A 72089-nucleotide genomic window follows, 5' to 3' on the forward strand; every position below is an offset into this window, starting at 1 on the left:
GTTATAGATTAGTGTTTTGCTCTTTCCTTTTCTCTTTTGAACATTTCTATCTAGTAAGTGAATGTTTATTAAAACACTTGGCAAAAGGTAATATCTTATTTAAATAATGGTCGTTAGGTACTATTTCATAAGCATTACACAAGCTTTCTTCCTGCCCTCTTCTTGTCATGGTTAAAGAAAAAGAAGATTCAGAATCATAGTTTGAAAAATAATAAAGAGCTTGGTAACATTTCTTCAATAGTTTCTATTATGCCAAACTATCTTCTCTTTAGCTAGTAAATTGCAACTGAAAGTTTTAAAATAATTATCCTAAAACAATAATAATTACATTGTCGTATAACAAAACCATCATTGGTTAAGAATGAAATAGTGACTCCAGCTCATAAATGCTTGAAAAGATCAAATACAAAAGGCTAACCTAGAAGTTAAACCACCATTTCTTTGGCACCTTGTTAAGCATCCTATAGAATAAAATAAAAACAGAACCACCAAACACTGCCTTTAAATTATCCCTCAAAATGAAAAGACAGCACAGTCCACACCAAACTCAGAATGCCATAGCTCACCCATAGCTCACCCACAGCGCAGTAGAAGAAAGAACTCTAGAACAGGGTCAAGGAGATCTGGTGTGTTAGTCCAGGCTGCTATAACAAAATACCATATAGTGAGTGGCTGAAGCAACAGATGTTTATTTCTCACACTTCTCAGGCTGAAAGTCTGAGATCAGGGTGTCTGTATGGTTAGGTTCTGGTGAGATCCCTCTTCCTCATTTGTAGATAGTTGTCTTTCTTACAAGGCAGAGGAATAATCTCTCCCGTGTCCTTCCTTACAAAGGCACTAATCCTATCCATGGGTGGTTCATCCTCACGACCTAATTCCTCCCAAAGTCCCCACCTCCAAATACCGTCATACTGGGGACTAGGCTTCAACATATGACTTTGGGAAGAACACAAGCATCAGTCCATAGCAACTGGGTTTCAGAACCATCTTGGATGACAAATTGCTTAGTCACACCCTTTTCTGGGCCCCTGTTTCCTCACCTACAAATGACTTCTTACATTTCTCAGGAAATGCTAAAGTTCTGAAAGCTGTGGGAAAATGACTGGTAGGATGAAAGAAAAGTGTGGACACTGAAAAAAAGATAGAGGCTTCTCAATACAAGCTGGGCAGTGTCTGGGCAAATGGGATTTAAGATGAATGCAAACTTAGTACCCACAGGAAGGAGGACCAGCACGTGTGGGGTGGACCAAGAAGAGCACCAGGAAGTGATCAAAATAAGTGTGGGAAGGAGGTTCAAAGAGACAAGAGTTGGGAGGAGACTGCAGGGGACAATCAAAGAATCCCCTAATTCACCCTCTGTGAAGGTTGCACATACATTTTTCTACCACACAATTAAGATTGTATTATTTTCCTGTGCAAAGTCTTTTAATAACCACCTGTTGCCCTCAGTATTTAAAAAGGGAGTAAAACCCTGCTGCTATACTTCTTACACACAATTTCTTATCCTTGATTTCAAAATTCAATAATCTCTGAAATCCAGTTTCTTCATATGGATTTGGCAGCAAAATTTGATCTAAACTAACACAAAGCTCTTCATGTTCTTTCTTGCTTGGGTGTGACTATTCAGCATAAGAAACACTAATGGGATTATTAAAGGTGCTGCCCCAGGCCGCCCTGGGGGAATATGTTATATATACAGTAAAACTCTGAAATTAGCTAAAATCTGAAAAATCCTAACTCCAGAAGCACATCTGGCCCTGAGGTTCCTAGTTCACAGATTGTGGATTTGTATTTTCTTAGTCAAATAAACTTGGTCTCCAGTGGCCAAGCCTTTGCTAATTTCACCCTCTACTACCTCATGCCCATCTCTCTCCACTACGCTGTATCCCAGGCATACCGTGTGCTCACCACCGCTCTGTGCTACGCTATTGCTATGGTTTTGCATAAACTTTCCCCACTGCATGGAGTATCTCTAATTCACCTCTTCATCTAGAAAAATACTCTGTACCTTTCAAAGCCCTTTCCAAAGGCTTCTTCCTCTATAACGCCATCCCCGTTCCTGTCTCCACCCTCCTGTGTGTTCTGGACAGACTAGACAACTACCTCTCTGTGCACTTAACCTTGTGCACATTGTAGCATGGGCCACAATGATTGTAACCATCTGTTTACAGCTTCCTCCTCGGGTCTGTAGACTCCTGAAGGGCAGGCCTGCTTTACTGATCTCTGCCCTCAGCACCTGGCAGAGCTATCGGCACTAGGGAATGCCTGGTGAACCATGCTAGGCACTCAGTAAAGAGCAACCCACCAATTATCACTTCATGAAAAGATGAACTAACCATCTGCATCAAGGTCATTCTGACCCAGGACAAATAAGGAGACTGAGAAGCAAAGGCAGAGCTCTCTAACCTCCTTCCTAGAGCACAAGAATCATCATTCTCCCCTACACATGCTCTGGCCCTATGCCATCTCCCTCTCCACCCCACCTGCAGGAGCAACTTCAGGTCACAGAGCATTCTACCGCACTCTGCCCAAAGCTGCACAGGTGAGACAGCCTTCTCCTCTCTAGGCCTCCCAAATAAGGACACCAGCCAAGTTGTCCTACCAATGGCAGCTGAGTATGCAAATGAGATAGTTCACAGGAGCCTGGGTAGAAAATATTCCGCTACCTTTGAGAGCACTATTCTGAGATCAAACATAGATGGGTAAAACAACAGTACTCAGAACAATGACCTTGGCATAGAGCAAGCATGTCAAATTCAAAGGCTAACAAGGGCCAAATAAGCAAGGTTTAAGTTTATGTGGGCCACAAAAAAACAAAAGCTTCAATTTTCATAGAAACATAGGTTTATTTCCATAGAGACATGCTGAATACAAAGGGCTGAAATAAATGAGTAAGCATTAACATAAAATAATAAAACATTTTAATAAAAATTAATATTTTTCATTAACTTACCAAACACTGAGTAACTGCACAAATTAATAAGCATAATGCAAATAAACCTATTTTTCTTGTTCTCTGAAAGCAAAATATTTTCTGTTGCGCACACCAAACAAGTCAGTCCAAGACTAATGACGTGGTAATCGGCTGCTAAAATATTCGCTGCTAGTATTAGTGGAGAGAATTGGTGCGCCTGCGCATAAGGTGGGTAAGGGACATGAATGCAACACGATTTTAGTAATCAGTCATTATCAAATGTTGTATTTCACTATTAATAATTATATATAATAGGATATTGTAAAAATTAAGTTACGAAAGTTTCTTACATACCGTTAGATTGGCTGGGCTGCAAAAATATTCATTGTGGGCTGTATGCAGCCCACAGGCCATGATTTTGACATGCTTGGCATAGAGCATCTGGGTTTGCAGAGGACTTTTACTTACATTTTCTGATTTAAGTAAATTCTCATAATAGCTCTGGGTAGTAGATAATGTTATTGTGCCCAATTAATAGAAGAGGAAACTGAGGTTCAGAGAGAATGAACATTAGCAGTAAATGCTCAAAACTTAATAAAAAAAGATTCTGGGGGTTAAGAAAAAAGATTTTGGAGGAAAATACCCAAATTTGAAGAAGAGAGTATTGGCCAAAGCATAGGCAAAAAAAAAAAAAAAAAGGCATAAATTTGCCAGAAAAGACTGACATACTCGTGATAAGAAATGGGGTTATGGTTCTATGTGTAGAAGGGTTCAGGGCTTAGATTCCCAGGGGGGGAAAAAATGAGAAAGTGACATAATTGCACTAAAAAGATGTAAAGCTGGCTGGGGGCTCCCTGGCACAACACAGCTAAGGGTGGTGAGACTTGGGACTTATTTCAGATTAAAAGCAATATATGATTATCACAGAAAACTTAGAAAAACTAGAAAAATAATTGAAAGAAAACATTTTACTTTACATTTTTTAAACCACTCTAAAGTCTTATCATACGAAGTCAGCCTTTCAATAATTTTGAACACGTTTTATTTTAAGGGATTCTAATCAATGAGTGAGAGTGCGCATTTTATTATACCTTGTCAACATTAGATATTATTTCATTTTTGAATATCAGATCATTTGATGGAGAAATTTTGAAAAGGGAAAATCATTCTCACTATTGTTTTCATTTTGTTACTTAGGAAAGTTAAAAACATTTTCCCCAGTTATTTACCAGTATATTTCACATTGTCTTTTGTTATTCATGTCTTTTCTCCATGTATTTGCTGGAGTCCTGGTATTTGTATTATTGAATTTACATGAGTGTTACATTTATTAAAAAGAGTTAGCCTTTTTTGTACTTCTTACAACATTATCTTTACTTCTGTTGATTGCTTCTTAATCTTGGTGATTTTTTGGGGGGCACACAAAAATTTTAAATGTTTATATAGTCAGATCTATCAGTCACATCCTTTGTGACTTATTCCACCAATAAGTTTAGAAAACCCTCCCCCTCGTGAGGTTTGATAGGTGTTCACATCTATTTTCTTCCAGATTCTCTAACAGTCAGGACTTTTAAATATATAACTCTTTAATCCACCTGGAATTTATTTCGATGTTCCTATGGAGGAAAGAAATGTTCAAGAGTCTTCGAACACTAACACCTCCCATTTTAGCTGGTATTAGCATAAACCTTGAAGGCCAAGGGTTACAGGCTTCAAAGGCTGCAGATTTGTCAATAGAGTTTCGGATTTACCCCCCTTAATAGCACAGGGTACAAAATCCATACACTCGCCAGTCATTGCTCCGAGTGAGTTTATCAGCTAGCTGCACACCCAACAAATGGTCTCTTTTTCATTATGAAGAAAAGCTAGTAATAAATAAGAACCAGGACTCCCACCAATCATTAGCAAATCCTCCAAAGGAAATTAAGCACATCTTGGAGCCTTGTCCCTAATGGGCCTGAGCAATCTCCGACTGAATCTTCTGCCAAAGAAACTCACCTTCCTTCCAACCACGGCTTCCCGAGAAAAGCACGCAGTGACTCATTCCCTAAGAGCACGTGCCGAAGAAACCAGAACACACACGTTTGATTTCTCTCCTCTCCGCCCTGGGGGAACATTCCCGCCTCTCCCTGCGTCCCAGCCACAGGCCGCCACGTGGTCAGAAGCTGCCCTGGAAAAGATTTGTGGCCGATTGTCCTGATGGACAACAGCGTGATGGAATTGTTCCTACTTTGTCCTGGAATGCAGGCCAACAAGGCATTGCCCTCTTGATGGCTCGCATTATAATGGAGAAATATTCGGGACTATTTCAATAGCCACCCAGAGGAGAAACAGTAGCTATAAGAATGCCACAGACTGCTTCCAAGGAGGGTAAAAACGACATAAAAAAGAGGGGGAGGGGAGAGAGAGGTGGGGAGGAGGAGGGGGAGAGGTGTGGAAATGCTTCAGGAGGGAGAAAAGACCACTCAGAGAATGTATGTTAATGCAAAGCCAGTTTGATAGCTTTGCTAGGCTTGTTCTCTAGAGAAGGGCAGTAAGGATTCCCATATGTGAACTCCACAATTACAACATTATTAATTTATGCGGCTCTGCAGACCACACAGGGGACTTCATGGTAATTAAGTTACAGTTAAAGTCAGGTTCCTTTCCCTCAGAATATAAACAGTTGTGTTTAACACACACTCAAATAAAAGCAGGTAGATTTTTTTAACCAAAGAAGAGTGTGTGCTAAACATGTTAGGCAGAACCTGACAGTAACATACTGTTTTATTTTTTAAATATCACCTAGCAAGAGATTGAACAGAGAAGGAGAATGATGGAAACTTAGCCAGTAAACTGTTACAGAAGTGACTGGGAGGTTAGAGGCAAGAGGCTATATGGGTCCCTCCTATGAGACCTGCATTAGCATGTGCAAAGGATGCAATTCCTTATCATGGTCACTCTGAATGGTTAGAAATAGATTAAAGCAAGTCATAACCCTTAAAAAAGTAACATATACTGGACCCAGAAATTTTACTTCCAGAAATTCATTCTATGTAAATAACCACGATCATGGCTAAACTTTTTTGTGTCAACTTGGCTGGGCCATAGGGCAGCCAGATATTTGGTTCAACATTATTTCTGGGTGTGTCTGTGAGGGTGCTTCTCGATGAGATTAACATTTGAATTTGTAGACTAGGTAAAGCGGATTGCCCTCCCCAATGTGGGTGGCCCTCACCCAACCCATTGAAAGCCTGAATAGAATGAAAAGCTGAGTAAGAAAGAATTCTTCTCTCTGCATGGCTGTCTTTGAGCTGGGACATTGGTCTTCTCCTGCCTTCAGGCTGAGACTCAGACTGAAACACCTTTGGCTCTCCTGGTTCTCGGGCCTTTAAATGCACACTGGAATGGTATCATTCACTCTCCTAGGTCTTCAGCTTGTCACCTGTGAATTTTGAACTTCTCAGGCTCCATAATCATGTGAGCAAATTCCTTATAGTAAACATATAAATACTAGAGGCCCAGTGCGTAGATTCATGCACCGGTGGGGTCTCTGGGCGTGGCCTGCAGGGATTGGGCCGAAATCAGCAGTCCAACACCATCTGCGACTCCTACCTGCTGCTCCCATTCATCTGGGCCCTGCTGAGCCTGCTGCTGGCTCGCACCCAGTCAGTTGTGATTGGGAGAGGCTCGCGCTGCTCGCCAGCTATGAGCCCTGCCTCTGGCGCCCATGGGTCAGCTGAGCAGCACTCCCACTGTGGGAGCGCACTAACCACCAGGGGGAAGCTCCTGCATTGAGCATCTGCCCCCTAGTGGTCAGTGTGCATCATAGAGACTGGTCAACTGGTGGTTTGGTTTTTCAGTCACTTGGGCTTTTATATATATAGGTATCTCATATTGGTTCTGTTTCTCTGGAGAACAAAGGCTAATACAATCATGGGTGTGTTGAAAGATTTTGCTACAAAGATGTTCATCACAGCGTTGTCTATGATAGCAAAAAATGGCAATCTGCCATTTCATCTAACATTTTACTGTGAACAAATCTCCATATCTATAGATAGATTTGTGGACCCTCATCTTGAATGATTACAGAGTCTTCCATTGGTTAATACATCATGGTTAGTTTAATCAATATATATAAGGACTTAAGAATGATGTTCCATAAGTCCTTTTGATCACTAAATTGAAAAGAGCATACTAAACAGATATCATAAATATTGTATGATTCATATTTATTTTTTGCTTGCTGAATCTCTCAGGAGTATCCTCTCCAGCAGTTTCAATAAAATTCTTAGAAACGTATTTGTTTTATTAGCAATAAAATGTCTACTCACAATGACCTAATTTTATGCCAGATTCTGTAATTTTTGTCCCTGTGAAACCCACATGTCAAATATACACTCAAATTATATTTATCAAGGTTGTGAAATATATATACAGAAGTAAAGTCATGGAGAGTATACTAGTACACCTAGGAGAAATGTTGAGACATCATGTCAATTAATTACCTATTGCTGCATAACAAATTATCCCAAAATGTAGTGCCATAAAGTGACAAACATTTACTATAATTTCTGTGGGTCAGGAATTCAGCCACAGGTCAGCAGGGCTCTCTGGCTCTGATCTCTTACAAGGCTACAATCAAGGTATGGGCCAAGTCTACAGTCATCTTTAAACTCAACTGGAAGTCGATCCACTTTTAAGCTCATTCAAGTGGCTGTTGACAGGCATCATTTCTCATTCATTGTGAGCTTAGACCTCCCTTAGTCCTTGTTTGACCTCTAGAGGACAGCTCACAGCATGGCAGCTGGTTTCACCAGTGTGAGAAAGTGAGAATGCATGAGAGGGAGTATACATACAACAGAAGCCACAATCTTTTATAGGTAGAGTTGCCATATTTAACAAATAAAAATACATGACACCAAAAGGAGGGCTAACAGGGACATTTATAGCTGTAAGTGTGTACATTAAAATAGAAGGCAGGTCTCAGAAATAGAAAAAGAAAAACAAGCCCAAAGCTAGCAAAAGGAAGGAAATAAAGGTTAGAGAAGAAATCAGTGGAATAGAGAATAGAAGAACAATAGAGGACCTCAACAAAGCCAATAATTCATTCCTTGAAGAGATTAACAAAACTGATAAAACTTTAGCTAGATCAACTAAGGGAAAAAGAGAGAAGACTCAACTCAGAAATTAAAATAGGGGAACTTTCAACCAACTTCATAGAAATAAAAAAGGATTATAAGTGAATGCCATGAACAAATGATAGCAACAATTATGATAACCGAGATGAAATAGACAGTCCTAGAAACACACAACCTACTAGACTGAATAATTAATAGAAAATCTGAACAGACTTGACTTACTAGTAAGGAGATTGAATTAGAAACCAAACACCTCCCAACAATGAAAAGCCCAAGACCAGATGGCTTCACTGACGAATTCTACCAAACATTTAAAGAATTAACATCAATCCTCCTCAAACTCCTCCAAAAAAAATGAAGAGGAGGTAATGCTTTCAAACTCACTCTATGAGCCCCACATTACCATGATACCAAAACTAGACAAAGATGCTACAAGAAAAAAAACACTATATGCCATATTTCTTATAAATATTAATGCCAAAAAATAAAATAAAATAAATAGGATGGTGATTGCCAGAGAATAGGGGGAGGAGAAAATGGAAGTTTTTTGTTTTAATGAGGATATAGTTTCAGTTTTGCAAGATGAACAATTCTGGAGATTGGCTGCACAACAATGTGAATGCACTTAACTACTGAATTGTACACTTAAAAATAGTTAAGATAAAAAAAAGCAATCCCATTTATCATCGCACCAAAAAAATTAAGCTACCTAGGAATAAACTTAACTAAAGAGGTAAAAGAACTCTACTCAGAAAACTACAGGACGTTGAAAAAAGAGATAGAGGAAGACATAAAGAGATGGAAGAACATACCATGTTCTTGGATTGGTAGAATCAACATCATTAAAATGTCCATACTGCCCAAAGCAATCTATAAATTCAACGCACTTCCCATTAAAATACCAATGGCATATTTCACAGACCTAGAACGAACTCTCCAAAAATTCATCTGGAATAAAAAACGACCCTGAATAGCTGCAGCGATCCTGAGAAAGAACAAAGTAGGTGGGATCTCAATACCAGATATCAAGCTGTATTACAAAGCCACTGTTCTCAAAACTGCCTGGTACTGGCACAAGAACAGACATATAGATCAATGGAATAGAATAGAGAGCCCAGAAATCAGCCCCAACCAATACGCTCAATTAATATTTGACAAAGGAGGCAAAAACATACAATGGAGTCAAGATAGTCTCTTCAATAAATGGTGTTGGGAAAATTGGACAGATACATGCAAGAAAATGAAACTAGACCACCAACTTACACCATACACAAAAATAAACTCAAAATGGATAAAGGACTTAAATATACGACAGGAAACCATAAAAATACTAGAAGAATCCAAAGGCAACAAAATCTCAGACATATGCCGAAGCAATTTCTTCACCGATACAGATCCTAGGGCATTAGAAACTAAAGAGAAAATAAACAAATGGGACTACATCAAAATAAAGAGTTTCTGCACAGCAAAAGAAAACATCAACAAAACAACAAGAAAGCCCACTACATGGGAGAGCATAATTGCCAATGCTATCACTGATAAGGGTTTAACTTCCAACATTTATAAGGAACTCATACACTCAACAAAAGGAAGATAAACAATCCAATCAAAAAATGGGCAAAGGACCTAAATAGACACCTTTTAAAAGAGGACATTCAGAAAGCCAAAAGATATATGAAAACATGCTCAAAGTCGCTAATCATCCAAGAGATGCAAATCAAAACAACAATGAGGTACCATCTCACACCTGTCAGACTGGCTATCATCAACAAATCAACAAACGACAAGTGCTGGAGAGGATGTGGAGAAAAAGGAACACTTGTGCACTGCTGGTGGGAATGCAGACTGGTGCAGCCACTATGGAAGACAGTAAGGAGTTTCCTCAAAAAACTAAAAATGGAACTCCCATTTGACCCTGTGATCCCACTTCTAGGAATATATCCCAAGAAACCAGAAACACCAATCAGAAAGGATATATGCACCCCTATGTTCATAGCAGCACAATTCACCATAGCTAAGATCTGGAAACAGCCTAAGTGCCCATCAGTAGATGAATGGATTAGAAAACTGTGGTACATCTACACGATGGAATACTATGCTGCTGTAAAAAAGAAGGAACTCTTACCATTTGCAATGGCATGGATGGAACTGGAGAGCATTATGCTAAGTGAAATAAGCCAGTCAATGAAAGAAAAATATCACATGATCTCACTCATTTCTGGATAATAAAGACCATTATAAACTTATGAACAAAAATAGATACAGAGGCAGAGCTGCCTCGAACAGACTGTCAAACTACAGCAGGAAGGCTGGGGAGGGTGGGAGGGCAGGAGTGGGGTGGGTAAGAGATCAACCGAAGGAGTTGTATGCATGCATATAAGCATAACCAATGGACATAAGACACTGGGGGGTAGGGGAGGCCAGGGGATTGTCAAGGGTGGGGGAAAAAAAAAGGAGACATATGTAATACTCTTTGTAATACTTTAAGCAATAAAAAAAAAATAGTTAAGATAATAAATTTTATGTTATGTGGGGGTCTTTTACCATAATTAAAACTAGAAATTTTAAAAGTAGGTTATCCAGTTAAAATTTCAGATAAACACTGAATAATGTTTAGCATAGGTATGTCCCTAATGTTGCACAGGACATACTTAATCTTTAAAAAGTTCATTGTTCATGTGAAATTCAAGTTTAACTCTAAGTGGCAAAATTCCATTTTCATGTATAATGAGGAATTAATTATTAGTAACTGAATTATTTAAGCGTTACAAATATTTGTTTTTTAAACTAGAAATGGCAACACATTTACTGAAAACTTGAATTTATTATTTTACCATGCCATCTGGATACAAAATTTATAAATTCTTTCAGGGAAAGATCCTATGTAAATAATTAAAATATCTGTAATTTGGAAAGACCAATTGTCTTCTTCCATGTGGTATCAGCCTTATCTTAAATATGGTTTTCAGTTGCTGCTGTCATTGACTGTCAAAATAATAAATTACTATATGTTTAGGAATTTTAATACAGTTTGTTGAGGATTCTGGTAATTCCAGATTGTATAACAATACATGCATCCATCAGGAATATTCTAGGATGGCTTTGAGAATTCAGTGAAGGTGGTCAAAAGGTATAAACCTCCAATTATAAAATAAATAAGTACTGGGGATGTAATGTACAATGTAATGACTATAGTTAACACTGTTGTATGGTATATTTGAAAGTGTCTATGAGAGTAATTCCAAAAATTTCTCATCACAAGGAAAAAAACATTTTTCAATCTATATTAATTAGGTGATAGATGTTAACTAAATTTATTGTGGTAATAATTTCCCAGAATATGTAAGTCAAGTCATTATGCTGTGTACCTTAAACTTATACAGTGATGATGTAGGTCAATTATATATATATATATATATACTAATAAAAGAGAAACATGGTAATTGGTGTATGACCGCTACCCTTTTCATTGGCTAATCAGCGAGATATGCAAATTAACTGTCAGCCAAGATGGTGGCGGGCAGCCAGGCAGCTTGAAACTAACATGAGTCTTGGTTGCCTCAGTGACGGAGGAAACCAACGTTCCCCACCTGCCACTGCAGGCCTCTGAGCAGGCAGTTTAAGAAACTCTGTAACAAATACCACCGGACTTCAGCCAGCAGATTCGCAACATTGTAAGCAAAGGCCAGAAACCTACTTTCAGCCGCGGAGGCCTAAGAGCTGGAGCCAAGCCTCAAGCTAAAGCTGGCCCAGAATAAAAAAAAAAAAAAAGAAAAAAGGAGCAGTTGGGAGCTTCCATCACCCACAGCCTGAAAACAGCCCTCAGCCCCTCACCCAGACTGGCCAGGCACCCCAGTGGGGACCCCCACCCTGAAGGGTGTGTGACCAGCTGCAAACAGCCATCATCCCCTCATCCAAGCTGGCCAGGCACCCCAGTGGGGACCCCCACCCTGATCCAGGACACCCTTCAGGGCAAACCAGCCAGCACCCAACCGTGCACCAACCGTGCACTATTCTATATAGTAAAAGGGTAATATGCCTCCCAGCACCGGGATCAGCGGAGCCATGAGGCCTCCCGGCACCAGGATAAGCATGACAGGGGGCAGCGCCCAAACCCCCTGATCACCCTGTGGCTCTGTGTGTGACAGGGGGTGGGGCCACAACCTCCCTATCCGCCCTGCTCTGTTTGTGACAGGGGAAGGCACCCCAACCCCCTGATCCACCCTGCTCTGTGCCTGATAGGGGGGAGCTCCCCAACCCCCACCCCCCCACGGGCCCTGCTCTGTGTGTGATGGGGTAGAGCTATAACCTCCCCATCAGCCCTGCCCTGAGTGTGACAGTGGCGGTGCCCCAACCCCCTGATTGGCCCTGCTCTGTGCGTGACAGGGTACAGAGCCCCAACCCCCCTGATGGGCCCTGCTCTGTGAGTGACAGGGGCCAGTGCCCCAACCCCCTAATTGGCCCTGCTCTGTGCGTGACCGAGGGTGGCTCCGAAACCTCCCCATCGACCCTGCCTTGAGTGTGACAGGGGGCGGTGCCCCAACCCCCAAATCAGCCCTACCCTGATCGTGACTGAGGGTGGCATCACAACCTCCCAATCTCCCTGCTCTGTGCATGACAGGGGGCAGTGCCCCAACTCCCCAATCAGCCCTGCTCTGAGCCCGACCAGGGGCTGCACCTAGGGATTGGGCCTGCCCTCTGCCACCCGGGAGCAGGCCTAAGCCAGCAGGTCGTTATCTCCCGAGGGGTCCCAGACTGCAAGAGGGCACAGGCCGGGCTGAGGAACCCCCCCTCACCCCCGAGTGCACAAATTTTTGTGCACCAGGCCTCTAGTATATATATATATATATATATGTATGTGTGTATATATATATATATATATATATATATATATATATATATATATAAAACCAGTGACCGAAATCCCAGAACAACCAGTTGCTATGATGCCCACTGTGGCCAGCAAACTGGCCCGATTGGGGGCTGGAACTGGCTGGGAACCCCCCCCCCCATGGCCCTTCCCTCCAGCCGGCCCAACCCCCAATTGCCCACCCCACTCTGATCAGCCTGCAGCCTCTTACCCTGGTCAGCCCAGCCCCTGATCACTCTCCTACCCCAAAAGGGGGTGGGCCCTGCCAGCCAACCTCCTGTCATCTCCTCCTCCCAACAGGCCTGGCCCTAATCCGCCTATTGGGGCTGGGCCAGACGGACCCCACCCATGCATGGATTCATGCACTGGACCTCTAGTCTTATATAATAAAAGCCTAATATGCTAAGTGTCCGGTCATCCAGTTGGCCATTCAACCAATCAAAGTATAATATGCTAATGATATGCTAAGGCCGCTCAACTGCTTGCTATGATGTTCCCAGCCAACCAACCTCCCACATCTCTCCCCAACCCCAATCATGCACCTGTGGGGTCCCTCAGCCTGGCCTGCACCCTCTCACAATCTGAGACCCCTCAGGGAATTCGGAGAGCCGGTTTCAGCCCAACGGCGGAACAGCCGGTTGCTATAATATGCACTGACCACCAGGGGAATATGCTCAATGCAGGAGCTTCCTCCAGTGGTCAATGTGCTCCCACAGGGGGAGCGCCGCTCAGCCAGAAGATGCAGGCCTGCCCCCACCCAAGTGTACGAATTTTGTGCACTAGGCCTCTAGTGTTCAATAAAACTGAAAGAATAAAATGGAAACTCTAGGACTCTGGTTTTCAGGAACTATGTATTGGCACATAGTAAATGCTCAAATATTTGTTGCTGTGTTGAATAAATGTACTACCTGCTTTATGCATATTATTACATTCAATCAAGTGCCCTGTATAAATAAGCAAGCTGAGGTTTAGAAGGGTTGGGTTACTTGCCCACATATCCATGTCCACTAAGTCTCAGAGTTAGGCTTGGAGCCCAGGAGTCTCTGATGCCAGAGACCCAGCCAGCTCTTCACCATACCCCACATGGCCTTGTAGTTATGAGATCAAATGCTAAAGCCAATGAATATTTAATTCAACTCGCCCCTCTGTTGGAATTTATTCCTACAGCAAAATCTCTGTGTTGTCATACATTTATTTTTTTATTAAAAAATCAGATTGAATGTGACAGGGGGGTTTCTTAGTCTCTCTCATTAGACTATGATGAAAAATGCTTGAGAACAATACAGTTAGTGACCCAAGTACCTTATGTATCTTTGAATGACTTTGCAGTTCCAGAGGTAGGCATATATTACATATTTGTCATATGTTGGCATTATGCTAGTGGTTGAGAAAAACACCCAGAAAGAAATATGACCTTTGACTGGTGTGACCATATATCTGCGTTTTCAGGGACAGTCTGGTTAACACCTCTTGCCCCAGTTCTCATAGCAACCACCACCCCCCACTTTATTATCTCAAAACAATTCTGGTTTGGATGATAAAACATATGGTCACTTTACCTGTGAAAACAACACAAATTAATACCTTACAGTTCTGGAGGTCAGTTTGTTGGAGGACGTAGTTCTAACTGAGCTAAAACCAAGGTAGTGACAAGGATACATTTCCTTTCTCAAAACTCTGAGGGATCATCAATTTTTACTCCCTTCCCAGCTTCTAATTCAGGTTGTCTGCATTCCTTGGCTCATGGCCCCTTCAAAGCCAGCACTGGCGGAGGACGTCCTTCCCATATTGCATCCCTTTGACCACCTCTCTGCCTCCCTCTTCCACTTTTAAGGTCCTGCTTTTATTGGGTCCCCCCAGATAATCCAAGATAATTTCCCTATTTTAATGTCAGCTGATTAACAAATTTAATTCAATCTGATACCTTAATCCCTCCCCACTTTGTCCTATAACATAAGATATTTAGGTTCTAGGAATTATAACTTAAACATTTGGGAAAGGGGTATTACTCTGCCTACTACACCTATGCTTTCCAAAGTGTGTTTGGGAGGAATACCAGTTCATCAAGATGATATACAAGAAAAGGGTTCCATGGGGAAATACATTTGGGAAATGCTACATACCATAACTCAGTCTTGGAACATCACAAGAAAGTTTTACAATGAAGAAAGCTGGCCAACTAACTGGAAGATGAAACCCATTTTTTTGTCTCAAAGCAAGCGTTGCATTTATGCGCCCCACAGCACATTATGTCCTGGGACTGGTACAGGACTTCTGGATTCTGGCCTCTGCGTGCTGTTAGCTCCTAATCCAGCCCCATCACCCCCTCAATTAAACAAAAGGAGGACATGGTTCAGATGTTACCTGCTTCTCTGTCCTCTGTTTCCTAGAAAGACCAAAATGTTTCCTTATAAACCTGAGAATCTATGAATCATTTCAGCAAATAATTATCTAGCATGAGTTTGCAGGTAGGAACTGAGTGTGGTTCTGGAGATAAAGTGACAGAAAAATGAGGCCCTCTTCCTGAGGAGATAATTCTCCAGTGAGGGACATAGGCATAAAAACAAAAAATCTATTATATGCATGGCAGGTGCCCTATCAGAAGTAAACACAGAGTGCAGAGGCATCATGGCAAATGGGTGGTAAACCATTGGAGATGGTGGGAGGAGGTGGACTTTGCATTTAAAGGACAGCAGGAGCTCACCTGTGGTGGGAAGAAGGCATGAGAGCTTCTAAGTAAGAGATTTCTCATTATAATTAAGAAACTATATTTGCAATGTGCTTTCAGTGGCTCACTCAAGCCAAATGACTGGACTCAGATCCATAAGAAATTATCCTTTCCCATAATGAATATTCACTGGACAATTTCTGCCTGACCAAAGCACAGAGGGCACTGCTTCCTAACATCATCAAAGCCCTTTGGGAAACATAGGTAGAAAGAATTGTCCCATTCCAGGAACAGCCTAGACACTCTTTGGCAGTAAGGAAATAACAGATGTGATTTATTCAGGCTAAACAAAAATTGCACCAAATTATAGACTTTCTTTGCATGTCTTAAGGGCTTTTTCATGTTTATCTTCAACAAAGGTGTATTATGTGTTTTCTCTGAACCTTTTGTCAACAGCTAGACAAAGAAAGCATGAATGTTTCTAAATTACCTTTGCCTCTTGCACAACTAGGAGAAAAAGTCAAGCAGGTTGGCTCTCTGTGCATTAGCAAGAGTACAGAAGTACCTCTATCGCTTTAATTTAAACACATTTTTTTTTTACCCATTCCATTTGCAGTTGTGGAACTTCAATGAAAGGCCACTCATGTTTAGTTGGTATTACCATTGTTTCTAAGAACAGTGGAAAGGAACCAAAGGGCAAGAGAATGTGTTCTTGTTTAGGAAACTCGGCACAATAAATAAGTCAACGAACATAACAGTGGCAACACCCAAATACTTAGACCTCAAAATAAAGACCTCATATATTTCCATGGAGATGTGGATAAAAATAAAACATGAGGGAGCTACAATTGTTCAACTGCTCTCTGTGCCATATACTGTGTTAGACGCTTTCCTTCCTTTATGTAATGCCCAAGCTCCTGTAAATGTGTCCCTAGCAAGATCACCATACAAGTCTGTAAAAGTTAATAGGCTCAACTCAGTATTAATACCTAGCATAAACCATGCAACTCCCGCCCCCATGTCCTTTCTACAAGATCTCCAGGTTGCTTGGGGTCAGTTCTATAGAGGCTTTGCCCTCAGCCTCACTCGGACTCTCTGGTTCAAGGCAGGGCGCCGGCGCAAGGATTTGCCAAAACCATGTGTGACAGCACGAAAGGAAACACACAGCATGGGACAGTGCACACTTGAATGAGGAAGAGCAATTCTGAACGTCCCCTTTGGCGTTTTTCCTAATGACGGAGAGGAAAGAGGCAGGCTTGGGGTCATTCCAAGCATTCCTGGGAGTCACTTAACTGCTCGGATTGCCCATTTCTTCATCATTAAAATGGAAATAGTGACACAGAGGGGAACCCGGGAAAAAGAAACTGCCTGTCCCAAAGGATGGCACGCAGTAGGTGTTCAATAAATGCCACTTCTGCCCCCTTTGCCTTTCCCTTAACCACATGATGAGATCAACCTGCAGTGAACAACAGACCCAAGCACGGCATTGTGTGCCTTCCCTACTGGGTGAGCATTTTCTCACATTTTCTTTGCCTAGAGAGACATTTGGTTATCAAAATATGTACTTCATATTAGCTCAGAAAACCAAAAAACGGGGGACACCTTCATTCTGTTGCCGCAATAAAGGTTTCCTTCTCTGGCGATAATCAGCTCTGCATAATTAAAGCCGCGCAGACTGCTGAACTAATTCGCAGACCGGAGGTTTCTTCCTGTAGCAACACTTACAAGCAAAGTTTCTACTGTGAATGAATTTAATCGTGAGTCTAATTACAATTTTAATGAATATCTCCAGCCCTGCATGTAAACTTGCTCTCTAAGGCTTTGCTATCTGTTAGGGTATTTTAAGGTCTTTTCATTTTTAATATAAAGGAATGCGTCGGCACAGCCAATGTGTAGTAAAGAATATTCTTTCTGGTTTAGTGCGGTTTGGTTTTGATGATCAAGTGAGAAAATGAAAAATGTCTGCTATTTTAAAGAGCCTTTTCAGTGTGGGCGTTTCCCCTTCCGTCTTTGTGTTGCGTTCTTTCTTCTTGAGGGTGGAGGGAGAACTTTGCCACACTTGTGTTCCATTTGCAATTTGGCATGTACGCTCTCGCTTTATGAATACCAGAAAATCAGAGTTCCTGTTTACCTGAGAGCCTAATGCATTCTGGAAATTCAGACATTTATAAAGAGGTAGAAAGGGGCGGGGGGAAGGGGGTAAAAAAATCCCTTTTAAAATATATATATTTAAAAAGAAAGGCATAAAATTGAAAATAGCCAACTAAGTCACTCAAGTAATCAAAGATATCTTTCTAAGAAAAAAGAAGGAACAAGCAAAACTCTACTCAATGAACATCAGTATTTTTTATAACTGAGAACAACCGGAAACTGTCTAACAGTAGATAGTTGGTGAAATAAATTGGCATGTGTTTGAAGACAATTTGGTGACAGTCTTTCTCTTTTTCAAATTTTATTTTTATTACACAAATAATGTTCATTTAAGAAAAATCTCTCAAGAAAATACAGGTATTTAGAAAGATTTTTTTAAAAATATATCTAGACCCTCTGATCTCACAACCTAGAATGAAATATTGTTAAAATTAATGTATCCTCTTTCATATTTTATGTGTGTACATATTTCATATATAGCCACACATAGCATACACATACATAATATACACATACAAATATACATATACGTATATACACATATATACTATACCAAAAAATGGTTTCATATTGCCTATACTGCTCGGTTACCTGCTTTTATCACCTCACAGCACCTTGTAAACAACTTTCCATGTCAACAATTATGCTTTTGCAATATCAAAACAGACTGCCCGACACCCTCCAGGCCAACTGACCACATTCCCATTTCTCTTGCCAAATGGTTTGGAGCCCTATCCTTTGCTCTCGCAGCCCTTACCCCTGCCCTTTTCTCTTCATCCCTTAGGCTGAGTATAATGCCCCACCTCTGTTGCCATGGAACTGGGGACTTACATCTAGTAGAATCTTGTCTGGCAGCTCACTCAGGACCCTTGAATCTATGAGACAACTAGCACAGAGCCACCTCTCAGAGGGAGAAATGAAACAGACTGTTGGGAAAAACAGGAAGGAAACTGACATGATTGCAATTGCAGGGAACAAGTGCTAGGTGCTTTTGCCTTCATTGTCATGTCACCCTCACGGCAATTCCATGTGGTTGGGGTTAGCAGCTCCATTTTTATAGATGTGCAAACCAAGTGTGAAGGCAACGCCGCCAGGAATAATCCCAGATCACTTTGTGAACCCCATGAAGCTCTAACCCTGCAGAGAGAGAACCGTCGTTTGCAACACTGATGCTCAGGCCCTAACACTGCCAGGACCACTGCCCCCCAACCCTGGATCCTGGGTACACCTGTGCCATCCTCTCAGCATGGATTCTTTGGAACCCCACCTTTTTGGTGCAGTCTATGGATACACGCTTGCTTGTGTGAATATACCGAAGCTGTAAAGGAGCCTGGGAAAGAGACTTCTTGTTTCCACCTTATGAAGAATAAACTCTGTGGAATGGAACTCCCCCAATATATAAAGGGCGTTCAATGGCACTGTGTGTACAGCAAGAGTAACTAACATACTCCATTGCAGGAAAATGCCAAAATAGAGACTGCTTCATGTGTTTTCAAGGCAGGTGTTAATTCATAGGCTACAGCTGAAGATGAGTGAACCCCAAATGCTTTAAAGTCCCAAACTCCCTAAGTCCTTAAGATTTGGGGGAGTTTTATTCCAGAAAATCAAGGCTTTTAACTCTTTGTTCTAACTTCCTCTCTTCTGAACTTCAGACATACCAACTCCTGCTCATTAGCCTCTTTGTATAACATGATCATGTGCTGTTGAGAGAAATAATCTTTTCCAAATCCACCCACTCCTTCCTCCCAATGTTTATCTTGACTCTCCCTCACCACTCCCCAACATAGTCATTATCCTAGAACATGATGAAGGAATGTAGGCCACCCTAAACCATGGGAAGGGCATGGAAAATTTCTTTCTAAAAGTATTTGTCCTTCTAGGAACCTAAAAATGTACAAGATGAAAAAGGAGCTGGGGATTCGGACCCATGTCTACTGAATTCATGCTATAGTTGGTGGGAGGGAGAAATACAGGGTGTCCCCAAAAATGGGTACATACTATGTCTGTAGATTCTACTAGATTTTGAAAATGAAATATATTTTAATAAACACTGCCTTTCTAATTATTCAAAGTGTGTATACATCTTTTTCTGGGACACTCTGTATATATGGGACAGAAATGGACAATGGAAAAAACACTTTCAAAAAGGAACTTATATCTTATTAAATCAGTTTTCTGCTCTCCTAAAACCATAAGTTCTCAGAAGAGCCAGCAAGTTGTTTCTGGGTGACATTTTGATTCATCTAACAGTGAATCTGAGCCTAATAAAGTGGAGAAAGGAATAAAAGTAAGTTTCTAAATCTAAGACAGCTGGAGAAAGCAAATAATGCAGCAAAAATGCGGAATGATTTGACCCCAGCCAAGAGTGTAGAAAATTTAGATGGAATTAAAAAAAATATCTGTCAAGACAAAAAGTACCGAACATGACTGAAGTTGCAAAAATCCGAGCTACTGAAATCCTTGTGTATGTGTATATATATTTTTAAAGACTGGAATTGTCATGTCTAGGACAAGAAGGGAAGCCTGGTAATTTATTTCAGCTGGGGTTAAAAAGGCACGCGGCTCCATGGAGAAACTGAACAGAGACCAATCAAGAGGTCAAGATGGCGCAAATCCTTGGGTCTTGAAGGAATTAGGTAATTAGCCTGCCAAATCACTGTCATTACTTTTATAAGTCAAATAGCAGGAGAGTTCCTAAATGCCTTTTCTATGGAGGGTTTTTGTTCTTTCTTTTTCTCTTGGTCTTTAGTACAGGTTGAATCATGTCATGAGGAAATTTTCACCCAAACGAGATACAGTCCTTGCCAAGAACTAACATTCATCTGCGATCCAGATCCAGAAAAATTATACAACTTAAAATGCAGTCAGGGTAAAGCTTCAAAAAGTGATAATGAGATTCCTCCAAGTTGGCCCGGGGACCAAGTTCTCATGGATGGCTGCTTCACCAGGTGGTGAGATGCTGGCTCACACAGAGGTCTGCGCACATGACAACAGTGGTTAGAAAAAACCGGCCTGGGTGTCAGGAGAGCCAGGGTCAGTCCTCTCTCCTCATCCCTGAGCTGCATGACCTTGGCTGAGCCAATGACCTCTCTAAGCTTGTAATCCTGAACTACAAAACCTGGAAAATGATACCTATTCTATCACTCACATCAAATTTAAAAGTTATAAAATGCCATCGAAATATAGGCTAATGTTATTATTTTTAACTGTTACTATTCTGAGAAAACTCCTAAAGATGCTGGGAGCCTTGGAAATGATATTTAGCCCTTGCCAGGCAATCTGAAACGTATGCTGGAGAAATGATTTGAAATTATAAAAGACAATGGCAATTACATTTATGGTAAATTTAAGACGTCCCGAGAGTGTGTGTGTGTGTGGCGGGGGGGAGGGGGGGGTTGGATATCTATCTGTGATTGATCATGTACTGCATACTTCACCCTGTGCTCAAGGCTTTACTGACATTACCCGCATCTTAATGCAATGAAGACTGGTGCTATTCCAATCTCATCCCTCCAATGGGAGAACCCAGGCTCAGAGAGACTCATGCGCACACCCAGGGTCTCATCCGTGGGTGGTAAAAGAGCTAAGGCCGACCCAGGAGGTCTGAAAATGGGACCTCACCAACAATAGGCCCTCCCATGACAGCAGAGAGAGAAACAATGGCAACAGAAGCATAATGACATAGAAGTTCCCTTATGCAAACCATCAAGACCAGTACTGATCACATACATGGAAAGTCAGTGAAAGCAGAGAATTATAAAAATTATGCATGTAAACTTTAAATGTTATACTTTCATTTTAAAAATGTAAGTATTCATTTCATAAGACCAACACTTGAACGTTGTTCAGAAAAAGGAGCACAGGTTTTGAAACGTACACATTTTTTATATGTCGTAACACAGTTGACTACCGACTACATAGGACTAAGCTCCTTCCGGGTAACTTTGGTTTCTGAATGATGAGACTTGGGCTCTCAACTTGATATCTCACTTCCTTTGCCCCAGGTTCTTCATTTTTTGATTTGTTGTTTTTCTGTCATGTCCTGAATTATTTCTTCCCTAGCCCTAAGTATACACTGCAATAAATAAGAATCATTTCATTGTTATGCATCATCTTTCTGTAAATCACTGGAACCTCTACTTTGTCTGAGATCGGTTACTAAATGATGCTTTTAATTGTTCTCTTGGAGCTGAGAATTTTCACAATATTGTCAAGTTCTAGCAACTTACTTCTCTCTCTCTGAGATTTAGTAAATATCAGACTGGGAATTTCACTCTCTACTACATGCAACATTGAAAAAAATCTTTTAATGCTAATTATTTATAACAACTAAAGGCCCGTTGCAGGAAGAGATTCATGCAATAGGTCTTCTTCCCCTGGCTGCTGGCACCGGTTTTCCTCCGGCACCCAGGACCCAGGCCTTCGCTCCGGCCACAGCAGAAAAGCCAAGCCTTTTCAGTCTTCAGTCGTCTTCAGTCTTCAGTCTTCACTCCAAGCCTGCATATGCAAATTATCCACCATCTTTGCTGGGCTGATTTGCATACTCATCCTGATTGGCTGATGGGCATAGTGGAGTGATAGCAATTTGCATGTTTCTCTTTTATTAGTGTAGATTATATCTAACTTCTATATTCTTGCCTTCCATTTTTTCTAAAATGAAGTCCCAAATTATTTTTTAAAACATTTTATATCCCCTTGACCAATAACGTGAAACAAAATTGCTGTATTCTGTTATAAAAACTTGGAAATTTATTTAAATCACTTTCTTTATATTCTTTATAACCAAAACATGAAGAAGCATTATTTTAGAGCAAAGGCCTTCAAAGTTATGCCAGAAATACATAGCAAGAGAAATTTTACATCACAGCTAGAAATTTTATACCACGCATACACACATGCCACACACATACACATGTACAATAAAACAAATTTTCATGAAATACCTCTACAATATATAATGCTTACTGATATTTACTATTCTGTTTTATTCTATTTCATTTCTCTTTTTTAAAAATTATTTTCCTTAACTCAGTAAATTTATTTTATGACCCACGAAGAGCCAAACCCACAATTTGGAAACCATCAGTGAAGAAAGCATAGGCTTTTCAGATGGCTGTTTTCTGAAGCTATTTCTTCACAGTATGTGTAGATTCATGGGGGGAAAAAATCAATTTATAGAATAATTCAGAGTCTGTCCACACTGATTTCTGTGAAGAATACTTATCTTGTAAAAACAAACAATTTATATCTCTTAAATGGAGACTTTTCTTTTGGCCAATAATAAAAAGTCAGAATTTAGGACTTGTACCTGCATTGCTACAGGCAGCTGTGAGATTCTCTGCTTGGATGTTGTGTTACCAGTGGCACTTACTCAATTTACTGTATGCATCATGGTTTCCTAGAAAACATCTTCTCATTTAGAACTGTCCCAACGCTATGGGAGAGCTATTCCCTAATAAAATTTTCCCTATGGATAAGTGGCTTGAACTCCTCTGTAAATTTTTAAGCAGCAGGTTGATCAGCAAGTAATCCCTGCCCTCCAGGGCCCAATGCCCGGCTACCATGGATTTTGCCTCCATTTAAGTCATCCATCAATCACTGTAAAGCTTTCAGTGCTGCCAATCTTTGGTGTAGGGCCAAGGCGCTTTCTGTAACTATCAGTCCATGATTTGGTATTCTGTGTGTTCTTTCTTGCATGAACCACACCAATCATACATCAACTCTGATTGTTAGTTTGGGTGTCTTTAAAGCTGAACAAGTATTTAAACACTCTAGAAAAGCCATAAGATTACAGAACCCTTCTGGATGCTACAATTTTCCCTATAACTTTTACAATTATCTTACCACACCTAATTTGTCTCCAGGTCCTGTTTAAGCATCATTGCCTTAAATCTAAATTATTTAACTACATTTTCATGGAAACAACCCTCTTTATTTATTTTCACAGTCATAATGTATTGGTTTAAGTAACATTTAATCTCATTAGATAATTATAATAACAAGTGAACAATGTGTACACCAAACTGGAGAAAATATAACCGATTCTTGATAAGCATACAATTCAGGTGTAAGCATGTAAGTGCTCATTGGACAACAGCAAGGAGCCTACGGCTGATGAGCATTTGGAGTGTGGTTTATAGAAGAAATAGAAAGCATTGGACAACCCAGGAGTAGATTAAGAAGAGATGGGTTAGGAGATTCTGCTGTCCCACAGGAGAGGTATGGACAAAGCCCAGTGGGAAGCAGCCAGGAGGGTCCCAAGACAAGAATTCAAGTGCTGCCACTTTATTTAGGAGGTGCAAGCCCAGGGCGATAAGAATCGGGGGGAAGGGGAAATTAACTAAGGAAAGATAGTGAATACCGCTTGCAATACAGCAACTACCACTACACAGTATGCAACAAGGAGACATAGCTGGTAACTCAAGAGCATGTTTACTTGCCATGCAAGCCTGCTCTGGAAAGGTGGCAAAGAGAAACTATGTCTCTGAGCAGCCCAAGGCAAAAGGAGTTGGAATGTATTGACCTGGCTCCCTTCTCTTCTCTGCTGACTTCCACTGGTGAAGGGTCACCCCACAGCGAATTGATCCCTCCACATTTTAAGTTGCATCGTCCATCCTTCTGTATCCAATCAGGACCCAGATCCCAGATCTCACAGGGGCACTTTTTATCTCAGTCTCAAAAGTCTGAAAGCAGAAGGTCTCAGCATGAGGCATGAAGGTAATTCAGGTTCAAGGGTTCCACTGAGATCCCAACCAGCTTGGATCCCATGAGATTTCATTCTCAGGAGCCATGAGAATGCCAGCCGAGGAGGGGCTGGCACCAACCAAAAGATGTGCAGCAACTTAGAAAAAAAAGGGGTAATCGAGGGAATCTGAACAGGCACACGAGATTGACGCCCAACACAGAAAGCTTAACACAGAAAGTTTGGGTTTTAAAGGACAGAAAAGTGGAGGGAGGACATTCCAGGAAGGAATGATTCATTTTTAAAGACTCAACAGGAGAAGTGGTGTGGCTTTTTTACTGGAGTGCGAATTGCAACATGTGGCTGGAATATGTGGCATACTAGACTATGAGAGGGGAGAGGGTTCATCACCTTTGATATAGGAGCACCATCACACTACTGATATACAGAGAATGGACAGTCAACGGCAGCCCCTCACATCCCTATCTTCTTCACACATCCGGACCCCGACTGGCTTAGGGAAAAGATTGCATACAGATAAGGCTTAGAGAGAATAAAACTGTTTGCTTCTCCCAAGGAATGCAGCCTACATATTTCATAGAATTACTGTTGACAGAAATCTCAGAGTTTAGGGAAAAGCAAGAGCCAGAGCTCACGTGATATCTTCCAGCCATTTCAAAGCATGCAGTTTCTCTGCCATTGGTAACCTACCGTGGAGAATTCATTTCATGCCTGTCTACTCTGGTAAAACCTTGGAATGAATTGAATTGTTACAAAAAGGTGAAAATTAGGAATGCCAAGAGTCGTCTGATGCAGCTAATTAAGAGTCGTCATCTCTGCAGTTCGCACACACTCCTGACGTTCCTCACCTGCAAACTTAGCTCCCGAAGTTGTGTCTGATAAAGGAATCGTGAGACACCCCTCTGCCTGTTGTCAAGGAGAGGGTCTTACCTCTACACTGGAGCGCTGGAGAAAAATATTCACTTTCAAGTGATCTCTCTATTACTGAATTTATTTTGATTAAACTGAAAACCTATAAGCTAGAATTTAGTTGACCTATTTGCTGAGTACACAGGATGGAGAAAGGAAAAAAATGGACCTGTCTCTCCAATGGCTCCTACTTCATTTACTGCTATATTAAAATCCAAACTCCTCTCTTTGGCCTTAATAAAAAATTTTAAAAAAAGGGAGAGGGATTCAAGTTCCTTACGTGGGTTGGGTGTCCTAACTCTTTGGCCTCACCTTCAATTATGGTCCCAGCACTCACCACACTGCCTGAGTGCCCTGCCCTCTTTTCCTCAACACATCACGCTTGCTCCCATCTCAGGGCCCCTGTGTTTGCTGTCCCCATTACCTGGAATGTTTTCTTTCCCCAGCTCTTCTATAACTTGGCTCCTTCTTGACTTTAATACATCAGCTTGAAAGTTACCATCTCAGTAAGTCCTTCCCTAACCCACATGTATCAGTTAGGATGCTTTCAGCAATAAGTAACAAAGAGGACCCAACTAGAAATAGCTAAAATAAGGCTTTCATGACTCACACCGCAGACAGCATCGAGGGAAAATGGTCCTGCGGTTGGATAATTCAGCAGCATTAGGACATCACCAAAGATCCAGTTCCTTTCTAACTTTCCACTCCACCATCTTCTGCAAGTCAGCAATGCTCCCTTCAGGGTCACAGGGAGATGCACTGCCCCAGACATCACATGAGGACACAATGGTGCTCAGTGAAGAAGAGAGGTATTTCATTCCATGCAGTTCTGTTTATTAGCAAGAAAAACCTTTCCGAAAGGCCTCCAACTGGCAACTCTCTGATCCCATTAGCCGGGATTTGCTTTACTGAAATTAATCCCCAGCATAAAGGAAGAGACAACAATGACTAATATTCGGGAAGAGTCTGGGAAAGGTCACATTCCCTAAGATGACCAGAGGTTATGCAAACACGCCCAAAAAATAGAAGTTGTGCCAATAAATACAAGGAGGGAGGCCAGGGTTGGGAAAGGGATGGCTATTAAAGGACAAGATGAAGCAACAACTACAACACTCAATCCAAAATAGCCCACCACTCTCTAGCAAATGGACCTTTTAGTCCCTGCACAGAACTGAGTGTAGCCTCACATTTATCTTGTTCATTTATTTGTTTATTGTCTGATGTCCTCATGCAAAGGTAAGCTACATGAGTGTAAAGGCCTTGCCCATTGCTTCACTAGGCTATTCCCTGACACACAGTAGGTGCACAGTGAATATTTTTAAGGAATTCATGTATGACTGTGCCCACATGCATGCCCATTCTGTCTCGGTACACTAAGAGTCGTCTGATGACTCTTAACTACCCAGTGTGGTAGCTTTATATTAAACTCAATAAGCAGAAAAGTCCACCAAAACTAATCCATCACCACTTCAATGCCCATACTTAGGGAGATAGCCACTAAGCTCATAGAACATGTCTTTCATGATTTCAGCAAATCTTTACAGGGGACTGAAAACAAAACAACAATTTTTTCCTAAATTTCAGGATCTCAACAAACCTTTACAGGGAACTCAAAACAACACTTTTCTCCTAAATTTGGTCCTTTTCCAGTATTTTCTCATTCCATGATGATACCACTACCTGTCCAGATGCTCAAGATAGAACCTTAGGTATCTTCCCCACTGCCCCTCCTCCTTTATCTACATACACCCCAACATCCAACAGTCAAGTCCTGAAGAACTCAAAAATTCATCCCCTCCTCTCCATTTTAATTGCACTGTTTTAGTTAGTGCTAAATAAACTCTAATATCTTTGTCAACTTAAATTCCTATGATACTTTGACTTTTATACCCTTAGTTTTAGGGTATAGAAGTCATTATATTACACAGCTATCAGACAAGGATCAAGTTTATTATTATTTTGAATTACCATAGTATAAAAAATATACTTCATTTTTGCTTTTTCCATCTGCAATTGGTTTACATTTGAGAGGACAAGGAGGGAGAAAAGATAGTGTTAACTATTAATAGTGGCCATTTCTTAACAGTGGAGGGAAAACTAGAGCATAACTAAGGGTATTCAGCCAATTGTGCAGAGTCCAATCCTATAACAATTCATCAATATATAAAATAAATCAAACCAAGATAGTCCAATATTTTTATGACTCTGGGATGTTAGTCATGGAGACCTTTTTGCATTCAAACACATACCATAATTGTTGAGATGATGTTAAAGAAAATGTTTGTACAACATATGATACATTCCTTTGTCTCCCAATGGAAAAGTCCATCTAAGGCTCTGAATTCCCAGAATGCTTGATATGGTACATTCATTCTCTAGTATATGTTAGGTTATTTCTAACTTTATTATATTTCCCAAAATGATCTGTGAGCTCTTTGAAGACAAAACCCAAGTGTATTAGGGAGTCTTAACTCACTCGGGTCATATACATGAAACTATCATTCTCTTTTCCAATTGCTGCTTTTAACAATACTTTGTTGAGTCCCTCTCTTCCATCCCATGATGACATTTGAGCAGAATACTTAACTTCATGGTTACTTTCAGTAATTAAAAGTCCTTTATATTTCAAAATTTCAACCTCATCACTGATACAGTTAACCTCCTCTGTCTCATGGGCTAGCCATATGGTTTGAGAGAATTTGAGGGAAGGGGGTGTTTAGTCTGAGTTTTCACTTACTCCCCCTTCTCTCTCAAGAAAGAATCTTAGCTTTTTAATAGTTGAGAATAGAGAGAATGACTGGGGTAATGGGAAGGGGCAAAGGTCTTCTTACTCAACTAGACATGATTGAATCCTGTCTTTACATTCACTGCTTTGGATCACTGATGCCCTTTATATGGTGGACACCTATGTGCCAACTCTCCTGAGTGGCTTCCTCTAGGGCCTGTGAAGTCTCTCCAAAGCACAGGTCCCTCCCAATGGAAATTTATATTGGCCTTTTCAGTCTCCCACTGATGCTGCAGTCAGTCTCTCCACCTAGTAAACAGCTCGAGTTGATCAATACCAGTATGTTCTGTGGCATCCTTCTAACCTCCAGGAAAATCACCGTTTTGGCCATGTCAAATGATGAGAGTGATGATTGCCCAATTTACAGCCTTTCTTAAGCTTTACCAACTCACTCCCATCCCCTTTTCTTTTACTTCAAGAGGCAGATCCACTACTTCAGTATAGGTGTAACTAAGGACTAAGATGGTCACCACTGCTCCTTATGGCTGGCCCCAATCATACAAAGGATTGCCTGGTAGCCCCTATTACCTTGAGTTATCACCTTGACCTTGAGGAAACAAGGGTGAGGTAGTCACTTCTCATCTGAATACTTTCCATCAGTCCAAAAACCTCAAAGGCTCTCTCCCTTCTTCTGCCCTGGTCTTCTCCTTTATAGACTGGGTGTGGAACCAAAAAGTGGTTATGATGAGGGTCTCTCTTACCCCTTAGAAAATGTTGGAAACTCTCTTCAGGTGGAAGCAATCACTGCCTCTTTGCCCTCAACTCTGGGCTGTAGTTGCCTAATCTGCAGTCACAGGAAAAAGTCCTGCTCAGCGTTCAACATTCTCTTCCACATGTATGTTTTCTATTGCTGCATAATAGATTGCCACAAAGTTAGCAGCTTAAAACTATATATATATTACCTCAAAGTTTTCATGGGTCATTTATCTTGGTCCTTCAGTCATGGTCTACAGCTTCAATCAAGGTGTCAGTTAGGTATGCATTCATATCTGGAGATGGGACTGGAGAAGAATTCGCTTCCAAGCCCATTTCGGTTGTTGCCGAATTCATTTCATTTCAGATGTGTTACTCAGTTCTGTATTTTCTTGCTTCAGCCAAGGGCCACTCTTAGCTTTTAGAGGCCACTCTCAGTTCCTTGAAACATAGACCCTCCCGCAAATTAAAGGTCACCTTTTCAAAGCCAGCTGAGGTGTCTCTCACTCCCTCATGCTAAGATAGGCTTATATAACTTAATGCAATAATAGGCATTGTCACATTACATTACATCTCTGTTATCTAGAAGCAAGTCACGGGTTCCACCCACTCTCCAAGGGAGGGGACATCCAATGGGGCCACCTTGGGGTGTGTTCAATACACACAGAAGTTTCCCTCTTTCCTTCTATCTGTAGATGGCCTGATATGGACAAAACACACTAAATGAAACAAAAATGATGAAGACAAGCCCATCCCAAGGTCATATATAAATGGAGAGAGAGCCCTGGCAATGGCTAAATTGTAGCTTGTAGTAAATGCCTGAATCTAGTTATGTACAAGGCACCAGCCCAGAGCCAGAAGCCCTAATTTTACATGACGAAGATGGGAAGGGTTCCCGGAGGCAGCGCTGTTTGCCTTGGCTTTTGAAAGGGGAGGGGCAGTAGAGGAGGGCCCACAACATTTAGCACAGTGCTATCCTCAGCAAATATGCATTGAATAGAAAGCTAATGAATGTAAACAAGGAACTAATTTTCCAAATGAGCAGTATAAAGACTTGGGGAGGCCTGACATGGCAGCAATCCCAACATAAAAATTAGTGCACGGTTGGTGTTGAAGGCCTAACTGGTCACATACAGCCAGACCTCAAGAATTTGAAATGCTTCCAAAATCAGTCTCTTTGTTGCATACCTGTGAAGCAGCTTAGGTGGCTCAAGAGAGCAGAGCAAAGAAATGAGGTCTCAGAGCCAAAAATAGGAGAGTGGAGGGATGGAGCTGAGGGCAAGCAGCTCAAAGAACAGCTGTGGGAAAAGAGGACAGAGCTGTCCCGGGACTGCACCTGGACAGGGGGTTCTGGGCCAGTGATATATAGTCACCCACTTCTAAAATGTCTTCTTTCGGACAACCTGCACTTTCATGCACCACATGCTGACACCATAGCCTGCCTTTGATAGACCCAAGAAAGACTTTCCTCCATGAACTGGTGAATGAACACCTTGAACTATTTAATAGTAGTACCTGCTGAGATCCTTTCTGACAATATCACCACCTTGGGTGGTACAAAAGTGTTTAATGCATAAATATAAATATAATGTTGCAAAGATCTTTAAAAGGGGGTTCTGGGGAGCCCACCGAGGTTGAGACCCCTGTGTCCCTTCCCATTATCATTGATATTGCTCCATTTCTAGGGATCCTGGGAAGATTTTAGTTGAAAAGAATTTCATTGTATGTGTTTTTCTTAATTTCTCCCCAAAACAAGTTTTATTATATTTTGTCTTTTTTTAATAAAAATAAAAAATTTAAAAAAATAGTAAAAGTTTTGACACAAGTGATAGGAACCATAAGCACATTTCAATCAAACATATTATAATCAAACATATTGCATATGACAATATAAACATATTACAATCAAAATAAAGATGGAAATCTTTAAGCACACCCAAAGCAGCAAAGCTCCACGTTCAATGTTTAATGACCATAGCAATGGGTCAACCAGACATGCAATTAATTGTGAAGGTAAAGAAATATTAACATACCAAAAATATCAATAATATATAGTTGAAGATTGTGACTGTAGTGAAATTTAATTAGGGATTTTATACTATTGTGAGCTCTCTGGAATGGAGTTCCCACCCAAACACGGATGTGTGTCACACATTTGAGGTCAACTTTAGGAATTTGTATGTACAGAACCAGATAATCTGCAAAAACAAAGTGTTTCCATTAAGTAACTCATGAGTTATTGACTGCTCCCCAAGTATTTTGAGTACATTCTCATCAGTATACACACCATATGTATTCTTTCTTTTGGTTTTACTTTCACTTTCAATATCCATCTCACCTACACTTAGTTTCAATCCAAATCTGATTTCTTTTATTCTTCATTCTGGCCTTTGCTTTTAATGAATTCTACTATTTTGCTAGCATTTTAACACAGCGAGGAAAAAAGCTTAAGAAAATCATGGCAAATAGTTTTTTAGACTGGTCCTGCTCTTCTTTCCTGCCTGCTTCATTTCAAATTATTCAAAGCACAGAGAGTTTCTGATCACCACAATGAGAAGCCAAAAAAAAAAGGCCTTGTCATTAGGCAATACAGGTAATGGAGATCCACTTGACCTTGGCAGTGGCAAACCAAATATTTAAGCAAATAGAATCCCTATGCAGAGGCATGATCTCCCCCTGTAAACATTACAAGAATGAGAAAGTGAAGAAGCCTTAATAGGCAAATACTTTGATGGACAGCATTTTAAGCCTATTCTCCAGATTTTCACTCTCAGCGACTGTCTTGTTGCATTTCTTTATGTTCTGAATCCTTTCAGTAAATAGCCTTTCTCTCTGCAACTATTCAGCAATCCAACAACAAGCATAAAACACCCGTCATGGGTATTACACTGTCCTAAGTGCCATGGAGGATACAGAATTGGGCTTATCTAGGAGCTTATGGTTTAGCAGGAGAGCTAATTCACATAATTTAACAAAAAAATAAATAAACAGGTGCTTAATGAGAGACAAAGTTGAGGTTGTTTGGAGAAGGCAGCATTTGAAATGGTTCTGAAAGATTGGTAAGACCTAGACACGCAAAAATGAAGGCATCCCTAGTAAGGGAACTCGTGAAAAACATGCCAAAATCATAAAGCATTAAATAGTTCAGAAAATGAAACCTAGAACTGGGGTTGGGGGGACTGAAAGACTCGGTTTCAAACACTAGCTCAGTGGTCAGCAAACTGCGGCTCGCGAGCCATATGCGGCCCCTTGAGTGTGGCTCTTCCTAAGCCTTAGGAGTACCCTAATTAAGTTAATAACAATATACCTACCTATATAGTTTAAGTTTAAAAAATTTGGCTCTCAAAAGAAATTTCGATCGTTGTATTATTGATATTTGGCTCTGTTAACTAATGAGTTTGCCAACCACTGCTAGCTGATTAAGCCAGTTCAAACACCTTCTCGGAAGGCACAAAGGACTCTTTTGTCTGGGCTGTTGAAATGTGATGTTGGTACATTGAGGCAACACAACAGCGCATGCCCCATTCTTTTTCTCCTCTCTACCACATATCTCACACCATGTTTTTGCTTAGCCACCTGCCCCAGGGCACACACACTTCAGAGACTGGATTTAAAGTGAAATCGCTCTCATTTCAAAGCACCCACTCAGGCAAGATCAGCTGCCTACATCCCCTCATCTCCCCCACTAGAAGCAGTCTCCTCCAGTTTTAACCATCCTGGGAGCCCAGCATCCACGCATCCCACCCACACCTAGCTAGGCACCCAGCAGCATTAGAAAAAAGAAGCACAAGTTTAGTTCCACCAATTGGCCTTTGCGCTTATTACTTCTCTAAACCATTTTAAGTATTAAACAAATCAGTAGCCGCTATATGCATTGCCTGGGTCTAAGCTTGTCACACATGTCAGTTTATAATAACACATGGGAAATGCCAACTGGACAGCCAACATCTTGGGTACAGTAAACTAATGAAAAAAAGAAAGGTATTTAATATCACAATGATCTGCTTTGCTATGATGCATCACAATATTTTCAAGCTCCATTTGGGAAATATCTTCCCAGCCATGGCAGGAAAGAGAGAAGATAAATGAGTAATAAGCTACTGCATAGTGAGAGAAGTCATCTTCTGTGAATACCTGAACCCATGGAGGCTGGGCCTTCCTGGGCATCATCAACATGATTCCTTAGCCAGGGCTGCTGTAATAAATTACACACTGAGATCTTAAACAACAGATGCTTATTTCTCACCGTTCTAGAGGTTGGGAAGTCCAAGATCAAGATGCTGACAGATCTGTTGTCTGATGAGGAGCCACTTTCTGGTTTACAGATGTCTGTCTTCCAGATGTATCTTCACATGACAGAGAAGAGAGGGAGAATGAGAGGAAGGAGAGGGAGAGGGAGAGGGAGAAGGAGATCCTATCTCTTCCACACCCTCAGGATCTAATTACCTCCCAAAGACCCCAACTCCTAGCACTATCACTTCGGGGGGGGTGGGGAGCAGAATCTTAACATATGAATTTGGGGGGCAGGGGGACACAAATATTCGGTCTGTAGTGCATGGTCTTTACTATTACTCTGCAATGAAGAGTTTTTTCATCCTTTGTGACTCATTCAAAAGGAACCACAAACTCCTTGTGCATAACACATGGTGGGAGTCGATCTTCACGTGAACAGTGGCTCAGTGGAAGCACAGCACTGGGCCTGCCCCTCACCCCCCAACGCTGCTGTAATGGAGGATGTGGGGGTTTTTTTTCCAATCAGCCACTTCTAACTAGTGGATACTGGGCTAATTATCTTTTTTTTTTTTAATATATTTTATTGATTTTTTACAGAGAGGAAGGGAGAGAGATAGAGAGTTAGAAACATTGATGAGAGAGAATCATCGATCAGCTGCCTCCTGCACATCTCCTACTGGGGATATGCCCGCAACCCAGGTACATGCTCTTGACCGGAATCGAACCTGGGACCTCTCAGTCCGCAGGCCGACGCTCTATCCAGAGCAAAACCGGTTTCAGCAAGGGCTAATTATCTTAAATTCTCACAGCTTTAGTGTCTTCATCTGTAACAACCCATTGCCACAGCCGTCACAAAAAGACCTGTTCTCACTTGGCAGGCATTGAGAAAGACAATGTAGGTTAGGGCTTGAGGACTTGACTCCACCTCTCTGTAAACTTGATTCCCCAGCGCATCCCTCTCTCATCTACCTATCGGTCAGATTCATCCTCTAAACAGACCTGAGAACCCTGGAACACCCCCCCACACACACACACACCCTCCGTTCTCTCCTCCCATCACACACTGCCATTCTCTCCCTCTGAGTTCACAGCAGTGACCTCTGCTTTGCCCCCTTTCCTTGCCTCTACCAATTTATTCTCCACTCTGATTCCAGATGGAGTGCTTTTAAAGTGCAAATCTATTCATATCACTTGACTACTTAAAATTCTTCCATCGTTTCCTCTTGCCCTCAGAATCAGTTCAAGCTCCTTGGAGAGAATTACATGACCTGGGCACCATCACCCCTTCATTTCCTGCTCTCTAGTCACAGTGAACATCCCTTGGTTCCATTAAAGGGCCATACTCTCTTACCTCAGGGTTCTCATGAGGTTTCTCTCTGTTCCTAGAATGGTCTTCTCCCCTGCCCATCCTCCACCCCCACTCACTCCTCATCTAATTACCTTTTCATGTCATTTAAATCTTAGCTTGAACCTCACTTTAAAAGATGAGCCTGTCCTAACCCCACATGCCAACCTAAGTCACCCAACAACAGGTGTCAAAGCTGCTTGTACCTCTACCCGTGAGATTCAGCCCATTTGGAAAGATTGATTTGGGAGATTTCTTCACCTCTAGACTGGAAGCCCCACTCAAGAAGGAACCACATCTGACTTGGATCCTGCTATGTCCCTGCACAAGGGGAACCAGAGGCAAGTCAAAAATTCCATTTATTCATCCACTCATTCATTCATTCATCAACTCTTTTTATTGTGGTGGATAGGCATTTCTCTTCTCTTTCCTTCACCTTTTCCCTGCTACCTCCAAAGATGGCATCTATAAGAGAGGGCTGTGCCTTGTCACCAAGACAAGAGAAAGATTCATAGATTATTTAGCCATAATCACATAGGAGTTGACTCTCACAGTGCAAAAAACTAAATGTCTCTGAGCCCTGAAGCCAGACCTTGGTGAGGACCTCTTCCAAAGCTTTCCCTCCTTCTACCAGCAGGATGTGAAGCCCCTCACTCTATCCTATACCCCTTCCCAGCAGTGGGACCAGGTGCAGCAGAGAATGACTAACAACAAAAATTTAAGGCAAGACACTGGGAGAAAGCAGAAGCTTAAAGAAAGAAGCGACGGGATAAAAATGGGCAAGAGGTTGTGTGGGAGACGAAGGGAAAAAAAACAATTTCTGGGTTGGTCCTGAGAGACCAAGACTAAGCGCCCCCACCTATCATTGGACTAGAGAAGCCATGGGAACCTCTACCACCCTGTGGAGTCTGGATGAGTTGGAACATATGTATTGCTTAAGCCTGCAATAAAGAACTGATTAAATGTTTGCCCAAATTCCCTTGTATGCTTGTAAATGGATGATCGTTTTGTGTGCACTCCTCCTTTGGCAAATACTGGTGGCTCTAAAAGTTGCAAACAAGAATTCCAAGCTTATGAACTCTCTTCAAACCGTAAGGGTCTATGATTTAAAAGGTAAAGACATCAAACAGATGCCTGGCACACAGACAGAGCCAGGGCAGATAACACAAGGCAGCTGTCCCCATCAAACCTGTACTGGGAGGAGGCAGAAAGGACATGGGAGCCCCTAGATTCTGAGAAGTGGGTGGGGAACAGGACAGGAAATGAGAGGCTTAGGAAAAGTAGTATTTTGTCTTGCCTTTTTTTTTCTTTTTGCTTCATTTACTTTTGCACCTGATTCTTTTGCTTTATATTCTCCAGGAGATGGAGAAAAGAAAGGCACCCCAAATTCAATAGGATTTTGCTGAGCACTGACCCTCTGTCCAGCAAAGAGCCACCAAAGAGTGCTAGATCTCGTCTTTATCCCCAGAGAACTCTAATGTGCAGCAGAAAGTCTCACCTACAGCGGACTTTATAGTGGACTTGAGGTGAGCCTCTGTGGGTAGATTCTGGACTCTGTTGTTTGAGCCTCTGCCTGAGTCACATTAAGATCTTTAAATGAGACCACCTTGTGAAGTATCTTCCATCTAAAAGCAAATGTTTAAATTATGGGATCAGAGAAAAGCAAAGGCCCGAGAAACTAAATCAAACAAGCAAATTCAATTAAAATATAGTGAAGAAAGCACTAGCTATGGAGGGTCATGGGGGGAAATGGAGTGTAGTTATCTATTTAATTGCTTTATTCATTTACTTATTTACATGGCCATCTTGGTACAAGACAGACTTTAGAGAAGAACCTGTGTACCTGTAGGTGAATCGAGCACAGGAAATAGGATAGGATAAGGGGCTTACTAAACATTTACTAAATCCCAATTGATTTTCCTGAGCTAACTCCTCTTTCTCTTACCCAACTATAATGCAACCTGCAGTTTTGAGCTCAAAGCACAGGCTTAGCCTGAGGCTACAGAGAGAGCAAGGTCAAGGTTAATTAGGATCAGTTAAAATTCTCATAATGATAGGATTATTCCATGGAAGAGAGAACAGGAGCCTCCAAAAAAAAAACAAAAAAAAAAAACAAGGAGGTGGTGGTGGTGGAGGTGTTGATTGAATCAGTTAGGACAACCAGGTTTCTTTGGGAATTTTAGTTCTACGCCAAAGCACAGAATATTTACCTGTATTTTAAGATAAGAGCAAATCGGGAAACAACACTGACTACAGTTTCTTCAAATGCACAGTGAGTCCTCCCTCCCTGTTCTGCAGTCCCTTCTCCCACTGGCCCAGCAGCAGAGGAGCACAGGGACAGGGACAGTGACAATCACTTGGCAATCAGTAGGATGTTTCCCCTGGAAGGGCTGGGACACAGGCTGCTGAGACTCAGATCTTATTCAGACAAGATTACTTGTCGGATCGATAGCATCATTAGCAGGGGTCCCCTGAAGGAAGCTGCCTACCGCAAAGCCAGCATTTCATCTGTCTCAGCTGGCCCACATACACTTGTAAAGAAGTCAGATCCAAAGAGTGATGAGCTAGGAAAAGAGAGGGGGCTAGCCCCACCTGAGCAACAGGGAGGTGATACCAAAACTGTGGGAGTAATGGCAGCAGCCGGACCATGCGAGGGGACTGTCAGGGCTGTAACCGAAAGGAAGATTTGGTCCCTGCCCTTAGAGCCTCTGCAGACATCAGCTCTGACCTTCCACAACCAGAGCTGCCATGCTGTGTTCCCAGCTCTGTGGAGAAGGTGGGAAACAGCACAGTCTTGGGAGGGTAGGGGCAGTTCCAGGAGCAGCTCTGTCATCTAACCCACAAGGCAGGATGAGGCTGCCAAGGTAAGTTGTTGCCCATGCTAAGCAGTTTGAACTTTCTCCTAAGGGTAATGGGTAGCCATGGTGTTCAAAGCATAGGAGTTCCCTACGTTTAGGGGATTTCTCTGGCAGCTGGGTAGAAAACAGGTTAGCACAGTGGCTCTCCAAGTGCAGGTAGTCCCCGACCAGCCGTATCAATGACACCTGAGAATTTGTTGGAAATGCAAACTCACAGGCCCTGACCCAGGCCCAATGAATCAGAATCAGGCAGGGGCCCCACACTCCATGTTTAATGAGTGTGGAAAACACTGGGTTAGACAGTAATCTACTAGTAATTGATGGGACATCCATTAGGATGCTTCTTCAGAGGCCCAAGAGGGTGCTGTGGGGTCCTGAAGGTGGGCGGTGGTGGTCCAGTAAGCAGAGGATGTGAGTAGCATTAAGAGGCCAGAGGAGCAAGTCACAGTGACACAGGGAGTAAGGGCAGAGGGGGTTCAAGAAAATTCGCAGGATCCTTGGTTGCTAGGCTGGTGAGAAGGAGGTGCCATTTGCAGAGAAAGGAAACATGGAGGTGGCTGGGGGACAGGGGAGAGAAACAAGTTTGCATCAGGGGCTTCCCCACCCTGGCTCCCCAGGCCCTCATTCAGTTTCATCCCTGAGGCGCTCTAGATGACCTTGAGGAGCACAGGCAGGACCCTGGTGTCTGGGTATGAAGTCATCCCGGGGAGGCTGCAGGCAGTGGACCCTAAGGAGGGGATCCTGCCCTAGAAATAAGCATTTGAGAATCACCAGAGAGTGGTGATTACAGACCAAGCTGGGGAGCTGCCTTCCTGGACTCAGGATTTCTGGTCTACCGCTGACAAGCAATGCGACCTCGGGCAAGTCTCTCAGCCTCTACCTCCTCATCTATAAACTGGGGACGGCAAGAAAAGGTCGCCCGTTTTTAGACTATTGTCAGGACAAAATAGGTTAGTAGCATTCAGAACAGCTCCTGCAAGGCGGTATCAGTATAAATTATTAGTTACTATTATCCTCACTATCATTTTTATTATCCCTCAAAGTGGAGAGATTTGAAGGAGCAGATCAGGTTCTCTGAGATGGGAGGGTTAAAGGAATCCTTCTCCCGTCCTATGTTAGCAACCTCAATACCAGTCCTGACTTGGGGGGATGGGGGACAGGAGCTGCCCTCCTCCTTCTGTCTTATGTCCCTTCCTTCCAACCCCCTTCTCTGCCTGCCTCCCCCTCCTCGGGGCTCTTCTCAGCTGCAATCAGTTGAAACAAAGTGGGATCGGGTCTAGGGCATATCCAGCAAGTGGCTAGGCTGGAAGATGAATCTTCAGGAGGAAAAAAAGAGCTTTAATCCACATGTGTGTTGTTCACCTGCAGGGCACGCAGGCCTGGGAGAGAGAGAGTCCCTGACCTCCAGGCCCTCCGGCTAGAGACTGAAATGTGGACATATGAACAGGCCATAAGTGCAGAATGAGAACAGTGAGGAGGGGGTACAGAAGGCTCTGAGGAGAAAGCTGTTATCTCTAACTGGAGCCCCCCCTCCCCCCACTGCCCCTCCGCCCAGAGCCCACATAACAATTTGTGTTCTTGCTCTGGAATTCTCCAAGCCTAAGAAATCTGCTATTGGGAAAGGAAATGCCAAGATAGCACCGACTCATCTTTTTAAAAAATGTCCCATCTTTTCCAATCTGGGTTTTGGAAGCCGGGCCCATTGGCAGCAGAAAAAGGAGCTACATCCAAGCTCAGAGCAGGCAGTTCTCCCAGGAGAATGCATTGTGGGAAACAGAAACCATCAGGGCCCCACCCTACCCCCACCCCCAAGGAGGAGCAGGGGCAGACCCAGAGCTGCTGCCTCCAGTGGTGGGACTGACTGCAGTCCCTAGCTTCAACCATGGTCAGTTGGATAAATGACTGGACAAAAATAGAATCCTGGAATGGGGTCTGAGAACTAATAGAGAAAGGCCTGGAGACAGGACCCCCCAGAGCTAGAAAGGTTGTGCAAAGAGGAGGAGAAACACTGAGAGGAAAAGAAAAAAAAGACCCCAAATGGGAAAACTTCCAAGGAGGAAGGGCCTACGGGACTGGTGAATGATGGAAAGAGCTCATAACGTCTTTTTCAGCTGGTCCAAGCAATTTGATCAGGAAAACTGGTACAAGAAGCTCTGAGAAGGGTCGGGGGAAGCCGGTATATCTAGTGACCCAGCCTTAGGCATGGAAATAGTTGATGATTCTCCCCAACACAGCACAGAGGTGTGTGACCCTGTGATTAGGAAAGAATGTGTTCTATCGTACCTGCAGGGCGTTAGTTTTTTGTTTTTCCAAACTCTGCAAAATGATCCCCTCTCCCCCACAGGTCCCATCACCCTCTCAAGTCTCACTGGCGGCACAAGAAGGCTGTTTTCACTGAGACACATCTGGGCAAACCAGAGACTTCAACAGCATCTCATAACAGCACAGGCTCTTGATGTGGGAGAAATAATGAAACACCTTATTGGTGAAACAAATATCAAAGTGCAAAAGGAGTGCTCAGGCAGAGAACAGGGAAATTGCTTCCTTCTGCATCCAGCCCCCAAGCACAAGTCCTTTCCAAATTGGGTGGGGGCTTCCTTTTTTGTCTTTTTTGTTTCTGTTGAGAGTTTAATATGCACGATGGTTGGTACATTTCAAGAGGAACATATGCTCCTACTATAGCTGCAGAGTAACTAGTGAGTATGTCCCCAGATCAGCAAAAGGGCCTCTCCTCCCTCATTCCCCTCACCTTAGAAGATAAAGTGTATATTTTACTTAAAAAGATTGCAGTGCACATATAGGGAAAAAACAACAGATGAAAAAAGGAACCAACCCTAATCCTACAACTCAAAGAAAATTGCTTAAATCTTATTAAAATTCTTCCCAGTCTGTTTGTTCCTGTATATTCACTCTTCTCTTCCACTATTAAATTTCTTTCCTGAACAATCAGTCATCATTATAGAGGTACAGTGAATTATTTCTGAAGGACATAGTGGGCATGTGCTATTCTTGGCTGCTTAGCAGCTGTTTCACCTTTGATGATTGTGCTCATACTATCTTTTGGGTATTACATTTCATTGAATATACCTGGTGGGAATGTCACCTGGAATTTCCTGTGTTCCCCAACGGCAGAGAAGAAATATGATTCAAGTCAGACCAATCAGGCTCCCTTCCTGGAATTGGAATCTTGAATAAAGTGATGAGAGGAGAAGAAAGAAAGAAAGAAAGAAAGAAAGAAAGAAAGAAAGAAAGAAAGAAAGAAAGAAAGAAAGAAAGAAGAAAGGAAGGAAGGAAGGAAGGAAGAAGGAAGGAAGGAAGGAAGAAGGAAGGAAGGAAGGAAGGGAAGGAAGGAAGGAAGGAAGGAAGGAAGGAAGGAAGGAAGGAAGGAAGGAAGGAAGGATAGAAGAGAGAGAAAAGAAGAAAGAAAGGAAATGGTTGAAGCTCATGCATCCCTTTGCGATTTCTAAATAAGACTGTTGCATTGTTCTTGCCACCTCTTTGCCCCACCCTCCTCAAGAAATGCCTTGGTTCCTGAGCCTGCTTCTCCAACTTCTAGTCAATTCTATGAACTCCTCCATACCCTTTCAGCAAATTTCCTTTGTGCTTAATGCCAAAAGAATCTGTTTCTGTTGCTTGCAACCAAAGAATCCTGAATAAAAAATCAGTCATATCCCATTGAGCCCTTCCCATTTCAAATGATGTTCCTAGATGAGGAAGTCAGGGAAACCCATCGAATGTGGGATATCTGACAAAACACGTCAAATGTCCTGGGGAAGCTGACGGGGTGTGGGCTGTGCACGTAGAACTTGGACACTTTATAACTAGCTGATTGACAAGACCCAAGAATTCTTTTGGCCCATAGCTAAAAGCTCTAAAGGCAGCCTCTGGTATGTCCTGGCCAGTGTGGTTCAGTTGGTTGAGCATCCTCCTGTGCACTTAGAGGTTACCTGTTCAATTTCCAGTCAGGGCACATGCCTGGATTGTGGGCTCAATCCCCAGTGGGGAAGGAAAAGAAGGGGAGCATGCGGGAGGCAGCCAATCTATGGTTCTCTCTGATTTATGTTTTTCTCTCTCCCTCTCCTTTCCCCTCTCTCTCTCTAAAACCAATAAAAACATTTTAAAAAATAAAGGCAGTCTCTGGTATTGTACCCCCATGGGACAGCAGCCTCTTCAGGCCTATTGCTGCTCTATATCAATGATTTGGATGACAACCAAGACAGCGTTTCATCAAATGCATGGGGTTTTCAAAGATGGAATTCATAGGTAAGGTAAACTCTAAATCATTTTCCTGCCTACTTCCTTCAACGGCCACCTTCCTCTTATAAATGAAATGTTAGAGCCGTTTTCCTCTTCCTTCACGTATGCCTCTGAGTCAGCTCCCCCCATGCCAGTGTCATCACTGGTGCTGAGAGGACCCACTGGCTTATAGAACTTGGCTCTGCATTTATTCCCCAGAGCACCACTCGCAGGAGACAACTGTGTGTAGTAAATTTTTACTGAGGCTTTGGAGGTAGCAGAGGGCATTTGCACATTAGAACAGAAAACAACTTCAAATTAAAAATTAGATATTAAGCCCCTAGAAATATATTTTCTTTTCCCAGCCACAGAGAATGCCTTCTGGCTTTGTGGTTCCTCCCTCTGCCCCAGCAGCCAGCCAAGTCATTCATGTTTCTCCATGGCCCCTACTCTACATCCTGGGCCCCCATAACTTTGAGTCTTGATTGCAACTGGATATTCAAAATTCTGCTGCATAGGTAGGTCTCTACTGATCTCATCTTTACCCATCTGTGTGCCTAGGGTGGGGTGTGAGAGAGGTAAGAGGGGCTTGCCTTCTTCAACTCACAGGCCTACCAAGGAATTTTCCTAAACTATAGATTCATTTACCAAAGGGATAAATTTTGCCTAAAGCACACAGTGGAATTTGAAATGTCTTCTCTGACTCTGGGATTCTATGATTCTATGGTTTTCCTTGATTTGTCTTCAAATGGTTAGATGCTTAAGAAACAATGAGCACTAGCCACACACACCCCCAAAACACACACACACACACACACACACACACACACACACACACACGAAGGTTGAGGTCCACAGTGGTGTGGATCAAAGGTTCCTAGGATAAGGTATTGACCAGCATGCATTTGCAAAACTCATTTCTTCATGCATTTATACAAACTTGAATATACTCTCATCCCCATTCAATAAACAGAAGCTTAAAAACCAGTAGAAGCAGGAAGCAGTGACAGAGGATGAAAGGGAGTAAAAGATGATTTGGAAGAAAAAAAATTTAAGCACTGATCTACAGCACAAGGGAATAAAATGTCCAAGCCAGAAAAAGGAGTGGACTAATAAGATTCAGGATTCGGGTACCAAAATATCACTCTCTCCTTTTCCATCCTGTTCGGTGCTGGTGGGGAGCCACAAGCACTTGTAGCAGATATTTGCATGCTCTGAGTGTTCCGCTGGGGAAGTGGGAGATAGAAATCAAGACAGATGGCTCTAGTAAGTGTGGGTGAGTCTGACATCAAGCTTATGAGCCAAATGGTGTTTTCCAAGTTCTACGTTTCCAGATCCCACACATAACAGACCCACTAACTCATGCCATGCCCCACCTTTGAAGCCTCTTGTGTCCCTTCCATCACAGTCCATTTGTTTTCTTCTGATAATAACAAATGACTCCTGGAGGATAAGCATGGGCTGCCCTGTGAAGCATTATGACTTAAGCATCATCTTCCACAGGTGTAGTTCCTTGAAGGCCACATGATGGTCTTCTTCTCTCTTTATCCAGCCAGCCCAGCATTTCTCCATTTACTCAGTACCTACTTAACACCTGCATGTGCCAGGCAGTGTGCTTTGCCCTAGCGAACCAGCATTGTTCTAGAAAAGAGCAATAATATAGACATAAATAAAAAGAAGGAATCTGGCTCCTGGTTAAAAACTTATGCGTGATGATTTTTCAGGACCAACTACAAAAAAGGGGAAAACCTTGAAAACAAGGTTTTTCACTCTGAATACTCCGTATTTTTCCACTCCCAGTCCTCCCTGTCATTTTCCCCATGACCCCAAGGTTTATAAAACTGCTGGAACCAATAACCAGACAACCCCCACAGCTGTGCTGACCACCTGACCTTCCCATAAAACCACAGTACTCAGTAGGACTTTAAGTCAAGCTTGAGCCTAGAAGTACAGAAAACACATTCAGTTGGATGAGGATCTGAAATTTTGACATTAAATTGGACTAGGCTATTTCATATCTAAAAACAAGATGATTTATTACTCAAAATTATTGTAATAGCAACAAGATTTGCTTGCAATATCATCCTTGGCAAATCCTTCCCAAGCAGGTTTGAAGCTGTGATAGGTAAAAAATAAAGTTAGTTCCTGATCTGATCTTACCAAATATAGCCTGTTCAAATGTCAGTTAGTGAAACAAAAAGGAAGCTGAGAGGCAGACAGACCAGGATGAAATCTGCTTTAGAAACTGGGAAAGCTGAGGAGGCAACTGGTAATGAAAGAAGGTACCTGCTCTGTGCAGAGAATGAGAAATCATTTCAGGCTGAGGCAGGGTACGTGCAAAGGCCATAAAGCAGAAAAGAGGAAGCAGTAGAACTATGATGTCAGCAGCAGGGCAGAACACATCACACACACACACACACACACACACACACACACACACACACACACACACACATTTCCTCCCTCAACCACCAAAAATCTCAAAACTTAATTTCATGTTCTAGTATGGTAATTTCTCACCTTATTATCAGTTTCTAATCTCTCCTTTAATATAATTTCAACACAAGAATGTAATTTTTGGTTCTTCATGAGCCACTTCAAATCCATTTTGATGATTTTTTGCACAGCCTGCCCAAAAAGAAGAATGCGATTTTTTTCATAACAGTTTAGAAATCAGGTTAAAAAAATACTTCCAATTATCAAAAACTGTTTCAATTCTTTTTCTCTGCAAGTTACATGGAGCAATCCATCTCTGGCTTGACTCTTTAGGATAGCTAACCCACACAGACCCACTGCCAGCCATGAAGATAAGCTGCAAACACCTCCTAGGGTTTGAGACATTTCCCAAGAAATCTCACTCCCTCTTCTACATTTCAGAAGCTATTATACATTGAGCACTTTGTTCTGTGCCAGGCACCATGCTAAGCACTTTATGTATATTATAATAATCCATCATCACAAAAGCTGTTTAAGGTAAGAACTATTATTATATATTCCTACTTTATAGCATAAGAAACTGAAGCAGGAGAGTGTTAGTAGCATATCCAAGGTCAACCAGATGGTCAATAGTGACACCAATGTTTTCACTCTAAATCTATCTGCTTCTGGTGCTAAACTTTTGTGATTGAGACCCTCACCTCGACTCCCACCACAGCCTCACCTTGATGGGGTGTTTGGCTATGTCCTCTCTAGCTCATGGGCCTTATCTGTCTGCTATATGTACTAGCCTAGCCCTTTGCCTACCCACCCACCATCACCTCCCATGGGAAATCTCAGGCTTGACTCGGGCCCTAAACCACCACTGTTTCCATGTAGAGGTAATGGAATCAAGACAGACTGTGCTGTGCTAGATCAACTTAGGAAGGTTTTTGGGAGCCAGTCATGTGCATTACCTCTCAATTATGCATTCAGTGATATCATATTGCTAGCTTGTAATCAGCCACAATGGGGATTTACACCACAGAAATTGGCAAACACCACAAAGATGTTTTGGGAAGGAGAGCCTCATTTACCAGTACATCACTTGAGACAGACATTGGGGATAATAAGAAAAGCATTGCTTAGACAGTCTTTTCTTCACAGCCCTTGATAAACAAATCATTCTGAACCCCCAACACCCCATCAAAAGAAGCTCAGCTGAAATTGTACATGTCGGAGCCAGTTCTTCTTGCCCGGGATACAAATCTCCTTCCTCAGCCTGTGCTGCTTCCCTTGCTGCATTAAGAGAAACAGGCTAGGAAATTTTTTCATGCTTTCCTACATTCTGTTGAGCTTGCAGTCTTGCTGGAAGGAGGGAGCCAATCTCAGGTGCTGAACATCAAACTGGTTATTGGAACAGCTGCTGCTTTCAGCTGAGTAAGCAGGACATTCAGGGGTGGCGCTTTCTACCGATGGTGCTTCAGCCAGTGAAAAAATTAGTGTTAGGGATAGAAAATAAGAAACAAAAGGAAAACCATCTGATGGCTTGATAGGAGCCATGTGTTTACGCTTTTAAACGCTGTAGCATGAAGGGAATGATGTGAACACTAAAATAAGAAAGACCTACATTTGAGCTTTCACTCTCGCACTTGCTACATGTTCTGATGGGACAAAAAGGTAAGAGGAAAGAAAGAAATGGTGCAATGAGTATAAGAGAGCCATCAGCAGTCTGAAGAAACAAAGACTCTACTAGGACAGGAACTCGGTGATGATTCTAATACATCATTCATTCACTTGCTTATTCAATATTCATTGGGCACCTTCTATGTGCCATGAGATATGCTAGATATCATTGTGACCAATACAGACACAGTTCCTGCCCTCATGGAGCTTACAATCTACTGGCAAGTAGAAACATGAAATATGCAGTACTAAAAAAAAGTAATTTTTGTCATGATAAAGAAAATAAATGAGCCATGGGAACATAACAGGGTGAAACTGTGGTTGACCTAGTCCAGGAACCAGAGAATCAAGTCCTGCTCACCAAGTAGAAGGGCAAAGTGGCTTGAAAGCCAAAACACATTGTGTGACAGCATGACCGACCTCATTACTCTTGTAATGGTCTTGTAAGAACTCCAGGGTGGGCCAGACACTATGGGTTTGGAAGTCAGATACTTGGATTCAAATCTGACTCTACTACTGACAGGCTGAGCAGTTACTTAGCCTCAGTGAGCTCTGGACCTTCATCATGTGTAGGGACAGTAATACTCTTTACCTTCCAGACTTACTGTTTGGTGTAAATTAGTGGGGGTGGGGGGTAGAGGGGGATAATAGAACCCAGCATGGTGCATGGCCTACAGCAAATGCCCAATACATGATAGCTACATATATATATAAAGATTAATCAATGAGAATTGTATTTTAAAAATTAAGGATCTCTTAAACTGCACACACAGGCCACTGGGTGAGTAAATGCCCAAATATCTATCAGCAGAGGGATTTAATGAGGTTTCACAGTCCTGTCCTGCACGGTAACCTGAGAGTTTGCACAGCAAGAGGCTTCGAAAGTGCGTGGATGAAACACATGCAGAGTAGTCAGCATTTGCTTTCAGCATCAGAGGCAGCAGACACTCTCCTTCCCAACCCACCTTGTCTTGCTTTATCCAGCATGTAGTTCCCACCTGCAGTGACTCTATGCCCAGATATTCCCAGGTGAGTTTCCATTTCATTCTTTCCAATAAATAGCAATTGCATAAATGGGGTTTCATGTGTTTGCCTTTGTAAAGCCTTTCTTTTAAACAAATTCACGGATCCAGGGGAAAATCCATTGTCTAATGACGTGTGCCAACTTGATAGTAGAGAAAATATGGTCATTATAGAGATTTCTATAAACCTCTTGAAAGTCTGAGTTGGAATAGATCAATTCAATTGCTACCAATAGCTTCTGTGAAACGTGCTGCCTTGTTTTTCATCTCTCTGGTGAGGTATGTGAATTTTAAACATCTGCAATACTTCCATATGCTATATTTGCTGCAGGGACGATGGGCTGAAACACGTGGTCTCCCTTGCACCTTTGCTCGCCTTCAACATAAATTCTCAAAGAAGGTAACAAAATGCAAGTTGATCCATCTCCCCATTTTAATTTAGCAAGGCAGGTTCTAATGGCTTCGTTCCTTGGCCAGACATGCCAGGGAGCTGTTTTCACATATTAATGTGACATGACTTGGAGGGTCATAATAACTATGACAAGATAAAGGAATTAGTTAAAACTTAATTAAAACCACATGGATAACAAGTAGAACACTGTATGTTTAGTACCTTGAATTCGTTGTTGCTGGATTGACAAGAAAAAAAAAGGGAAGAAATGCTTCGCAGCAAGCACAAGGGCCCCAATTAATAAAGAGCATTTCACCCTGGTCTGAAGTGACCCGATCCAAATCCGAATCAAAGGAAATGAAACTGGCAATTCTGATACCTGTCAGCCCTCTCCTGGCCCACGAGTGACAGGAGAAGAGGCCATGGGTGGAGTTCTCATCAAACCAGAGATCGGAAGCTCTGTCAGGGGTTCCGGCATTTTAACATGCTGATAATACCTGATTTGGGGATCTGCCCCAGACGTTCTGATTTTGCTGAGCCTGGTGTGGCTGACCTGAAATCTTCATTTTTAGCTGGCACATTCAGTGTAAAAGTTATTTCTAATAAAAATGTATTTGGTTACAACAGGCAATGTGGGGAGAGACTCTGAGATTAAGATTATGTGAAATCCTGCTCTTCATTAAACTATCACCCCCTAGTGTTAGCATCCATGGATGAACCCATTATTACTCTCACGGTTGCAAAACAGTGACCTTTCTAACTCCTACATTTAGGAGCTGGCATTTATTGTTTCTTCCTTCTATATCTATTAGCTAGGATATATTATTTCTTCATTGTTCCTTTCTATATTTATTAGTTGGGATTTTCCTACAGGGAAGAGCTAGCCCATTGACTGAGGATGATACTTACTTTCTCCCATGGGTGACTGATCCATTCCTGTGGTTTACTGGCAGTGTTCATCTTGTCCCCCATCTGATCAGAGGTAGCTCCTTCAAACTGGTTCCTGGAAGTTTTCAAGCACTTTCTTACTTTCTGGACAACAAGATGTCCCAGGCTCATGGGTTCTCTCCCTTCCCAGCCTTGGGATCAGACATTCCTCAAAGGAGCCTCGTTCCTCTAATTCTGGGGAACAATATTTGAAAATAAATTGCTGTATTCAGAAAGAACCAGCAGCATTTCTGTGGCATTCCTGCCCAAAATGCGTACCCTCAGCTGATAAAAAATAAACATCAAAAAAAAATAAAATAAAAATAAACATCAGAGAAACCAAAATCAAGGGCTGTTCCACCAAAACAGAAGCCTGTGCTCTTCAACAATGGCCATGCCCAGAAAGGCAGAGAGGCTAAGATAAAAGAAGGCTCAAGAGGCACAAAAAAGCAAAAGTAACCCATGATACTGGTTTAGATCTTGATCAGACTCTTTAAAAAGGCTATCTGAAGAACATTTGGGGGACAACGAATAAATTTTGGATAAGGACTGTAGATTAGATAATATTGTACTAATGCTAAATTTTGTGATTTCAAGAGAACGATAAATGTTGTACACAGCACATCCCATAGAAGTTTGTTCTCTCTTATGCCCTCACTTGCTCATTTTCTAAAGGGGAAGTTAGCTGAAATGTACTGAGGAAAGCCAACCAAAAGAGGAACAAAAAGATAGTCTAGTTCACAGCTCGACACTAGAGGTTCATTGGGGCCAAAAGAAGATAAACTTAAACCTAATTAAGATAAAGAATTCCTCATTAGGCTGAGAGAAACTCTATGAGTAAAACCTCGGAGGACACGTTGACTTCTGTCTGATCCCTGTCAGAAAAATGTTCCATCAAGGAAGCACACAGACAACATGAAGAGAGACAGTCCTGGCTGTAATTCTGAAGGCATTTTCGCTATTATAAAGCTCAGGAAACAATAATACCGTCATACTGACCCATTGTTTTAAACTTTATAAAACCCTTTGGCATGTGCTAATGAATCCCAATCTCACTTCTTAGCCTGCTAGTGTTCTATTCAAATTGGAGGCTATGAACCCCTCCAGGTAGGGGCCTTGTTCATATGTGTATCCCCAACATTGGGCAGAGGTCTGACATCTAGCAGGCATTCGACAAATACTGTTGTGAAAAGATTTTCCCCCTGGTCCTCAAAGATATCATTTCCCCTTTCCTTGAACCAAAGCTACCATCAATTATATGACACACTATTATTTTATACATCTCAAGGAAAGAAAGAAAATGCTTCCTTTGAAACCTTGTGCACCATTGATTGTAAGATTCATCCCAATTTCAGAGATGTTACAATGTGGAGAAGAAATGTACATTTAGAGTTGAGAGACTACAGTAGGTGTGGTCTTCTAGATGGTCACCTACCCAAAGCAGACAGAAAATGGTTAATGGCAAAACATTGGGATTGCTGAAGAAACCATGGGTAAGGAGGAAGACAAATAGGGACAGGGAGGTGTTTCTTTATAACATAACTAGAAGCCCAGTGCACAAAATTCGTGCATGGGTAGGGTTCCTAGGCCTGGCCGACAATCAGGGCCATTCAGGTTCCCCGCCTCTCTGCCTCCCTGCCTCCTCCTTCCCTCGCTCCCTCAGCTTCCCGCCGCCACCGCTGGTCGCCTACCATGTTCCGTGCCACCCCCCTGGTGGTCAGTGCACGTCATAGTGAGCGATTGAACTCCCATTCTCCTGGTCAAACTCCCAAGGAGAAGTGTCTCCTTATTAGTCTTTTATATATATGGATATGTATCATACTTTCAATGACTTTGGGGCAGGTGGTATTTCTGTCAGATTGCAGTCATGTTGGCAGCCATCTTTTCTCAGGAAAAATACTGGTGGACCCTTGCCTTTACAGGGAAAAGCACAGACCAAGGGGAGAGCAGAATCCACAAGACAGTGTTGTAAAGCCAATGGCCCATTAACAGAAAGCATCCTGAAGAAGTAAAAGGCAGAGAAGGAGAAGGAAGAGGAGGAACAGAAGGGATGTCATCACTTTCTCAAGTTACACAAATCTGTGTAGAAGCAATCAGAGGTACCCAGAGCTATAGAAACCCAGTGAGTGAGGCTGCTTGGAGCAATTGCAGAGGAAATTGCCAGAAGCCGCTCCATGCTTGCTGTTTCAAGGGACCTGGCATATATGGCATACTGTTCTTAATATGTTTGCTCACCTTCTTGGCACTATGTGTTTTAACCAAGGTCTCTGAGAAAGGTTGTTTCCCCAGGTAGGGATTTTCCCCTGAAGTTAGGGAGGGAATAAAACCTCTTAAATAAGTGCCAGGCGGGTAATTAATCACTTTAACTATGAACAATCATGCTTAAGCTACATAATCTTTACTCCCTGGAATGGAGATAAGAAACGCCCTAACCTTTGGAATAGAGATTGATAGGATTGGAATCAACTGGTATAAGTACAGATGTAACAAGACAGAACTAAGAAGACAGAACCTACACAGAACCTAGAGACAGAAAAACTTCGCTGGAGAGAACATGGCAAAAGATCCTGGACAGAAACTGGCAACAGAACCTAGAGACAGAACCTAGCGAGAGAACCTGGCTGAAGAACCTAGAGACAGAACCTGGCTACAGAACCTGGATAGAACATGGCAAGAGAACCTGACTAGAACCTGGTGACTGAACCTGGCTGGAGAACCTGGACAGAACCTGGACAGAACCTGGCTGGAGAACCTAGTGAGGGAACATGGCTACAGAACCTGGCTGGAGAACCTAGTGAGGGAACATGGCTACAGAACCTGGCTGGAGAACCTAGTAAGAGAACATGGACACAGAACCTGGCTGGAGATCCTAACCAGAACTTCGCTGGAGATCCAGACCAGAACTTGGCTGGAGATCCTGGCTAGAGATCCTGGCTAGGCTCTTGATCAACTGAATGCTGTCTCCGTGTCATTCCTTCTTCGCCGACTCCATCCACACCTTTGGGGACCCCTGGACCCGCTGGGGCTGGACCCCAGCAGGAAATGACAAAGAATTCTCAGTCCCTGGTATAAATGCCTCCATTCAGAGTGGGTACTTTCTGCTATGGGTAAAGGAACCATATTTGTATTTTCAAAAGAGGTTCTCTCAACAGATAATCATGTTGAATGCTAGACTCTAGGGCCCAGCAGGACAAATGAAGAAATCTGACTGCTCCCCCAGTTAGCTTTCCCTACGTGGGTGAGCTACATGTCACCATAAACCAGAGTGACAGCAACATGCCATGTACTCTACAGCTGCCTTTATTTGAGCTGAAAGGACATTTGTGAAGGTCAAGTAATGACCTAGGGCAAATTACTCTGTGCTTCAGTCTCCTCATCTATAAAATGGTGAGAGTCCTGGTCCTCACTTTCTCCTTGATATGAGGATGGAATAAGTTCAACATGAGAACCTTTGGAACAGTGTCTGATATAAGGCAATCCCTCAATGGGTGTTACTTACTTTTACTCTTATGATCTGACATACAGTTGTTCTTAGATTAACACAATGACATGACTCATGGTTAGTGATCATGCAACAGGTCACATCAGCCAGCAGTGTTCCCATGGTCCTATCCCAAAATTTTTTTAAAAAATGTTGGACTTACACAGGCAACAGGAAAACGGCATGGGTCGGGGAGGGGAAGGGGAAAGGGATGCCTTCTAGAAAGAATCCAATTCCAGGAAACCAGGAGCCTGGCCTTCCAAGAACCAAGACCATGCCGATTCCCATGAAGCCAGCTTGCAGCTATGACAACACAGAGACCAGGCTGTTGGTGGGCCTGCCTTAGCTCTGTGTCTCCTCTCAGGATGCAGACCATGTGCTGTGTAATCTGTCTTGGCCACAAAAACATTAACCTCTGGAATCAAATGTGTCTGTTAATAAACCAGTGCACCGCTCACACCACCAGCCCCTCGCGGGTCCCCGCTCCAGAGCCGTGTGGCAGACACATCTCATGCATCAGCTGGTTCAACTGCTTAGACACGATATAATTTGGAAATGTGAAAGATCCCAAATTATCTCATTCTGAGGTGACAAAGCAAGTACAGTGCCCACAAGCCCAGGCAGTTTACACACCAAACAAGCAAAGCGCACCAGGAGCAAGGATCTCTATCTCATAACAGTTTAGGAAAAATAAGTTTCTCTCTTATCTGCAAGATTAATGAACCCGGCTGTAACCTCGCCTCTAATTGTGGCTGCAGAGAAATTAGGTGCTGTTTTTAATCTATTCTGCGGTAACATAATGATGCCTTGTCCCAAAAGTTCATAAAGAGAAGGTCTACACTTACCTCTGGAATTATTTAAAATGCCCACAGACTAGCCACTCATGTGAAAATAATAAATTTTTCTCAGATATACTGCTGTTTTTAAAAAATTAGATGTGGGCAAACTAATAACAACATCTTCGTACTAAATAAGACTTTGTTTTCCTACTCTAGACACAGCTATAAAGAATATTTATTTATATGGCATATTACTGGGATACCTAAGCTACTGCTATTGTATATCTTTCTGACATTTTGCTGAACCTATTTGTTCCAATAGCTCCTCAGTTTATTTCTGCCTCTTGATTTTGAGTGAATATCTATGTTATCTGCATTTAACCAGACCCACTCACCCTGCCTCCACATCTGAGGTGGGACAGAAGCCTGTGAGAAGCTGGGGTGAGGAAGGAGGAATAGAAGGCAGAAGTGATTGAGGAAAGAGAACTCAGGGTCCTTAAGACAGATACGCACCAGGGCAGACAGAGAGCTCCTGGAGGCTCAGCCTCAAAGTCCAATGCCTCTTCTATTCCCACATTCTGCCCAGAGCATTATATAATTCATTAAACTTCACATGGTTAAAAATAGTCAGAGCCAGGGAGCTTTTTTCCACATGGAATGTATTTTTCCTTAGAATTCCATATTCCACCAGCAAGATGCTGAGTGAGTACAAGGAAGAGACTCATTCTGAGGAAAAATCCAGTTTCTTAGAGAGGCAAGGGCAGGCAATGCCTACAGAGAGGCAAAGGTGACATTTCCCAGTAAATCCCCAACCTGGGAGATGGGCTGGAAGCGTGGGGCATGGCTACACTGCTGACTTGGGCAGTGGAATTAGGATACAAGTTCAAGTGGGATTGTCCTTGTTATACTCATGTGTAAACTGATTTGAAAGGAAAATTGTAATGAACCAATACTGAGGTTTGGTCATTAGTCTAAGTGATGAACTGTGCTTACCTAACAACCCAGGAAGTTCTAGACTAGGCACATGCAAATGAAATGATCTTTTACTGTGAGTGAGTGTGTGTGTGTATGTGTGTGTTTTCAACTGAGGGATTGTTTCATGTCTAAATTATCCAAGCTATTCATATTCAACACATACTAAAACAGGCCTTTTTACTAAGGGGTAAATAATCAAATGACTACAAGACACCCTCATTTCAGAGAGAACAAAAAAACTAGAGTGGGAGGGAGGTAGCCCAAAACCCATTATTTCTTCTTTGTGACCACCTCACTTCTTTTTTACTTTTATTTTTGTTGATTGATTTTTAAAAGTGATAGGAAGGGAAAGAGAGGGGAGGACATTGATTTGTTGTTCTGTTTATTTATGCATTTGTTGGTCAATTCATGTATGTGTCTTAACCAGGGATCGAACCCACAACCTTGGTGTATTGGGATGATGCTCTAACCCAGGGGTGGGCAAACTTTTTGACTCGAGGGCCACAATGGGTTCTTAAACTGGACCGGAGGGCCAGAACAAAAGCATGGATGGAGTGTTTGTGTGAACTAATATAAATTCAAAGTAAACATCATTACATGAAAGGGTACGGTCTTTTTTTTTTTTTAGTTTTATTCATTTCAAACGGGCCGGATCCGGCCCGCGGGCCGTAGTTTGCCCACGGCTGCGAGTCTAACCACTTAACTACCCAGACAGGGACCACCTCATTTCTTGTACCAGAGAAACCTTCAACAAGTGTAAGGAGACTGCACACCACAGGTTTCTGACTACCTCCCAAAGCTTCAGTCTGGGAACCCTTGTAATTCTGGGATGTTGCTAGATGCAACATTCAGGTCAAGCATTTCTTAGTTTTAAGCTTGTTGGTGAAGGATACAAAGTCTGATTCCGCTACTGGGAGCAGAGAAAAGCATTCAAGTACTGAATTCCCTCTGTTCATGGCCCTGAAATCTTCCCAATGACTAGAAAGACTTGAGAAATCCATGGAGTGGGCATATTCCTTTCTTCTTACCAATGAGATCAGACCCAGAGAATAGCCTCATTCCTCACTAATAATGACAAGAAGGAGTAATATTTAAGACCAATGTAAACACACTGGGATAAGTGCCTCCCTAAAAGAATAAGAAGACTTCACACAGCTTAATGGGAGGGAAGATCTGGAAGCAAGTAATTAAATACAGTGGGTTAAGTGTTAAACTCAGATAAATGAAAGTACTGTGTGACAGGAAGTCAATGTTTACTATTGTGGTAAAAATGTAGAGAGAGGTGTAAAAGCAAAAGAAAATGTTATTCAAATATCTGGTACTAAAGTTTTTCTTAGTGGAGAAACTTTCTTTGGGGAAAATCACATATTGAGTTTTGGGGTACACTGATACTCTAACATGTACATGGCAATGGCCCCCCAAACTTCAAAGAAGGAGAGTTAAGTGTTCTTATTCAAACAAGAAGATGGATTTTTTTGTTGCTGAGAGAAAGAGAGAGACAGAGACAGAGACAGAGACAGAGAGACAGAGAGGTGCTGAGTGGGCCTGGCCCATCAAAGGGACCTTGATCACAACATGAGCAACCTGGAGAACAGAGCGTGGTTTGCGGTACACCTGTCCCCATGAATTTTGTCTCTTAGATAATATTTTCGGTGGTGGTGATGGGGTCCTCAGGACTGATGATGAAGGGGCTAGAGTTCATGTCTGGATTGACATGTCAGACAAGAAGCTGCCTGAAAAGAAGCAAGAAGCAGGAGGCAATCAGAGTATCTCCCAGTTTTTCCTTGATTTCAAGGGGCAGGGCAAGGAGAAGCCGGCTCTCATCTGGGTTACCAAAAAACCCTGACCACAACTTCACCCACTCCCCTGCCCGCCACCTTCCTCTTGGTGTATCAAAGATTGTATCCTTTAGGATAAATTTCCAGAACTGGAATTACTAGAGAAAAGGTAAAATGATTTCTAGCAATTTGTAGTCCCACCTTTTTTAATGGGAAATTCTAAAGAATAAAGCAATGCTGTCTGTAGAAATGGTTGTCTTAGATTACAAGTTCTAGTTCTTACACTCTTTAAAAGTACACACACCATAAGCCTTTCATAAGTGATATTTGAATTAAATTCCTACCATTCCTGGTGCTTAAAACTAGCCATTTTTAATATGGACATTTTCTCCCCATCTCTAAGTAGGCTGCTGTATGTCTTGATTTTTTAGATCATAAGTCCTTCATCCCAATATTTACAAATATCCCTCGAGCTTTTGAACTCATGTGTGTTTTACAAGAATCTTGGTTGTGTGGATTTTCCAATTCTATTAATCTTGTTTTTTAAAGTTCTTAACACCTGTACTCCAGATTAGCATAATAAGATCACAGTGCTTACCTAAATCTTTCTGGAATTTAAGTAAGATTTTGTTGTGTTTCATTTTATAAAATGTGGCATTATTTTGAACCAGTACTTGTTTTTTTTCTTTTTTTCTACCAAATTTGGTCCTCCTCTTTAATATTTGTTATTAAAAATTTAGGCAATATGGTGGGAAAAAATAAAAATAATAGAATAATAATTTCAGAATTTATCATGGAGCCATTCTTTTAGACTCCATTGGGCTTTCTATTTCTTAGAAAAAGAAATGGGCTCTGAGATAAAAATAAATAAATTTAACCTGTACTAGCCATTTTATCCTCTATTTATACTTTATTAATACATTAAAGGGTTTTTTATCAAAATTTTTATTTCTCCAATTGATCACTTGGCCTGATACATTAGTGGTTGGATTAGAGTCTGACCATATAATGTTTTCAAGGGCACAGCAATGCCACGTTAGAAACTTATCCTACAGTTATATTCTCACAAAGATTTACATACAAAAAGGTTTATTGTGACATTGTTTGTAATATCAAAATGCAGGAAACCATGTAAATCTCTAACATTAGGGGACTAGTTAAATAAATTAGTTAAATTGCAGCCAAAAAAAAAATAGAACAAGACATAATTACATGTGTCAATATGAAATGAATTCTAAGATATATTTTTAAGTCAATAAAAAAACTACAGAATATTGTGTATAATATATGTTTTGTATGCTTAGAACATTTCTACTGGGTTACCCAAGAAATAATAATTGCTGTTTCTGGGGAAGGCAGTGGGAGACTTGGTTCTGAGATGGAAGGAAAATTTCATTTCATTTTTTGTTGAAATGTTTTCATTTTTACCATGAGCATATATTAATTTTTAGCTAAAAGTAGATAGTAAAATGGGAAGAGGAGGAACTTTGGGTCTATATTTCACACAAAAAAATCAAAATTCCTACCAATTTCAGTTGATGATAAATTGAAAAGTACCTTCTGTCAGCAGTATTTCAGCATCTTACTAAATCTTGCTAAGAGTTTAAACACATGCTGAACAGTCATTGGCACAGTCATTCATTCATTCATTGAATCATTCAGTTCACTCTAACTGGGACCTGTGCCACGCCAGGCCCTGTATCAGGATGTAGGAACGCAGCAGTGAACAAGAATAAAGATAGTCCTGACCTCCTCAGGCTCATAGTCTAGCAGGAAAGACAACCTTCGATCTAAATAACTGGAGAAATGTTCATGACAGTGTGGGAGCTTACACCACTGAGAGGAGCTTACACCAGTCTAGGTCTCAGGAAAGACCTCTTAGAAAGGAACATTTAAACTAATACCTGTAAGATGTGCAGGACTTAACCAGGTGACAGAGAAAGAAAGGCTGTTCTAATTAAAAATGAGCAGCTACTCTATACACATAAAACTAATATAATATTGAATATTTTTTTGATTCCTTTTTTTTTAATTGCTTAAAGTATTACAAAGGGTATTACATATGTGTCCATTTTATCCCCCCGCCCTAGACAGTCCCCTAGCCTCCCCTATCCCCCAATGTCTTATGTCCACTGGTTATGCTTATATGCATGCATACAAGTCCTTTAGTTGATCTCTTACCCCCCTACCTCCTGCCCCCCAACCCTCCCCAGCCTTCCTGCTGCAGTTTGACAATCTGTTTGAGGCAGCTCTGCCTCTGTATCTATTATTGTTCAAAAGTTTATAATGGTCTCTATTATCCATGAATGAGTGAGATCATGTGGTATTTTTCCTTCATTGACTGGCTTATTTCACTTAGCATAATGCTCTCCAGTTCCATCCATGACGTTGCAAATGGTAAGAGTTCCTTCCTTTTTAGAGCAGCATAGTATTCCATCGTGTAGATGTACCACAGTTTTCTGATCCATTCATCTACTGATGGGCACTTAGGCTGTTTCCAGATCTTAGCTATGGTGAATTGTGCTGCTATGAACATAGGGGTGCATATATCCTTTCTGATTGGTGTTTCTGGTTTCTTGGGATATATTCCTAGAAGTGGGATCACAGGGTCAAATGGGAGTTCCATTTTCAGTTTTTTAAGGAAACTCCATACTGTCTTCCATTGTGGCTGCACCAGTCTGCATTCCCACCAGCAGTGCACAAGTGTTCCTTTTTCTCCACATCCTCTCCAGCACTTGTCGTTTGTTGATTTGTTGATGATAGCCATTCTGACAGGTGTGAGATGGTACCTCATTGTTGTTTTGATTTGCATCTCTCGGATGATTAGTGACTTTGAGCATGTTTTCATATGTCTCTTGGCTTTCTGAATGTCCTCTTTTGAAAGGTGTCTATTTAGGTCCTTTGCCCATTTTTTGATTGGATTGTTTATCTTAAAACTAATATAATATTGAATATTAACTGTAATTGAAATAAAACATTTTTTAATTAAAAAAAGAAGAAGAAAAGATGGGCAGATGGTCTCTAAGAAGAGATGGCTCCAGAGTAAGAGAGAGCTCTGCTTGGAGAGACTGAAGGAAAGTGCAGAGGAAAGGATGGGAGCAATGAGGCTGGAGAGAACATGAGAGAGCAGACCTAGAGGACTTGAGCAAGGTTACAAATCTGTGCCTCACTCTGATGACAAGGAGAACCACAGCAGGATTTTGAGCAGAGAGGTATTAGTTTCCTAAAGCTGTTGTAACAAATTATTACAAACTGGATGGCTTAAAACAGGGGTCCTCAAACTTTTTAAACAGGGGGCCAGTTCACTGTCCCTCAGACTGTTGGAGGGCCGGACTATAGTTTAAAAAAAAACTATGAACAAACTCCTATGCACACTGCACATATCTTATTTTGAAGTAAAAAAACAAAACAGGAACAAATACAATATTTGTATTTGCATGTGGCCCACGGGCCATAGTTTGAGGACCCCTGGCTTAAAACAACTGAAACTTACTTTCTCACAGTTCTGGAGGCTAGAAGTCTGAAACCCATGTGTCCACTGGCCTATGCTTCCTCTCAACTCTCTAGCCCAGTGGTTCTCAACCTTCTTAATGCCGAGACCCTTTAATATAGTTCCTCATGTTGTGGTGACCCCCAACCATAAAATTATTTTCGTTGCTACTTCATAACTGTAATTTTGCTACTGTTATGAATCGTATCTGATATGCAGGATGTATTTTCATGTTACAAATTAAACATAACTAAAGCATAGTGATTAATCACAAAAACAATATGTAATTATATATGTGTTTTCCGATGGTCTTGGGCGACCCCTGTGAAAGGGTTGTTCGGCCCCAAAGGGGTCGCGACCCACAGGTTGAGAACCGCTGCTCTAGCCTCTTCCTAACTTCTGGAGGTTGCCAGCAATCGTTGGTGTTCCTTGGCTTGTAGATACATCACTCCAATCTCTGCTTCTGACTCACATGGTCTTCTCCTCTCTGCGTCCAAATGCCCCTCTTCTTATAAGGATACTGGTCATATTGGATTAGGGCCCACCCTAATCCAGTATGAATTTATCTTAATTTGATTACATCTGCAAGACCCTGTTTCCAAATAAGGTCATACTCCCAGAGTCCACATGAACATGAATTCTGGGATACTATTCAACCCAGTGTGGCAGGAAATGCATAATCTGATTTACATTTTAGGAAAACTGTTCTGAAGATAGGAAGGTTGAAGACAGGAAGGGCTCAAGACTGAGAGGATAGAGATTAACTTCATATACATCTTTATTATTTTTCAAACGTGAGGTTTCTCTTGAGGTCCTACAGCATTGGACATTGAACTAAAAGCTATTTCCATGATATATCATTCAGTCCTCACATGCCCTGTGAGAAAGAGAGGTGACTTTACTGTCCACAGTCACACAGTACAGCTTCAAACCTGTGTCCCACAGACCCTGGAACCTCTCAACTTTCCATCCCAGGCCCAAAACTGAAGACTTAATGGAGGCAGGGGGAATCCTTTGACTCATCTCCAGGAGGTGGAAATTACCAAGCACATTCCTTATGTAAAGCCAGGGCAAAAGGTGAACAGCTAGCATGTCTTAAAAAGCAGCCGTGCCCTAACCGGTTTGGCTCAGTGGATAGAGCGTCAGCCTGTGCAATGAACAGTCCCAGGTTCGATTCTGGTCAAGGGCATGTATCTTGGTTTCGGGCACATCCCCAGTAGGGGGTGTGCAGGAGGCAGCTGATCAATGTTTCTCTCTCATCAATGTTTCTAACTCTCTATCCCTCTCCCTTCCTCTCTGTAAAAAAATCAATAAAATATATTTTTAAAAAAAGAGGGGAAAAAAGCAGCCGTGTTGCAATGCCAGGAAATCTGACAGTTCCAATCACATTAAGCCGGGTCTGGTGATTCAACGCTAGGTCAAAAATGTTCTTTAAAAAAAGGACCTAAGTAAAATTCATGCTTCACAAACACAACCTCATATGAAAACAAGCCTTCTTTTTATAAGATGAACAAACTTGAAGCCATTATCTGAAAATTCAGACTACAGAAATTAATTTAGGGCAAAGAAGTTAATTGGTGGGAGTCCTTCAAACTGATAGCTGTTATTGATCAGAAACGGAGACCTGGACCCTCTTCCCTGCTTTGTCTCCAAAACCCACAATTTTAAAGGTGGATTGAAATTTTAAGAAAAGACAATAAAGACCAAGGTTATTCTCTCTTGATCTCGGTATTTTTCCGGGGGGGGGGTGGGGGGGGCGGGGGCGGGGATAGGGGGAAGAATGAGTATTCTGGGTGTAGGCTACAGCTTTCATTACCTATCAGAATTTTGAAATCTCAAAATCTGGGCAGAGCACTCAACTTTCAATTATTGCTTTTTGGTCCATGTCTTTTCCCTGTGATGTTAAAAAAGCAAGGAAGGAAGAGGGGGAAGGAGGAACGGAGAGAGGGAGTGAAAAAAGAAAAGAAAATGGAAAAAGAAGAAAGTAAAGAGGGGTCCAAAAGGGGAGGAAAAAAACAATGGTCCGATCAATTATTCTGATATCTATTGCTAGTTTAAAACAATAAGAAGAAAAAGCAAAACTGTAAGCCAAGGTTCTATTTTGAAAACTGGTTCCTAAAAATAAAGAATAAATGTGTTAAAAAGCAATTAATAAGCAATTTTTATCTAGGAATGAGTGATTTTTGTGCAAAGGGCGGGGGAGGGAGGGCGGAGAAAGGCTTCAGGCTTTGCCTGGTCTCCTAGAAGTATCCCATATTCTTAGATGTGACGTTGCCTTGGTAACCACAACTTGGTGATCTCGTTATTTCAACCTAATCCCGCTTTGAAATTATAGTTGCTCCACCCTTTTGCCTGGCTAGCCTGATAACATAATCATTGTAAATGAGGATGGGGAAAACCCAGCAGGACACAGTCCCTTTGGTGACACAGGACCAGTCTCACCTTCTCACGGAAATAGACCAACAATTAAGCGGCATGAATCTGAAACCCTAAAAGTGGATTTTCTTCTTCTTTTTTTTTTTTTACATGGTTTGTTATGCTTATTTTCAAAACCTACTGGTTGACTCAGCGTAGCAGGGTATCTCGATATTACTGTTTGAAGATGGAAATTTCCTATTTATGTTAAAAGAAAAAAATAAAGGACAGCTAACCTGTCAAAGGTGCCGTTCTTAATTATGCATTCGTTTTGCCCAACAGCAAAGAGAAACAGGGATCAGAATATAATTTTTTAACAAATAGAATGGCAGTATCCGGGTTTGTTTGCCCAGCTTAACTTCCTCTGGCTAAAGCCCCACAAATCCTGTGTCATCTTGAATTCAGATTCCTCTCTTAAGGAAGGGGTCTTAGGAGACAGTACTGCTTCAATTCTGAATGCTACAAGTGTAAATAGAGTTTTAAAGGACATGTAATGAACTCATTTGTTTCCATTTTAAGCTGGGTGCTTTGAGATCTCTGTTCTGCTGGGAAAGAGAGGAAAAATCTATTCTCTTTCTCACCCATTTCTTCTTATTATTATTATTTTTATTCCAAAATGACCAGGGTAGATGAGCGCTGGGTTCAGCTCTCAATAAAATTTCATACTGCATCCAGTTCATACAATCTAGATAACTGTGTGACCCTGTCTCTTAGGATCCTGAGTTCCCAAACCTCCCCTCTAGAAGACCCTCCCTATCTCTGACTGCCACACACCAGCTTGTCTAGTGTCTTTCCAAGAGATCCCCAAGTGTTGCACTTGCGGGGAGGGGAGTTGTGTGACTTGGCTATCTCCCCACCACTTACTAGCTGTATCTCTTGGAGGTTACTTAATGTCTCTGTGCCTCAGTTTCCTCATCTGTAATATGAGGCAATACTCATCTTACAAAATAGCTGTGAGGGTTAAATCAGTTCATATATGCAAACTATTTAGAACAGAGTGAGTACATGTGAGTGTCACATGAATTGACCACTATTATCCTTTTTCAGGATGTAAAAGAGTAAACTCAATGAAGAAGGAGAAGTAGAGAAAGCAGGAAAAACAGATAACCTGCACAGAAAGAATGGCAAAGGGCTCTAAGATGCCAAGTGAGTCGGTCAGCAGGCTCTCTGCATTGGTCCATGAGTGATTGGGGGAGGATTCATAGTGCCTGGCACTGCCCAATGGGTTAAGGACAGACCCAGAAGAATTAGATGATGTGGCCTCTATCCCCTAAGACAGCGGTTCTCAACCTGTGGGTCGAGACCCCTTTGGGGGTCGAACGACCCTTTCACAGGGGTCACCTAAGACCATCCTGCATATCAGATATTTACATGATGATTCATAACAGTAGCAAAATTACAGTTATGAAGTAACAACGAAAATAATTTTATGGTTGGGGGTCACAACATGAGGAACTGTATTTAAAGGGCCAGAAGGTTGAGAACCACTGCAAGACATTAGATTCGACAAGACTAAACACAAGAAAGAATTTAAGAAGTATCCAAGACAGCATATAACTAGTGTGGACCTAGTGCGGACTAGTGCCAGACTCCAGTGTTAAGATCAAGGGAAATATAAATGACAATATCTATGTGTTTACAATGTGCCAGCCACTGGGCTCAATACTTTATATGTTTTTCTGGTCCATTTCAGTTTATAAATATCTGTTATGTGACTTTCTTCAATGACAAAACCTCCAGGAGATTTCAAAGAATGAAGAGAGTGACCAAAGGGCCTCATGAAGGCAGTAAAGCTTGAGCTAGGCCTCGAAGGAAGGACAGAATTTGAATAGAGAGATGGGTGAATTAGGGACAGGGCAGGGTTCATCTGATGGAAATGTAATGTGAGCCACAAATACAAGCCACATGTATACTTTCAAATTTTAATAGCCACCTTTTTAAAAATTAAAAAGAAACAGATGAAATTAACTTTTTAAATGTGTTTAACCCAACATATGCGAAGACATCATTTCAACATGGAGACAGTATAAGAAATTATTAATGAGATATTTTAAATTCTTTTGCCCTTGAAAAAGTCTTTGAAATTCGATGTGTTTTTCACACTTACAGCACTTACCAGCTGCAAGTAGCCGTGTGGCATGCATCCAATAGCCACATGTGGCTGATGGCTACCATCTTGGACGGCACAGGTCATGAGGGAAAAATGACTGGCACCCCCCTGGATTCAGAGGAGGGGAGGAAAACAAACAAACAAACAAACGAACAGAAAACCTTTCCCTTTCCAGATAAGTAGAAATTGAAGCTCTAACACTGCTTCCTAACAGCAAAGCTACAAAGGCATCGCAGGAGACATATATAGCATATAAAGTATATACATATATATAGTATATATAGTATATAAAGTATATACATATATATAGTATATATAGTATATAAAGCATATACATATATATAGTATATATAGTATATAAAGTATATACATATATAGTACATATAGTATATAAAGTATATACATATATATAGTACATATAGTATATAAAGTATATACATATATAGTATATATGTATATAAAGTATATACATATATAGTATATATAGTATATATAGTATATACATATATACGTATATATAGTATATATAGTATATAAAGTATATACATATATAGTATATATAGTATATAAAGTATATACATATATAGTATATATAGTATATAAAGTATATACATATATATAGTATATATAGTATATAAAGTTTATACATATATACAGTATATAAAACTTGTGTTGCAGGGATGAGTAGGATGATGAAATGCATGGGGCTTCTCAGACAGGGGAGCAGGGCTCCCTTGAACCTTTCTCAGGCTCAATTTTGTCATTAATTACTGTTTCTAAAACTATTAGGCGGGGGGAAAAGGGAAGAGTATAAAGAGAATGAACAGTAATTTATGATCTGCAAAGGGACAGCAGGAGTTTGAAATCTGTCTCTATTAGGACCTTCTCCCTGTGCTCACTGGACCCCCACGCCTCAAGATCCTGTGGGAAAAGGATGTTGATACCCCGTTCCTGGCAGGAGAGACACTTGCTTTTCTTTGTGCCCAGAGGGCAAGTTCAACCCACTTTCCTCTGGGGAGTCTGCCTGTGCTGAGCATGCTGCCGGGACCCTGTCCCCAGTGTGGGAGATACTGAGCTTTTTGCATTTTTTGTTTTATTTTATTTCTTGTTCAATGATCCTTCCCCGATGTCCACAGGGGCCTCCAAGCCTGCCCTTCGCCACCTCAACCATCAGCAAAGCCCGCAAGAAAACTGCCCAGAGACACACTGGTTGTCAGCTCTTCAGTGGAAATGTTTTCATGCTTCTGTCTTCCACAGTTCCATCTTCCAGACTCTTCCAGACTCTTCCAGACAAAGGTTTATTCTACCATTGAAGCCACGTTATGCCGTGCAATTTTACTTTGCAGAGCCCACTTTTCAAGTCAAGGAATTGCAAAGCCACAATATGTAGCAACTTGAGTTGGAGTCCCAAAGGAGAGCCAGCTGCACCCCAGAATTGTTGTTCCTTTCTTCTTTTTTTCTTTCTTGGTGGATATTAGGATGTTGTGGCCCTGCTCTGGCTCTGAACACTGCCTCTGGCACGTGCTATGGTCCACTCGGGCTAATGATGTGATCAAGTCTTTGGGTAAATTCTGGTGCTAAAGGAAGAGGACAGAAAGAAAATTTCATAAACCACCCCCAGAATCCATTAGCTGTAGCACATTTTTTTTAATGTCTTCACCAGCCAGTCTCTTAGATCACTAGCGACCCCAAGTGGCTGACTTAAAATAATGGTAATTTTTTTTCTGCAGAAAAGAAATGTGTACTTCAAGATGTTTCATTTCCAAATCCTTGTAGAATTTTAAAACTACGGAGCTGGAAAGACCATTAATGCTACTTGACCCAACCACCTGGTTTGACAGGAAGCACAGGTCCAGGGAGGTAAAGGGGGATGCTAAAGGTTGCACAGCATGTTAGGGGCAAGTTAAGAAGCAGTACAGGAATGGCTCTGAGAGTTCCTTAATAAAAAAAAAAAAATTCCCCAACCCACAAAAGAAATGTGGCTATTACAGAAGAATCGCCGTAATTGGCATGTCCTAACAGATCCGGTACGCATCCACTGCACACTCCTTTCTTCCTCTTCTATGTCCAAACTGACAGGGTGCATTAAATTGAATCATGTCAATTCTGATGCCAGCATGGCAGAGAAGGGGTCGTCCGCATTTGGCAAATGTGAAGCAGATGCTTCTTCACAAACCCTGGGCCTTGAGTAGAGAAAAAGTTTGACTTTGGTTCCCACCCTCATAAGCACCATCATTCCCATTTTAGATAAGAAAATCCAGGCTCAGGGAAATTAACTCACTTGCCCGAGATCAGTCAGCTACTAAATTGCAAAGCCAACACTCTGCATGGCTTTGCCTATGAATGCCTTGATTTGTCCATCCATCAAATGGCATCATAAATTCAGCCTATAGAATTAGATAATGGTGATATGGAAAGCACTCTCAGAGGAGCGCTTCTTCAAGCAAAATGGACCCCCGGTTTACAAACGATTACTGCCTACTAGTATTTATGATAAAATCAAATCCAAGAGAACATGGGTATTGTTGTCATGAGCACCAGAAATCCCACTCTTCCTAAAACAAAACGAGAATCTCCAAGGTTTCACTCCAGGTCAAACCTCTATTCTTCCCCCATCTGTCACCTTCCCCTTGCGGCGTCCCCCTCGGTCTCCTCCTGCCCTCAGGAAGGTGGACCCAGGCAGGGCAGGGCTGTCACTTGGCAGCTCTGTCCCGAGCATGGAGGGAGTTCCTTTTGCTGCCAGCATTGAGCACCATGGAGACAGTCTGGAATTTCCCCAGTGCCGTCCCTAAAATTGCTGCAGAAGAATAGAAGGTGCATAAACAGAGGGGGAGAAGCCTAAAATCGGTCGGATTTACAAAGCAAGAAATTCTGACTTCTCCAGAGCTAGCAGATCCCACTCCTCTCTGGGAAGGGCTGCATTTAGAAACACTGTGTGTAAATTGTTCCCTCCCCTTGGAAAAGCGACGCAGCACTGCGTTCCAGGGTCTGTGAGAGATTCCTACCCCTGATCTTGGTAATTCCACTCGTGGCAATCCACTTGAGTGAAAGAATGAGAGTGCAGGCATAACATATACACAGATGATCATCACTAACTTACTTGTAATTATTAAAAAAGAGGGAGCAAATTGTACAATGATAAAGCTTATAATGTAACCAGAGAATGGAAGACTATATGACCATTAAAAATTATATTTTCAGCCTGGCTGGTGTGGCTAAGAAGTTGGGCACCGACCTATGAACCAGAAGGCCATGATTCCATACTGGGTGTATAGGAGGCAGCCTATCAATGATTCTCTCTTGTCATTGATATTTCTATCTCTCTCTCCCTCTCCCTTCTTCTCTGAAATCAATAAAAATATATTTTTTAAAATTTATGTTTTCAAAGCATTTTTCATGACACCAAATTTTTTTTAAAAAAATTTTAAGTGACAGTAAGTGGGGGGAAAATCGGTGCAATACTGGTACACCTTATGTGATCAAATATTTTAAACTGAAACAAGAGAAATGTGAATATGTAGAGAGAAAAAAAAGGAGAGAAATGTTTCTTCTCCAAAATGTGCACAGTAGGTATGACCAAATGTTGAGATCAATGTTAATTTCTTTCATGATTATATTTTGCTTTAGTTGTACAATGAGATTACATTAATTTTTAATCTGAAAATAAAATAATTTTTTAAGATATTGACCCTGTAGCCCAAAATGCTTATGCATTCCTCAGGCCACACCCTCCTTACAGCTGCTCTGTGCCCATCTTGCTGCTCCATCTTTGCGCCTTCTCCACCTACCTCCCCTCTGCCCTCCTTTCTGCTTGTCCATTCATGACCCAGCAGTGATGTGACCCATTAAGGGAACCCTCAGGTTACATTTGTCCAGAGGCTAGTGCCCCTTCTCAATTTTGTACCATTAAACAGGGGAATCCAGTGGGACCTACATTCCCTGGTCATCTTAGAATGCTCTTTTCCTTCCCCCTGGTCGAAAGGCAGGGTCTATGCTATTTATTGAGTGTCTGATATGTGCCATGCTCTGTTCTAGCAGGACGCGAGAGACCAGGCCCCTACCCTCAAGGAGCTGGACAGGTAACATTAATGGTGCAAATGAAAGCAGGATCAGCTCCGAGATGCCAGGCCGGGAGTGACTGGGCGGCTCCCTGAGATGGCTGCGCATCAGATCTGTGAAGGCAAAGGCGGGAGGGAGCATTCAGAATGCACCTGGATGCCACGATGTCTGGAGAAGTCCCCCTTCTCCAGGGCTGGGCATTGGTGGTGAATGTTAGATGAGGCTAAGAACTGGTGAGGAGAGAGCTGAGAGCTTCAGGAGACTTGGGAAGGCAGACGTGGGTGCAGACCTGCGCACAATGCGGGTTCCAGCTGACCACTCCCGCTTTCTGCTGACACTCCCCCTGCTGCTGACATCTGATGAGGTTAGGGGAGAGCCTGGAGAGGACTGTGAAGGGATGTTTGAGGCTTAAATGTCCATGCCTCGAATGTCCTGGAAATGGCTATAGGTACCCTATTGCTTACTTCTCCTATGACTTGTTGTTGTTTACCAAAGGAATAACAGAAGCTTTAAAATCACTATTATCACCTGGCCGGTGTGGCTCAGTGGTTGAGTGTTAACCTATGAACCAGGAGATTTCTCTCCCTCTCCCTTCCTCTCTGAAATCAATAAAAAATATATTTTAAAAAAAAAATCACTATTGTCACCCTGGCCGGTTTTGCTCAGTGGATAGAGCGTTGCCCTTCGGACTGAAGGGTCCCGGGTTCGATTCTGGCCAAGGGCACATGCCTGGGTTGCGGGCTTGATCCCCAGTGGGGGGCATGCGGGAGGCAGCCGATCAATGATTCTCTCTCATCATTGAAGTTTCTATCTCTCTATTCCTCTCTCTTCCTCTCTGAAATCATATATATATATATATATATTTTTTTAAATCACTATTGTCATAATAGCTTCATCTTCATTAAGTTTCATCAGTGACTACCTTAGAGTCTGAGGTCCTAGGAGCACACATCAAATGTACAACAGATATAAGAAACCGGAGAAAGTTGTACAATGACAATCCAAAGAGGAGAGAGAATCTCCAACTCACTTCTGCTTTCCCAATACCACTCTGCAACACACACACACACACACACACACACACACACACTCAACATGCTCACACATCTTCACTCAGTCATACTCACTCACACACTCTCACACACACACTCACTCACATTCACACACACTCATTCACACACACACACACACTCATTCACACACACACACACACACTCAACATGCTCACACATCTTCACTCAGTCATACTCACTCACACACTCTCACACACACACTCACTCACATTCACACACACTCATTCACACACACACACACACACACTCTCACTCATACACACACACACACACTCAACATGCTCACACATCTTCACTCAGTCATACTCACTCACACACTCTCACACACACACTCACTCACATTCACACACACTCATTCACACACACACACACACACACACACACTCAACATGCTCACACATCTTCACTCAGTCATACTCACTCACACACTCTCACACACACACTCACTCACATTCACACACACTCATTCACACACACACACACACACACACACTCAACATGCTCACACATCTTCACTCAGTCATACTCACTCACACACTCTCACACACACACTCACTCACATTCACACACACTCACTCACATTCACACACACTCATTCACACACACACACACACACACACACTCAACATGCTCACACATCTTCACTCAGTCATACTCACTCACACACTCTCACACACACACTCACTCACATTCACACACACTCATTCACACACACTCACATACACACTCTCACTCATACACACACACACACACTCAACATGCTCACACATCTTCACTCAGTCATACTCACTCACACACTCACTCACACACTCTCACACACATTCACACACACTCATTCACACACACTCACATACACACTCTCACTCATACACACACACACACACACTCAACATGCTCACACATCTTCACTCAGTCATACTCACTCACACACTCACTCACACACTCACTCACATTCACACACACTCACATTCACACACACTCATTCACACACACTCACATACACACTCCCACTCATACACACACACACACACACACACACACACATTCATTCATCCATACACACTCTCACTCACTCACTCATTCACACCTGTCCACCAGTCCAGATCATATGGTGTCACCTAGCCTCCATTCAGAAATTTTTCCAACTTTTCTGCAATTTACATAACACTTCTTTCTGGACAAAAACAGGGATTTCCACTGGGCAGCAAGCCATCACTAAATCACCAAAATACTCATCAAGCACCAAACAACAGAGCGGGAAGTGGCTTGAAGCTGATCGTAAGAGATTAAGGCAAAAGGTTCCACCCTGAGGAATCGCTATTTCAACAGGAAATCAAATGACCAAGGTGGTTGTTGGGAGAGGGGGAGGACAGACATAAATCAAGGCAACAGCCCAAAACCTGCTGCTCTCGGGTCTGTGGAAATTTTTTAGAGAAAACTCAAGCAGATGAAAATGGAACCAGCCCCAAATATATCCCAGATGTCCACTTCCCACTCCCAAGAAGCGGGAAGGTGAAGGGGAATGACCATGCTCCAACTCTCCTAAAAATATTTAAAATGCAAAGGGGCCCTTAGAATCTGTGCCCACTACGTGGCCTCCAGAATTACCTTCTCTAATTGCTGAAACCAAACAGCAAATTGACAAGCCGATGCTGCTTTGTTCCTGAAATGGGTCAGTGTCTGCTTTATTTCTGCTGCTGCTGCCTTAATGGGCCCTGAGGGTAGAGCCAATGTTTGCACTCACCATGGCTGCTAGGAGGTATCCAATAAACATTTATTGATTGACTGAATGATAAACCTTTAAGATGTGGGGGTCTATAGATACATATTACCTGTTAATAAAAGGCCCACCAGCAGCCAGCCTCTGTGGAGCAAGTGTTTATGAAGCTATTGGCAATCACAATAATGGTAAATAAATACCTCTTTCCCGTTTACAAAGCACTTGCATAAACTTTATCTCTTAACTCCCATAACAGCCATGTGAGATAGTATTGAGGTTAATTCTCCAGCCCCAGCACCTTTCCGAGAATATAACCAGATGGCCTAATTACTCCGTTCATAAAAGAATATGCCCACTCCGCCCCCAGGAATCCCCAATAGAGCTGTGTTAGCAGAAGCGGAGGGCAGTGAGCCTCCTCGCACATCCTCACAAAGACACAGTCTGGGCGGCAGCTATAAACGGCACAGTGAATTCACCTGGGAAGGGAGACTGGGGACTTGATGTTTCATGTTCCTACCATTGTGGGCTCATTTTTTATTTGTGGGGATGTCTTTGTTTTATTTCATTTTTTAACATAATTTTTGATCAGCATAACCCCTTGCCCCCCAAATACCTAACACTCAAATAAACAAATAAATTAATACACTAAAATGGGCTGGGGGAAGAAAAACTAGAAAATAGTTCATACATCGACCTACTCCAGCTCGACTTATTTTAACAACAAGTCCACAGCTTGAACCAAGAAACTCATTAATAAACCTATTATTACAATGTTTCTACACCAATTTTCCAATTTCTAAAGGCTTTGAAAAGTGAGTTCAGGATTGTACAGTCCTCCAAATTTTTCAGACTTTTCATGTTATACTACCTATAATTTATATTAAATTACATCAGTATAGGAAATGTAGTGTGTGTGTGTGTGTGTGTGTGTGTGTGTGTGTGTGTGTGTGTAAATTCGTTTTAATCTACCACATAGAATAGGTTAGTTAATACTTGAGGAACCCTTATCAGAAATATGTACCCCAGGAGTGTTAATTAACTAATTAGAAGTCCTAACCCCAGAAACAGACACTCCATGACAATCACTTCAAATATCAAAATTCTTAGTCTGTAATTTAGGGTGTATTCAGTGAGCATAAGGAATATTTTAAGTAATTTCTCACTGTTGAAATGCATAGTGTTCAAACACGCAGATTGGGTTGAAATGCCACACAGGTATCTCTGTTACAGCATGATGGAGAATAAAAGTCTGAGGAGCCCAATAGTCGACATCAGTGGGACACCCTGGCTTGGTCTACCTTTCATACTGTATTGCACCTTGCCAGAGAATTCTATTGCCTGGTCCAACTGGAAAGCAGGCTAATCTGACCTCTAGATGGGATATCGCTACATCTCCCTACAGTGCATCTTTCTTGCAACGTGCTTTTAAGAGTGTTAAAGAGTAAAGAATCAGAACTTCCCCAAGATTACAAGCTCAAACCCATGACTGCTGGGGGTCCTGCTTTTATGTTTGCACAGGCAGCAAAATTCATTGCCACCTCATGGTAAGATATCACCTGATAGCAAGGTCATGGGTGAGGGGACTGTGGCTCTGGCCTACCTATGATTCTTGGAGGCAACCAATATCCACCAAAACATGTCAATTCTGAACAGCCAATTTGCCTTAGAAGAGTCGACATAGCTCAGCTTGAACCAATCTATGTGAAATATGCTGGGGTAGAACAGTGGTTATGCTTCTCTACCTGCCTTGCAGCTCTCTTTCTCTCTCACTCTCACACACACACACACACACACACACACACACACGTCTCAAGATTCACATTTAGGCCTAAGCTATGTTCTCCAATCCATCTTTCATGAAAGATGGGTTCTTGGGAGCTTGCCTGCGCATCGCTTTATAAAACAGACCTTCATTCATCATCGGCTATTGATCCCTAGGTGTATATTCCATTGGTCAGAAACTCAGAGAAGAGGAAAGATGTGTAGCACTCCAAATCCCTACCAGAATGCTCTACACCCATCAAAATCATTTTTTTCTAATAATATATTTACAATATTGTAAGAAAAAAAGCTTAGTGCTCAAGAGGATGTGGAGTATGGTTTCAGTTTTGTTTTATATATGAAAGGTAATGGGACAAAAATCTCCAAAATGCTTATCTGCCTGTCTCAGAGAGGTGACACTGTTAAAGACTTCTATTTTTGATCATGTTGTCAAAATGTTTTACAATAAGCAAAAATATTTATATTCCGTTAAATGTGTATATATATATATATATATATATA

Source organism: Myotis myotis, unplaced genomic scaffold, assembly GCF_014108235.1.
Source record: "Myotis myotis isolate mMyoMyo1 unplaced genomic scaffold, mMyoMyo1.p scaffold_m19_p_1, whole genome shotgun sequence".
NCBI classification, from domain to species: Eukaryota; Metazoa; Chordata; class Mammalia; order Chiroptera; family Vespertilionidae; genus Myotis; species Myotis myotis.